The 72089-nt window shown below is 33.1% G+C and overlaps 2 protein-coding genes across 2 annotated transcripts; both read right to left on the bottom strand.

Moving 5' to 3' along the window:
- Positions 1-11560: 11560 nt before the first annotated feature.
- On the bottom strand, positions 11561-13182 carry LOC114271842 (ethylene-responsive transcription factor ERF071). Its single transcript, XM_028213477.2, has 2 exons — positions 12533-13182; positions 11561-12453 (listed from the first exon to the last, which is right to left on the bottom strand). Exons 1-2 carry the CDS (start codon positions 12699-12701, stop codon positions 11771-11773), a joined length of 852 nt encoding a protein of 283 aa, XP_028069278.1. The 5' UTR covers positions 12702-13182; the 3' UTR covers positions 11561-11770.
- A 27170-nt stretch (positions 13183-40352) lies between these two features.
- Positions 40353-56715, bottom strand: LOC145807314 (uncharacterized). Its single transcript, XM_082905291.1, has 17 exons — positions 56648-56715; positions 56450-56523; positions 55967-56025; positions 55427-55515; positions 46524-46605; positions 46346-46435; positions 44895-45198; positions 44724-44828; positions 44301-44477; positions 43493-43907; positions 43078-43288; positions 42025-42615; positions 41761-41925; positions 40985-41056; positions 40840-40899; positions 40534-40605; positions 40353-40448 (listed from the first exon to the last, which is right to left on the bottom strand). The coding sequence occupies exons 1-17, from the start codon at positions 56713-56715 to the stop codon at positions 40353-40355; spliced, it is 2730 nt and encodes a 909-aa protein (XP_082761417.1).
- Positions 56716-72089: the final 15374 nt, after the last annotated feature.

Genomic DNA, 72089 nt, shown 5'->3' with positions numbered 1-72089 from the left:
TTTGAAAAAATTTCGCACGCCTTGTTTCTTTTTCATAAACCTTTTGAACTTCCTAGTGATGAATGCCATTTTCTCATCATCATCTGAGTCATCTTCCTCATCCTCTTGATGTTTCGAGGTGAATTTAAAGGCTATTCATTTCTTCTTCTTCTTCTTGTCCTCCTCTTTCTTTCCTTCTTGCATTATGAGCTCATGAGTTAAGAGAGATCCCATTAACTTGTCTAGACTTAGCTTTGATAAATCCTTGGCTTCGATAATGGAAATGACTTTTGTCTCCCAACCTTTTGGCAATGACCTATGCACTTTTCTTACAATTTCAGCATTAGTATATATTTTGCCAAGAGAAGTTAAACCATTAATAATATCATTAAAGCGAGTAAACATTTGAGGAATAGTTTCATCAGACTTCATTCTAATGAGTTTATAATTATGAACTAGCAAACTGACTCTAGATTCTTTAACTTGTTCGGTTCCCTCATGAGTCACTATAAGTTTATCCCAAATTTCTTTTGCAGTTTTACATGTGGAAATTCTGTAGAACTCATTTGCTTCTAATGCATAGTATAACATGTTTGTGACTTTGACATTTATTTGGGCCATTTTAGTATATGATTCATTCCACTTATCTTCAGGTTTTGATACTTTAAGGCCATTTACGGTTTTGGTAGAATTTTTGGACCACTGCAAATAATTTTTCAGCATTCATAATCATTAGATTGAATATGTATGGTCATCCTAGTTTTTCAATAGCTAAATTTTGTGCCGCTAAACAGTGGTGGCCTATTGGATGCTTATCCTTCAGGTAAGGAATAACTAGGGGTTGTCATGATCTACTCTAAAATGGTTAAGTCACATAAACTAAGGTTTAGGCTCTAATACTAATTATTATCCCAGTTAGGCAACCCAAGAGGGGAGTGAATTGGGTTAAAAAAATAATTTACAATATTAAAAAATAAACACAATATTCAGAATAAAAAATAATAATAATTATCAATATGAAAGTAAGAGAGATAGGGAGAGAAAATCAAACACTGAGATTTATAATGGTTCGGCACGTTGAGCTTTCGTCCACTCCCCAAAGAACCTCCTTAAAAATTTCTTTACTATCAAAATGAATCAACACACCACAAAGGCTTTATCAAGCTTCTGGATTTTACACAGGTCTTATTTTTGGGGCTGTTTGGTCGCACTTAAAAGCAGCTTAAAGCTTAAATTAAGTTATTTTGGTGTGTTTGGTAAAACTTAAAGGGATAGATTATAGCTTTTATTAAGCTATTTTCAGCTTAAATTTCAAAGCACCTCAGGGGGTGCTTTTTGATTCAACTTATACGGGAAGCTGAAATGGGAGGTGTAAAATGACTCAAATGTCCTCCCCATTTGATGCTAATTACAAGTGTGCCATGTATATAAACCAAGATCACTCATTTTTTCTCTCTCACACAAACGGCCCAGGCGATTTTCGGCGAACCCAAGTGATTCCCGTTGAACAGCTCCTCTTTTCTCTCTGTCTCTCTCTCTCTCTCCCCCTTGTTCTCCGATCGCTCTCCATTGCGATTTGAACCATCGTGATTGACAACGTGAACCCGTTTGCCTCCCTCTTCGCGATCAACGCCGGCGATGAGATGAGAATGAGGAGATCTGAACCATCGCGATCTGAACCATCGTGATCGATGTCGACAGTGAGATGAGGAGGAGGAAAAAGAGGAGAAGAAAGGGCTGCCGGGGGGATTAACCATCGCGATCTGAACCCTAGCTCTCTTTCGCTCTTTCTGTGGATCTGAATGAAACCCTAGCGCCGATTCATCCCGCCAGAGCTAAGGTTTTCATTATTTATTTATTTTTGAGGTTTTCAGTGTTTTTTTAATAAAAAAAAACAAAATAATTAATGAATAAAAAATAATAATTGATGCTAATTAATTGAGACTAATTAGTTTAAAATGAAAAAATGAAAAAAATTTATATTAATTGATACTATTAATAAGAATATTGATGAATATATGTAATTGATGGAAAAATTAATAATAATTGATAATTTAATATATGTAATTTATGTAATAATTGATGAAAAAAATTAATATTGATGAATATATTTAATTTATATTAATTGATAATATTAATTGATGGAAAAATTGATACGTTAATATAAATTGATGAATATATGTAAATTGATAAATTAATATAAATTGGATACATTAATATAAAGAATAATAATGATACATTAATATAAAGAAAAAATGAAATATTACTAAAAATAACTAAAATGAATAGTAATATAATAATAATAATAATAATAATAAAAAAAAAAAAAAAAAAATTGGAAAAATTGATACATTAATATAAATTGATAAATTGATGAATATATGAAAATAATATGTAATGAAATCACAACATTAATATAAATTAGAACATGAATATTAATTTTAATGAATTAATAAATTAAGAAAAATTAACAAAGAAAGAAGAGAAGAAAAAAAATTAAAAAAGAAAAGAAAATAAGGTGAAAAAGAAAAGAAAATAAAATAAAATGAAAAAGAAAAAGAAAAAAATGTATTATAAATGAAATCACAAATTTTATATCCTATAAGGGCAAAAATGATAATTATACAGCAAAAAATTATTTTACAGCTTATTTACCAAACACTACTCTGCTTAAATTCATAATCCCACAGCTGCACCAAACAGGTTACCAGCTTATGTTCACAGCTGTAAGTTATAATCTGTTAAGCTAGAATCTATAATCTATAATTACTTTCCCACAGCTCTACCAAACGGGGCCTTTATCTATTGAGCCTCATTTAACAATAAATATCTTACCTTTACAAAATCTCTCACAAAATAATGAATAAAAATAAGAGGTATTTTAACCCTCTTTTACAATAATTTTATTATAAATAGTAGATATGAAAGTGTAAGACTAATGACTACACTTAGATCTGAAATTGAAAGAGCAGAATATAATACACTCAAAATTTTGAAGCATACAGATTTTTTCTCTTCAAGTTCTTAATTTTTCTCCACACACACCTCTTCTATTTATATCCAAAAATCTACCTGTTGGAGAGACAGACGCTCCTTCGAATCACGAGAAGTCAGCACAAAGCTCCATCATTATGGTGTTCCTTGAAGTCAAAAACAAGATAAAAATTGTGCCAACTTGCACCTTTTTCTTTTTCTTTTTCTTTTTGTAGGCAAATTCAAACCAAATTCAAGGATAAAAAAATAAAAATAAATTTTCTCTTGCAATCACTACATTATATTATATTAATTTCAAAACTTTGACTAAATATAATATTTGATACACCGCACTGCCACCGACTATTTATTAATCTTCAATATATTCAAAAGACGTTCCATATAAATCAACTATGTTTATAAAAGATACATCCAATACAATTGTAAAGTAAAATTGAATTTGGTGTAATATGCATCAAAATGATATAATACAAATTTACTCAAAGGAGATAATCACATCAAATTTGTCAAAAGATGAATAGTGATTAAAACATGAATAGTAAAATTTTCAAAATATTTTATTTAAATAATATTTATAACAAATGTATCATAAAGTATATATTTCAAACAGATAATTTTTTGTGTCAAATAATATAAAATATGTATATTATTTACCTTTTCTCAATTAATATATTAGATATTATCAAAATTAAACAACATGGTTAACATAATCCTTTCCGAAGTATCCAAATAATAATAATAATACATACATACATACATACATACATACACATTAAAAAAATTACTTTACTTTTTAGATGTAACTCACTTAATCTATTTAAAAAGTAAAATTTTTATAAAAAAATATTTAAAATTCAGTAAATATACAGAGATATAAAAATATATTAAATTTTTGTACTTTTGGTATTTAGTAAATTTTGTAAAATTTTTGTTTACAAATATTATACTTTTTAAGTATATTTATAGAGACTTGCATATAGATCCTAATAGGTAGAATTATTACCCAATAAGTTTTATAATAATTAATAGCGTTTTTCATCAAATACTATTAAAAAAAGTCACTAATTTTGAATTTTTAATGATAGTTTAAAAATTTTATCACAAAAATGTCACTAATTATAAGTTTTAGCAATAGTTTAAAAAATCGTCACAAAAAAATATCATTAATTTTTAATTTTCAGTTACAGTTTAAAAATTTTGTCACAGAAAAACGTTACTAATTGTAAGTTTTAGCGGCAGTTTAAAAAAACCATAATAAAAAAAAGTCACTAATTATTAATTTTATGGTAAATTACAAATATACCCCCGAGGTTTGCTTAAAATACGAATTTTTCTCTGTGGTTTGGAAAATTACAAATACATCCCTATCAAAAAAATTTATTTAACAAAATTAATTGAAAAAGTAAAATTTCTATCTATTCACCTATACAATAATAGAATTATTTGAATTATAAATTGAAATAAAATTTTAACATTATTAAAAACTGTTAATTAACTTGATACTTTATTAATAAAATGACCTATTTGTTATGAAATTAAAAATCTTTGGGGACATAATGTAATTTCTAAAATCACAATGGGTAATTTATAATTTAAGTAAATCTCAAGGGTGTGTTTATAATTTACCCTTAATTTTAACGACATATGCAAAAAAATGTCACAAAAATTTATTTTTAGTGATGATTTTACTAGGACTTATTTTTAATAAGACTTGATAAGAAGTAAACTATTATGATCTATTGGTAATTTACTCTATTTAGTTATATTAGGAGTACCTAAAAACTAAAAATATTGTTTAAAATATTAAAAAAATTAATAAAAAAAACAAAAAAAACAAAAAAAACTCGACTTTTAAAAAGATAATTCAACCAAACAAGGTGGTGCTTTTAAGTTTTTTCATGTCGCAAAGAAAATCCTATAAATGTGACGTATACATTAAGCTGGGCATGGAAATAAGTTGGGCTGGTCATATGGGCCTTCAAAAGATTGTTGTGACTCATCCTCTGCATGGTCCAAGCCGAAGTAACCATTCTGACCCAAGTTACATCCTCAGCTTCCTCATCTTGTATGAATCACGCCCAAAAGAAAGTGGATCAACATATAAATCAGAATGGAGAGACTATCTAAAATTTAATACAAACTGTGGTCCAAGTAACATTATTATTTGAAAATATAAATCAGAATAAAGTAGTGCCTCACATGTTAAAATGTTAAAAAAAATATACGCTTGGTATATAAAAATGGGAGCAGCTTGTCTCCTATTCTGAATCGAATTGGATGGTATTGTTTGGTTTATGGGGTCTATCATAGGCCTCTTTTTGATAATCTGAACCGTCAATTTATAGAACTCGTTGAGTACTATATGCTTATAAAAAATCACGTTGATTGGATATCGATAGCTATGTGATCAAATTAGTTTGTATAAAAAAAATGGACAGTGACCAAATTAACTGTTGAAAAAAGCTGATTTGATCACATAACTATCGATATCCGATCAATGTGATTTTTTTATAAACGTATAGTACTCGACGAGTTCTACACATTGAACGGTTCAGATTATCAAAACGGGACTCGTGGTGGGCTCCCACAGACCATACAACACCGTCCAATCCAATTGAAGATAGGAGACCAGTAACTCCCTATAAAAATACATGTAATAATGAATATATTATTTTTTCTGCAGTAAGAACACTTATTAACCAAAAAATAATTTAATTATGTGCCAGTACTAATGTACTGGGCCTTTTATTTGCCAATGAATAAATTTAAGAACTCTGCTAAATACCCCCAGCGGGGGTCGCACCCCCAGTGAGGTGGTGTGCCCCCACTGGCTGACAACCAAAAAAAAAAAAAGTTTTTTTTTCGCCCAATCACGAGCCTCCACCTCACTGGGAGTCGACCCCCAGTGGGGGTATAAAGCATCTTTGTAAATTTAAATAAGTGATATCACTATGGCTTGGTTTGGAAAGTAGGTTGATTTTTTAGTTTTTTGATTTTATTTTTTTTTTTTGTTATTTTAGTCTATGGCTAAAAAGCCTAGTTTGGGAAAGATTTTTGACTTTTTTAGCTTTTTTTTGTAAGAAAAAGAATTTAATAATTATAGATTGGATGTGATATTTTGTCTTATTGAAACTAAAAAGCCTATTTTATTTTTTGTCACTATTTTAGCCCTAAACCCACTTCCCAAACAATGCTTATGTTAACATTGTATTAACATTTATATACATAAATTTTAAAGAATTGATATATGAATTCACAGATTTTTTTTCCAACTTCTCTAAATTTTATTTATTAATGCTAGACAATTTTTTTTCTCTATCTTATCTTATTAATTGATGAGTTAATCTAGTTATTAATATTAATTAAAAATGAGTGATAAAACTAATTACACCATAATTGAGTTGACAAATGAAATAAAAAGTATGAAAAAATTGAAAATAAGTAGTGTCTTCACAAAATATTTATAAATTTATAAAAAAATTTATAACTTTAATTATAAAAATTTATAAAATTTATAACTGATTTGAAATATTTTAAAAACTTTTATTAAAGCCTAGTTTGGTATCTCTAAAAAAATTTAAAAAGTCAAAAAATTACTAAAAAAGTTAAAAAATTAACGTTATTCACAAATTTAAAATATAAAAAAATTAATTTATTACATATTTTAATACAAAGACATGACTAGTACTGAGAATTGATGGAAAGGCTGTCAAAGAAAAAAAAATAGTTATATATATTTATTAAATTGGAGGGTAATGTTGGGCCAGTGGGGGCCCAGCACAGGTCCTATTTTGATAATCCGAACCGTTAAATGTGTAAAACTCGTCGAGTACTATATGGCTGTAAAAAATTACATTAATCGGATATGGATAGTTATATGATTAAATCAGTTTTGTATAAAGAATAAATGGTGTTATAGTTAACAGTTAACAAAAAAATAACACGATCAGATAACTATCGATATCCGATCAACATGATTTTTTACAATTTTATAATATTCGACGAGTTCTACATATTGAACGGTTCCAATTAGCAAAACGGGACCCGTAGTCACTGGCCAAACAATATTGTTCAATTTAAGCTTGAAAATAAGACAATCATTTTTCATCTCCCAACCAACCTACTACACGGTACTGTAGAGGCCACTCAATAATTTTTCTTATATGCTTATTTATATAATTTTTTAATACATATTTTTTTTTATAAAAAATTAAAAAATTAACTCAAATATTCATCTCTTTTTTTCTCAATTTTTTAGTCTAAAAAGACAAAAAATACGTTTATTTAAGACATTCCAAACAACTCATAAATTACAATTTTCCTAAAAATATTATACACGTGTGGCATAAACATTATTTCATGAAATTCCGTTAGAATCACACATTTTTTAAAACAGGACTGATACAGCCCCCTCAGTTTCTCACCCCCACCACCCCACACACACGTGGGTTGGTGAGTGGGGTAGTAAAAAAAAAAAAATATATTTTTGACCAATGAAAAGAAGAAGGGGTCGTGGGGTCTCAGTCTTTTTTTGTTTTTAAAATATTTTTTTACTCATTTCATAGGATGATGTGCGATGTACTCATACTTTTTGTTTCTTTTGGGTGACAGGATCCATTTGTACTTACGCCACTTTTAAAAAGATGGTTAGGAGTCATTTTTAATTTTTAACATATTTTAATTTATATTATTTTTTTATGCTTTTATACATTTTTTTAAAAAAATTAAAAAATTAATTTTTAATCAATTTTTCAAAACAACTTTATTAATAGATGATAAAAAAATAAGTAATGCTAGAGACTCTAAGCCTCCGTTTGGGAAGTGGGTTGACTTTTTGGCTTTTTGACTTTTTTGGCTATTTTAGCCTGGGCTAAAAAGTTTGGTTTGGAAAGGACTTTTTGGCTTTTTGGCTTTTTTGATTTTTTTTGTGAGAGAAGAGTGTAATGATTATGGATTGGATGTGATGTTTTATTTGTTGTGACTAAAATAGTCTGTTTTGTCTTTTGTGGCTATTTTAGTCCCAACCCAACTTGCCAAACACCACCTAAATATTCTATTAAAAGTTTTACCAAATGTCTCACATGTGTGAGACCCATACAATATGAGTTCCATGTGCGTCTCACACTTATGTGAGATATTTGATAAAACTTTTAATAAAATTTTTAAGACCTCTAGCATTTTTGTAAAAAAATATAACAAAACAAAAAATATGTGACGGTAGCAAAACTCAGTAGGCACGCGTTAGCACACGTTGGGCTCCGTTACATTGGGTAGTACAATCTGTACTAAGCACAAGAAGACAAGAGAGAAAGTACAAAATAAGGAGAGTACAAGTTTTTAAAGCGACAAGCAGTGGGCGCCGTGGTAAATATCCGAAACTGGCGGCGCAGTTGGAATTTGCAAGAATTCCTCCAACTTATACTAAATAATAAAAAAAAAAAGTATTGTTAGACACCACTGAAAGTTATCCCCTAAACTAATCATTAATAATGTGGTATTTAATTTTTTTAATAAAGGAAATAGGCACAGTAATATTGTGACAGTAGGTTACTGTCACATCATTAGTGATGATACTAATTAATATTCCTATTCATTTTCCTAAAAAGTAGAGAGTTTTTGTTTTTGTTTTTATTTTTTAAATATATATTTTGAATAAAAATAAACATAAATTTAAAAAATTATTTAGAATTTTTTTGTTAATTTTTTTTTTGTTTTATTTTTACGCTTTTACATCTGATTACATTAGAAGACCCAAAAAAAATTTAAAAAAAAATTACCAAAAACAAAAACAAAGAAAAAAAAAATTTCTTTTTAGATATGCAAAAAAAAAATTCTTATTAAATTCTTTTAGAATAGAATTACTAGAAAATAAAGGAGTTTTTTTTTTAAGATCTATGATATTAAAATTTTGGATAAATTATGCTGACACCTCTTAAGATTTGATCTAATTATATCCCACTCCCTGATGTTATGAAAATTATATTTTCACCCCTGTGGTTCATTTCACAAACCTTTTTACTTATATAAAAGGCAACAACTTTTGATAGAAAAATAGAAAAATAGAAAAATTATATTTAAAAAAAAAAAGTAAAGCAAAGGGGAAAAAGAAATAAAGTAAAGTAAAGTAAGAAAATAGAATGTATGAATTTAATATATTTTTAATACTAACGTTAATTTCATCCAAATAATTGTAATGACAGGGGTCAGTGTAATTTCCTAAACGTCAATGAATGGTATATATTAAATCAAAACCTCAGGAGGTACAAGTGTAATTTATCGACGTTTATAAGATATAATATTTTTTTATAGTAATTAGGATCCCTCGACATTTTCACAGAAAAAATTCAACTTAGATAAATTTGTACTTAACTTGGAGAAATTTTAGTCCAAATTAGAAAAATTTCAATCTGAACCTAGATAAATTTCTCTGATATGATCACAGAAAAATTTTATTGAGTGACTTTAACTAACAAAAAAAATATATCTTAGATCTTTCTTACTATACAAAATTAAAGAGAGATGTTTAATTAATTTTCTTGAAAATAAATATTGTTCACACACACACATATATATATATATATATATATAATCATTAAAGATGTTTAATTAATTTTCTTGAAAATAAATATTGATCGCGCGTGCGCACACGCACATATATATATATATATATATATATAATCATTAAAGACAATATTTTAAAAATATAATAAAATAAAATAAAATTTTGACTTCTACCAAACAAAATAAAAAATAACAGTTTCGATTAGGGGTGGGCGCGGATCAGTTGCGGTTATAGAATTTCCAATCCACCATCCGTCCATGAGATTGGCAGATTGGAGAAAATCAATCTGTATCCGTCTGCCAATATGGTAGATGTGGATTGAGTAGATTGGCGGATTGATGCGAATCGGTTTGACGGTTTAAAATTTTATAAATTTTTAACATAATTCAACTTGTGCACTTCAAAAAAAAAAGAAAAGAAAAGAGTATTACAATCAATGACTTAAAAAAGTATTACAATTATTGGATGCCTCATCCAAATAAAAAACAGTTTGAACTTTAGAAAATTACAATTACTGCATGCCTCATCCACATATTACAATCACAGTATGTCTCATCCACATAAAGTATTATAATTTGTGATTCTTAAAATATAAAAATAATTCAAACCGCCAAAGTCATGAATAAAGCAGTAGTAGAGATTGTATACATTTGTATTATTACATCTATATCTGTTTTCAAAACAAAAACCATTATTTTTAGGGTTAGATTTAAAAACAAAAAAATATAGATAAATAATACATTTATTTTTTTTAATTCAAAAAATATATTCAAGTTGAAAGCTATTTTTCAACAGAATATATTTAACATAATATTTAAACCCATTTTTAATTGAAACACAAATAAAATATCTAAACAAATTAAAAACACAAAATCTTATAAATTACTAAAGATGCTCGCGGTTTGACAGTTCGGTTGCCGCTAAAGGAATTTCAAGTCCGCTATCTATCCAAAACTAAGCAGATTGAACAAAATCAATCCACAATCGTTCGTTCGTTCGTCATCACGTATCGATTCAAAATGCGACGGATCGATTCGATTTAGACAAATCAATATATTCGCTAATCAACCTTAATTTTGATAATGAAATTTGCTAGGACCATTTAACCATGGTCATATAAAGATTGGTTTGGTATTCAAAAGGTGTTTATATATATATATATATATATATTGGGTTCCATAATGAATTTTTTTTTTTTTAAGTTTTACAAATTCTTAAACTAAATTTAATTATGAATTTCAATAGATATTTAAAAAGAAAAAAAAAGTAAAAGAAATGTAAGCTATATATATATTATCTTTCCCTTCATTCAAACAGTAAAAAAGTGCTCAAAAGTAAAAAAAATATTATTATTATTTATTTGATTTTTTAATTTTTTTATATCTTCCATGAAACTTCTCCAACTACTGAACTTTAAGAGCCCGTTTGTTTTTAAGGGTAGAATGGAAGAGATTGATAATGAAAGAATTGATAGTGAGGGAATTAAATAAAATTGTGTTTATTTTAATGATAGTTATTAGTGTAAAGATTGTTAAATTATTTTTATATAAAATAAATATAAAATAATAAAACAAATAAAAAAAATATAAAAACATTAAGCATTAATGTTTTAAAAAAAATACCTAACATGTAAAATTTTTTTAAAAAAATAAAAATAAAATAAAAAAAATTTAGAAAATAAATAAAATAATGATTTTTACTTAACAAAAAAATATAAAAAAATTAAACATTAATGTTCATGTAAAAATGCCTGATATGTAAAAAATAAAATAAAAATAAAAAATTTCTAGTCCGTCGGATTATTTTTATAATACCAAGTCCTGTAGACCCATCTGAATCCAATCTGCAAGGCCTATCTTAAGCCATTCGACTTGTTAATCCATTTCTCAACTCTGTAATCAAATAGCACATTAAATGAGACTCACAGCTATCTTAATCTCAACCTTCTTCTTATATCCAAAACAAACGGGGCCTAATCAACAAGAAGAATAAACAAAATCTTAACAATTAACAAGAACGTGTGAATAAATCAAAAAATGAAAATCACAATTTATTTTGGGAATTTGGTTTGTCAAAAACAATTTACGACAAAATAATAATAATAATGATAATTCCTAGACTGGCCACAAAACCATTTAATTTACCCAAATTTACAGACAACACAACAGATAAATCTAAAATAAAGAAACAAGAAAGAAAAGAAAATGCAAAAGACAAAAAAAAAAAGGGAAATTTTCAGGCGACGTCGAGAGCAACGTCGTCAAAGCTCCAGAGTTCCACGGCGGCGTCACCGCCGGCGACGCTCTCATGAGCGGGAATGGGCAGAGCAGCGGCTGACTGGCCGTCGAGGTAAGGAATTTGGTAGAATTTCATGTAGGATTCGAAGACCATCAGCTCCTCCGAGAGTTTCTGCACTTGGTTCTGTTCCTCCTCTTCCTCCGCCACTTCGATCAAAGAAGGTTCTTTGCTCTTTTCTCTTACCTCCTTCGTCTCTTCCTCTTCCTTCACTTTCACCTCACCCGAACCCACCGACTCGTAAGCACTTTCTGAACCAGACCCATAAAATTCTTCGCCGTAGAACCCATTACAGTTGCATGTCCCGAACTGGTTCAAATCATCAGCAAACCCGTTGTGGGTTTGATGCAGAGGAGGATAGGGATTACGCTTAGTGGTTGGTGGAATGTAATTGTCGCCTTCGTTGGGGAAGTTAACTTTGGCTTTATTTCCTCTGATTTTGCGAGCTGCCTTGTCGTAGGCTCTTGCAGCTTCTTCGGGGGTGTTGAAGGTGCCAAGCCAAACCCTCACACCTTTTCTAGGATCTCGGATCTCAGCTGCCCATTTTCCCCACGGACGCTGCCTGATTCCCCTGTAGAGGTTCTTCCGCTGCCTCTTGACAGGCTTTTCGAGTTGCTCCTCACCTGTTCGAAGAAAGTCCTCAATCAGAAACAAAAATTAAAAACACATACATACACAGTGAAGATCGAGAAAGGGGATTACCGGGTCGTTTGGAAATGGGTTGTGGAACTTGTGGGGAGATGGAATTGAGGTCGGAGGGGAAGGTGTTGAATTTGGTGGCGAAGGGGGAGTTGGGCCAGAGGTCCAAGGCGGAGACGCTGCGGTGGCCGTCGCGAGGAAAGAGGCCCTTGAGGATTGCGCCGCCACACATTTGTTTTGTTTTTTTCCCCTTTAATGGTAATGATATGAGTGAGTAGACAAGAATTTGTGGAAAGAATTTATAGAAGCGCCGACAAGGGATGGTAGAAAGTAAGTAATTGTTGAAGTAGAAGCTTGTTGTTCTTTGAAGGAGAAAGAGAGAGACGGGGGTTTTTGTATGAAGAAGAAGACAGACAGAGAGAGAGAGAGCCGACAAAGAATGGTAGAAAGTACAGTAATTGTTGAAGTAGAAGCTTGTTGATCTTTGAATGAGAAAGAGAGAGACGGGGGGGTTTTGTAGGAAGAAGAAGAGAGAGAGAGAGAGAGAGAGAGAGAGAGAGTGTGTGCGGTGTGGGTGACAACAGGGGTGTGTAAGGTAGGGTTGGGTAGGGTAGGGTAGGAAGGGAGGGAGAGAGAGGAAGCCGAACTTTCGTTGAGTTAGCAATTCCTTTCTTCCAACCTTTTTGTTTGTTTTTACCTTGTTTTCCTGGTCTTGCGTGGTAGGCAAGTTATTATCATTATTATTAACGAGCAAGATCCTCTAGAATTTTTTTTAAAAATTTTTTTTAAAAATTTTTTTGGAGTGATGCATTGGTGGTGTTTGGGAAGCAAGTACCCAATTTTTTTTTTTATTTTTTTCACTAAAAGACAAAAGTTTTGCAAAATCATAAAAACCACATCTAAACAAAATATCATATCTAACTCCATAATCATTTTACTTTTTCTCTCACAAACATCACATCCAACCACATAAAAACCCAACTATCTTCCCAAACACTAAAAATTTTTTATCTCATAAAAACCTACATCTAATAAAATCTACACAAAAACTCACTTCCCAAACACCATCATTGTGTGGTTGAGATTTAATGACAAGTCACATTAATTTTTTAATATTAAATCTCAACCACACAATACAACACTTTAGGAAACTTTAAGAAAAAAATATTCTAAAAGATCCTTGGTGATTATTAACAGTGTATTTGGTTTGAGAAATTGAATTTTTTGATTTATATATATATATATATTTTATTTTTAATAAATATTTTTAAAATTTTAATTTTTTTTATTTTTTTAAATATACCTTACTTAGATATATTTAAAAAATAAAAATTTGTGAAAAAATATTTTAAAAATTAATAAATATATAAAAATACAAAAAATGTACTGAATTCTATTTTTTTTTTGTATTTTTGGTATTTAGTGAATTTTTAAAAGATTTTTTTATAATTTTTTTACTTTTTAACTATATTTATGTCAGATATGTCTAAAACGTAAAAAAAAAATTACTTAAAATATTAAAAAAATTTAATAAAAATAAAAAAACACGAAAAATAAGAAAGTAAAATTTTCGGAAAAGAGTTTTTGAAAAACCAAACCAAGCAAGTTGAAATTTATTTATTTTTTTGAAAAAAGTACTATTATAGATTTATAAAAAAAAATTACAATTTTAATTAAGAAAATATTATGATATACACTTCTCAAATGATATATACTATATGCACCTTATAACTATATAAGAAAATGATATAATTTTATAATTTTTGAGTTATAACTAAAAAAAATCATAATGAAATATTTCAAAATAATGTCATAACTAAATATAAAAATGACATAACTAAGAGTGTATATGGTATGGAGTGTATGTAATAAAATTATCTTTTTAATTATAAATGTGTATAAAATTTGTCATTTATCTGTGATTTTTTTAAAAGTGTATATTGTACTGAAATTTCTCCTTATTTTTTTCAACTCTGTAAATTTTAAATTTAGACTGTAAATTTTAATTTTGAGGCGCTGTTGGCTGACTGTTATAGTTTATAATTTAATTTTGATAAACATAAAAAAATTGTTTGAGAAATATAATTATTTTAAAATTTTATTTTAAAAATAGTGAAAGAATAATTGCTGACGATGGATGATCCAAGCCGATGTTGTCAATTGTGGTGGTGATAGTATAAGAGTAAGAGATGGAATAATATTTTTCTAAATAAGTATAAATAATTTTTTTGTGATTATTAAAATTTTGTTAATTTTCTAAACTATTTATAAGTTTTTGTAACGAAAATAAACATTAAATGAGTTTTATATACATTTTTAATTTAAAAAAAAATAATAAATATAAGCAAAACAACAAATGTTGTCAAAGTACCTAAGTATTTTATTGGGCACGAAACATTTTGCTTTTTTTTTTTAATTAAAAAAGAAACAATCTTGAACACTCATATGGTCCTATTTTTTTTTTGCTATATTAAAAAAAAAAAAATCTTAGGCCATGTTTAGTTTGTATTTGTGAAAAAATTTTAAAAAATAATTTTTTGAAAAGAGTTTATAAAATTTAAAAATTTGTTTGATTGTATATTTTGAAAATAATTTTGAAATTTTAGGTGATTTAAGATTATTTTGGAAAGATGGTTAGAAGTTATCTTTTAGCTTTTAACCTATTTTAGGTAATATGATCTCTTATATTTTTTACACATTTTTAAAAAAAAAAATCAAAAAATTAGTTTTTAACCATCTTCTCGAAACAACTCTTAATTTTTTTTTATAATAGATAAATGTGAGAGAAAAAATAATTGATTGATGTGTAAGATGTGAGAAAAATATAGGAGAGAAAAAAAAAGAAAAAGTAATTGATTGATGTGTAATAGAGATAAAAGGAATTTTGATTTTTTTTTTATGAAAAAAAAATTCAACCAAACAAATTTTTGAATTTTTTTTGGTTCAAAAATTGTCTCTTAAGAGACAAACCAAACAAGGCTTTAAACTTTTTGTGAGATATATGACTCGAGTTAGTGAGACTCTGTTTGAGAATTAATTATTTTATTTATGTTTTATAAAATACATATAAAATAATAAAATAAATAATATAATAATTTGTAATGGCCTTTTGACATTTCAATTAAAAACTAAGGTGGTGTTTGGCAAGTAATTTTGTGGTTAAAATAGTCATAAAAGACAAAATAGGTTATTTTAGTCACAACAAATAAAATATCACAATCAACCTAAAATCATTACACTCTTTTCTCAATAAAAAAAAGTCAAAAAAATCAAAAAGTCCTTCCCAAACTAAGCCTGTGTTTGGCAAGTGGGTTTGCAGGCTTTTATGGCTATTTTAGCCACAAAAAACAAAATAGGCTATTTTAGTCATAATAAACAAAACATCACATCCAACCCATAATCATTACATTCTTTTCTCACAAAAAAACTCAAAAAAGCCAAAAAGTCATTCCCAAACCAAGTTTTTAAGTCCAGGCTAAAATAGTCAAAAAAGCCAAAAAGTCAAAAAGTCAACCCACTTCCCAAACGGAGGCTAAGTTTTTAGCCCAGGCTAAAATAGCTAAAAAAATCAAAAAACTAAAAAATCAACTCACTTCCCAAACGGAGGCAAACTATCCAAACAACATCTCATAGTTACTCAAAAATTAACCACAATGGTATTCTCTATTATTATTTTTTAAAATGATATACAAACATAATTTTTATATTTATTTTTTAAATTTAATAATTTGTAAGTAAGATAATTAATTAATAATTAGTAAAGATATAAAAAATAACACATAAAAATAATTAATTAATTAATCATTAAATTTAAAATTTTAAATAACACTACCCTATTTTTTATGTCAAGTAAAATCTTTCAGCCTAACATCTATTATAGGACTGGAACCCAAGTTTTTAATTATTTTTTATATTTTTTTAAATACTTTATTGTTGGTCAATCCGTATAGCTTTTTTTGATGAGGTCAATCCTCATAGCTGGATAGATGAGAAGATGCTTCACCGAATCGCTGACTCGTAAAGTTTTCTGTTGATGTATGACTCAGAAAACCACAACGCACATTGTATTTCAAAACTCATGGCCAACTCCGAGAGATGTTATTGGTTGATTTTAAAATACAGTGATATTTTAATAATATTATAATGGATAAAAAAGGTAATATTTACAAATTTACGTTGAGTTGTTGTAGGGAGCCTTATTTATAAGTCATTTTTCAGATATTTGTGGTAGATTAAGGTCAAGTTTGATTAACTAAAAAAAGTACACTTATTTCATCTTTTTATCTTTTTTGGGTCACATCAATCAATATCTCCTCTCTACTTTTTCTATACATAATACAAAAAAAGTCAAAAAGTGCACTTATTTAGTCTTCCCAAACTTGGCCTAAGTCATGTGTGATTTCTTATAAGAATAATGCTTGGGACCCCCTTTTGGGGGTCACCCCCTCACCCCCCCTTTGCCACGTGGCGGGTGGTGATTGGAGGAGCAGGAAAAAAAAGAAAAAGAAAAAGAAAATGTAACAAATGAGAGAGAGAGGGGGTCAAAGGGGGTGGAAGGAAAAGGGGGGATGAATCATTGTTGTTCTTATAATCTCAAGTCCTATTTACATAGGATTGTATTCCATAAAATCCTACATAAACGTAACGTAACTTGACAACTACATAAACGTAACACCTACATAAACGTAACGTAACGTGACACTTATATAAACGTGACGTAACGTGACACCTACATAAACGTAACATAACACTTAGGCCCCGTTTGTTTTGGGTTATAGCAAGGGGATTAGGATTACTAGTACCTTGGGATTAGTATATGGGTTGTTTGTTTTGAGAGATAGCCTAGGGACTATTAATACCTTGGGACTAACTAATACCTTGGTATTACTAATACCTTGTTTGTTTTGAGAGATAGGGAGGGTACTACTAATACCTTGGTATTACTAATACCCTTGGGGAGGGGATTCATAGTGAGGAGGTAGAGATGGTATTAGAAACATTGTGAGGGGATTAGAAATTTTTTTAGTTTTTTTTATTTTTTATATATTGGAAATTTTTTTTAAAATATAATTTTTAATTTTTTATATTTTTTTATTTGTTTTATTATTTTATATAAAAATAATTTAACAAATCCTCACTACTAATCCCCTCACTATCAATCCTCTCACTACTAATCCCCTCACTATCAATCCCCTCACTAACAATCCCCTCATTATTAATCCCCTCACTATCAATCCCCTTCATTCTATCTCTGAAAACAAACGACCCTCACTAACAATCCCCTCACTATTAATCCCCTCACTATCAATCCCCTCCATTTCATCTCTGGAAACAAACGGGGCCTTAATGCCTTTTGAAAACATAGTAAAAAGCTACATTTTTGGACAAAATGTCCAAAAACGTGGTTGCCAAAAACGCAACAAAATCCTTTTGAAAAGTGCCAAAAACGTAACCCTAAAATTACAAATTAGGACCTATGAAAAAAAAATAAAAAAATAAATCTCTTATGTTGGGTAAGGGTATTTTGATCATTTTAATTTGATTTGACACCATAAATAAATATTAAATTAAAAAGTAAAAAGTCAACTTTTTATCAACTTCCCAAATCACTTCTAAAAAAGCCAAAAAACTTGATAAAAATCCAAAAGTAAGCTTTTTACCAAATTTTCAAAACAACCCTTACATAAACGTAACGTAATGTGTTACGTTACGTTTCGCAAACTTAATGTGTTTTTATTTTTTTAAATTGAATGTGGAAATGTTGTTGATTTATGTTGGCATCACGTTACGTTTCATATAAGTATGATCTATGATAACATTCAATTTCTTATATATGAAAATGAATGTTGCCATAGATTATAGGTGTCACGTTACGTTACGTTTATGTAGATATGATTTATGGTAACATTCAATTTCCTATATAGGAAATTAAATGTTGCCATAGATCATAAGTGTCACGTTACGTTTATGTAGGTGTTACGTTACGTTTATTTAGGTGTTACGTTACGTTATATAGGAAATTGCATGTTACCATAAATCATAAGTATCAAGTTACGTTATGTTTATGTAGATATTATCTATGATAACATTCAATTTCCTATATATGGTTTTATTATTATTTATGATATTAACAACTAATATTGAGGGTAAATATGTTAACAAACTTCTCACAGAGTTTATGGAAATTTTTTAATAAGATCATATGTAATATAACTTTCCCTAATAAAACTTATAAATAATTTTTTCTAAAAAAATATAAAAGAATATAATAAATTATAGTTGGGGAAGATTATAATTGTTCAGAATCGATCAATAATTTTTTCAATTTTCAAAACCATCGCGGTTAACTAGCACGTCATATGTCAACGTCTTGTATAGTACTTTTAACTAGTTGGTATATGATGCACAGAAATTTATTTTTAAATTGAATAATTTTGAATCTTAATATTTTATTTTTAAAAAATTTAAATAATTAAAAGCTAAATATAAATGAATTTGTTAATGACTAATGACAATTGTTGTCACCGTGTGTGATCTTATTTAAAATAAATTGATAAAAATAATTTCTTTCAAAGTTAAAATATATATATATATATATTCTCAACACTACTAAAAAAAACACTTTTTGCGACTGTTATAAACCGTCGCAAATAATAAAAAACAATCGCAAAAAACTTTTTGCGACGGCCCATGCGACGGCAAATGGGGGTCGCGAATGTGGGGGTGACAAATACTTTTTGCGACGGCAAAGCAACGATCGCAAATTATTTGCGACCGCCTAAACTACTTATGGTGACTGCTATTTTGCCGTCGCAAAAAATCAAGAAAAACACTAACATGATTTTTGGCGACCATCTTGTTACCGTCGCAAAAAAAAAAAAAAAAAGCATAAGAGTGTAGCGTTAAGCACTCTAGGAATAGCAATGACAAGAATTCAAATAGTATAGCATTGCAGTTTAATTGAACATGCCATTTGAGTCTCAAAATTGGAGCCATACGTGAAAGTTATTACAACTAAAAACTTGGAAAAAGTTCTTTTACGAAAAAAAATACAATCTAGAACTGGCCAATCTTCTTATCAATTTTCTTGCTCGGGTGTTTCTCCACTCTATCGATGAACTGGCCAATCTTCTCATCGATTTTCTTTTCAAATTCCACATCACCACATTGCACCTATGCCCATGGAACCTGCCAAACAATCTGCTGCTCAAAAATGATAAAAATGATTAAAAAAAATAAGAAAGTAAAAATCTCCACTCACCAAAGACTGCTTTGTGATGGACAAGAAGATAGACCTTTGACATATATGGCTCATTTCTTCATTTAAACCTCTTCCCATCTCAATTAAGAGTCTGTTAAAAAACAGTTAAGCCCCAGTTCATTGCTCCTTACTATTAGTGTCAAACTCCCCCTTACAGATTTCAAATGAAGGGATGTGATTTTTTATCCATCTTTAAAAAAAATGTTCAAAAGGAGCAAACAAAAAATAAACAAATTCTTTTTGTAGCAAAAGAAAGAGGGTGCAAGTCTGGTTCCAAGGATCCTTTTTCTAAACCATTTTGTATAAATATTAAAAAAGGAACACATCTGCAAGTAACATGACAAATTCACATGAAAACATATTATAATGGTATATTTCCGTGGGAAAGTCATCAATATTTTCATTTTTGTTTTTCATTTTTTGTTTTGCTTAATAAGACGAAGTATTATACAGAAACATGAACAAGTACATAGTAACAAAGTGATGTTGAGAGTGACATGAAACACACAAATGAAACGCCAAGAAGTAACTTCATTCTACAAGCTAGGGCCTCTCTTTTCCTCAAGTCAAATAATCTAAGGCCGGTTTCTTCATTAATCCACAAGCTTTGAAATATGAGATCTCTTGTATTTTCATTGACCTTTTGGATCAAAATTCATAGTGTTTATTTACAAACTTCACTGAGATAACACATACAATGTTTCAATAAGAATTATTCAAAAAAAAAAAAAAAACCTAATTTGTTGAAATAATGAAATAAGATCAAATTCAATATAACAGAAACTTTTACACTACAAACAATGTTCCACTGTCAAGCCTTTTACCATGATAATTTTCATACAAGGGGAAAAAAAATGATTGACAATGATGGGGTTGGTGCAATGCAATCATATTCTCAAACAAGTGAATAACAGAGCTTTGTATTCTTGAGAGATCAAAACTGGTTTAGGCTAATATTGGTGGTTACTCAATAATACCTGCTTCAAGCAAATCTGTGGTTTGGCACGTTCATAATTCGGTTCCTCTGTAGTCCTTTCAGCAATACTCGAGATGGACAAATGTTGAAAAAGAACTTCATTCTCAATTTATATGTTTCCGTGGAAGTGTCAAGGCATTATAGTAATACCAGATTACATGGCAAACATCTAATCCATCTGAACAATGGCAACAACATAGTAATAACTGATGATACTCTTTACAAAATCACTAAAAAGCTTCAATCTTCTATGTATTAATAAGTCCCTTCAGTAATCCAGAGCGGAGGCCTCACTCTACTACTTACTAAAGGCTATCACAAAGAAGAAGTTCCTTAGTCAACTCACTGTGGGGGAAGCTACATCTAGAAAGGTAAGATCTATCTCTTTCTTCTCCTATGCTCTTTGATAGCTGCCCTATTCAGTAGAGACCATTCTAGCTAGCAAAAGAATGGAAAGAAACAACATGCACAGAACTCCAACTTCAGATCCAAAACAAGCTAAAACCATATACATTTCAGAATCACAAGTCAACTTTCAAAGTCAAAATAGAATAAACCAAAAACAACATCAAATCGAAAAAAACAACTAAAAAACATTAAACAAATATAATTTCCAAAAACTATATCAAACAAAGTGAAACGATCAACATAACATAGATAATCAACAGATCTTGAACCTAAAGGTTCAGATTATACAAAGCTTAGAATTAGAATTCGAAACTCGAGATGTTCATATATACAATTGACATAATTAAATCATCAACCACAACAAGCAACGTAAATTATAATTAAAATTTGAATCAAATTGTTTACCTAAATCGAGGCTTGAGGCACATGATTCTCAGTTGCGCAGCCGCAGTAGCGGTTATCGTATCTAGAGCGTTGTTGTCCGTGCTTCTCATCTCTCTGTTTTTTCTCTTTGCTCGATCAAACAATTAACCTAATTTCACTCAACAATTTTCTGTTTCATCGTCGATCAAATCTTGCGAAGGCTGCAACTTTGTCCAGAAAATTCAACTTAGAAAATCGAATTTCGAGTCGGAAAATGAAATTCAAGATCAGAGAAACAGAGCATGGATGAAGATGAAGAAAGTATGTATGTGTGTGTGTGAGAGAGAGAGAGAGAGAGAGAGAGAGAGAGAGAGAGAGAGAGAGAGAGCAAGATTCATACCACTGGAGTTGCGACTATGGCGAGCAAGAGAGCGATAGAGACAATTTATGAATGCCGTGATTCGTAATTTGTAATTCGTAGTTCGTGAAAGTGAAAGGGCTAGGGCATTGCTATATAAGAAAAAAAAAATAACATAAATAAAAGGAATAATAAATTAGGATTCATTTATTTGGGTAAGTGAAAGGGCTACAAATGTTATTTTTCGCGACGGTTAAATAGTCCGTCGTAAAAAAATAGACACAAAAAGTCTCTTTTCTAGTAGTGCAATCTGAAATCATATTCTTATTTGTATTAATTAAATTTGCCAAATTTATGAATTTCAATTATATCAAAGTATTTTTTTTGAAAAAAATAAAAACAACGGAAAATTTTATAATATACAAATTATGATTTAGTTATAACTCATAATGTATTATTTTGGTTATTAATCGAAAAGATCTTCGCTAATTTCTTATATTTTTGGTTTTATCTAAAGTGATGCATCAGGTATTTAATTATACTTTAAGTGGTGGTATTTGATTATGATCAATCATAATATTTTTATATGATAATATTTAAGTATTTTATTACACAAAAAATGCTTAAGGTATGTTGACTAAAAGATAGAATTTATGCTTATATCAGTAAGAATGTAAGAGTTATTTATATTGGTACATAAATAATTATAAATAGTATCCTCAAAGGAAATCAGTGACAAAATCTCTACATTTTGAATAATTTCAGATCCCAGAGTAGTTCTGATTAATTATGTGACACATCATAATACCCACAATTTTATATTCCAACCAAATTATTTTTGCATATCTTTTCTGGTAGAGCTCATGAAGGTGCATTATCAATAATACTATAAATTCAAAATTTTTATTTAAAAATTATTCAATAAACATCAATAAGTGTCTTAAATATATACAATTATTTTCGATAAATCATTATTCTTTGATAATATTTCACACTATTTATCATTTGACGGTTGCCGATTTATCTTCTAAAAGCTTAACAAAAAAAATATTAAGTTCTATTGTTTTAATCAATCAATATTAGGGATGGCAATTTGAACTCGGCCCGACGGGGACCCGACCCCCCGTCCCCGATAAGAGTGGTTTTTCCCCGAAAAATACCCCCGACGGACCGGGGATGGTATTCAAAAATAAATCCCCGGTGACATTCGGGCCGAGGACGGTGATACATATTTCATCCCCAGCCCCGGCCCCGCTCCCCGCCCCGGTCAGCCCCCCGATTTATATATATATATATATTATATATGTCACACTCTGCTCTATCTCACACTCTCTATTATATTTATATATTATATTATATACATTTCAACCCATATGAATAGCTCAGCAGTAGCTCTATATATCTCACACTCTCTTACACTCGCTCTCTCTTATCTCTTCTCTTACTCTCTCTCTTCTCTTCTCTTCACACAGACACAGACGCAGGAGCCTCCTCCAAACCACCACCGCCTCCTCCTCCTCCTCTAGGCCACTGCCACCTCCTTCTCCGTCGCCACGGCAGATCTGATGGAGTGCAGCACATCGTCGATCTCCACCGCCGATCTCCTTCGCCGATCTCTACCGCCACCCTTCTCCGTCGATATCCTTCTCTGCCGCCATCATCAGCTCAGATTTGATAATCTGTAATTTTTTTTATCTATTGATGGTCTGTAATTTTTTTTTTGATCTGTTGTTTTTTTTGTTGATCTATGTTGATGATGTTGAATGTTGAAACAGAGTTGATGGTGTTGAATGTTGAAACATATATGTTTTTTTTTATGATCTGTTATTCTTTTTTTTTATTTTATCTATTGATGGTGTTGAATGTTGAAACATAGTTGGATCGGGGACTTTTCGGGGTCGGGGAAACCCGATCCCCGTTGGGGACGGGGATGGGAACTGTGACAGGTTCCCCGTCGGGGATCGGGGCTGGAGATGGGGAAGTTTTGGCCATCGGAGATTGGGGACGGGGAGGGTGATCCCCGGCCTTGCCCCGCCCCGTTGCCATTCCTAATCAATATCAAATTGGACACTATATGTAAATCACTTCTAGAAATATGATGTTGACATAAAATCATAATAGAATTAACTTTAATTAATGTAATGATGTTTTATACTATGATATGTGTTACAGGAGAATAATATTAATTTTAATATAAAATAAATTTTAAATTTAAGGGCAAATTACATATATCCCCCTTGAGGTTTAGCTAAATTACAGATACCCCCTGAGATTTCATAAATTACAGATACCCCCCTGAGATTTATATTTTCATAACAAATTAAGAGGCAATTTGTTATGAAAATATAAACCTCAGGGGACAATTTGTTATGAAAATATAAACCTCAAGAGGATATATGTAATTTATGAAATCTCAGGGGGTATATGTAATTTGCCCTAAATTTAAATTTAAGTTATTTAATTTAATAATCATAGGTTTATCGTTTTATAAAAGTGTTATTTGAATACCTATATATAATAAATTTAATTAAATTATTTGTTTATTTTGATAATTTTAGTTCTTTTGTGCTATAAAAATATAATTATCATATAATGATTTTATATGATATATATTAAATTATAAAATAGTAAAATAAACACTCATTTTGATATTAAAAATAATAGTTAAATTAGAAAGAAAATTATTATTATAAAACTAAAAGAGATTCTAATTTTTTTTATTTTAATTTAGAAAATAAAAATATGGAAAACTAGAATTCCACAAAATTTATTTAAAAGATTAAATACAAATATGTTGTCATTGGATTAAGAAAAAATATATAAATTAAATATGTAAAGTATTGATTTTTTTTAATATTCTTTTTGAATTATTCATACATATTGCATATAGGTGTAAAAAATTTAAATTAAATATAAATGTTTTGTAATAAATAATTTCATATTAAATAAAAATTAATATTAAAACATCAATAAGATAGATAAAAATATAAAATATAAAAAAAAATTAATTTGACCCGTGCAATACACATAATTATGTACATTTTGTTTTATTTATTTATTTATTTGTATATCGATATAATTTTTTTTTCAAATATCATAATAATTAATTAAAATATCAACTACATAAATAAATCTGACAACAAAAATAAATAAATACACGATCAAAAAAATATGAAAAATAAGTGTTTCTCAAATAGAATTTATATAAAATTGATTATTATAATTGAAATTAAGTTTGTGTAGAATTTTATATGTAAATGGAAGAGACATGCTGAAGTGATTTTTTTAGAAAAAAAAAGTAAGCTTTTAGAATGTGTCACCTAAGTAAACGAAAAACATTACTTTTATATATAGTAGTAGTTGACCCGTGTAATACCCGTACTATTTTTTAAAAAAAATATTTAATGGTACAATGTGTATTATAAAAGAATAATTTTAATTTTAAATTAAAATTAAAGTATGATTTTAATTATTTGTTTTGATAATATTGGCACTATTGTTTTATAAAATTGTTACTTAAATACTCATATATATTAATTTTAGTTAAATTATTTGTATATTTTGATAATTTTAATTCCATCATATTATAAAAGTGTAATTATCATATAATAATTTGTATGATATATATTAAATTATAAAATAGTAAAAAAAATATTCATTTTGATATTAAGAAATAATAGTTAAATTAGAATAATAATTAGTAACATAAAATTAAAAGTAATTCTAACTATTTAATTTTCTTTTATATTAATTTGGAAAATAAAAATATGTAGAAATAGAAATTATATAAAATTTATTAAAAAAAATTAAATATAAATATGTTGTAGTTGGATTATCATATAATGATTTTATATGATATATATATATATATATATTAAATTATAAAATTGTAAAATAAACACTCTTAATTAAATTAAAATACCAACTATATAAAATAAATTCAATAACAACTAACTAAGAAATAATAACATAACAACATCTAAATTCAAAAAGAAATAGTAATAACACTACAAAAAAAATTAAGGATTTAGAGACCAAAATTTAGGAACAAAATTATTTTTTATGGACCAAATAATTTTGTTGCGAAAGGTGTCATTATTATATTTTTAGCAACAAAAATTGGGTATTAGTGATGAATTATTATTCTTTTGGGACCAAATTTTTTATCTCAAAAATAAACCATTTTGAGACCAAATTATTTTATTCGTAAAAGTTTATTTGTTAGTGATATTTTCAAAATTTTGTCGCTAAAAGTCTTTTTTTTGACTTTTCGAAATGACCTTTTAGCAACTATCCTCATGACGATTGAAATTGGTCCCTAAATGTCTTTTGTAACAAAATTTTTACTTTTAGATACTAAAACATTTAGTCTTTAAAACTCTTATATGTTATAATGTGAAAACATCCAAATGATAGATACATTTCAGAGTGTGAAGTTACTAATAATCTATAATATGATGTCAAACATAAAAAAATTTACTATTCAATAATTAAAAAAGTAATTCACGCAGTGAATTCAAACTTTAAAAGTTCTTCGAGAGTATCATTTGTTATGTAAGTTTTTCCTTATGTGAGTTGTGATTATATAAAATAATGTAGGAAATGAAGTATAATTTTATATATAGAATCACTATAAAATTTAAACGACAAATCCATAATATAGAATAAGTATTGGGTATAGAATAATGCACGGAAAAATAAGAAGAAAAAAAAAGGCAATTTAGCTTGAAATTTTTTTTTTAATACCTTTGAAAGAATTAAGAAGAAAAACATGAAATCGAAAATTAGTATTGGGTTTGTAGATTATTTTAATTTACTATGAAAAGATATAGAAAATAAATATTTGTCAAATAAAGTTCATATAAAATATGTAAAGTTCGTATAATTTAAATTAGACACTACAAGAAAAATCACCTTTGGCGACTAAATTTTTAGTCGCCAAAGGTCCATTTTTAGTCGCTAAAAGTCGAGTTTTTGGTTTCCCCGACAAAAATTTTTAGTCGCTGCCTTTGTCGCCAATAAATGGTCGCGGGAGGTATCGGCGACTAAACCTGTTTTAGTCGGCAAAAAGGAGGTCTTTTAGCGACCAATAATTTAGTCGCCAATAGTGTTTTACACTTTTGAAAATCATACGTTTACCGACTAATAATTTAGTCGCCAATACTCAATCAAATGCCGACTAAATCGTTTAGTCGCCAAAATAAAGACTTTTGGCGACTAACTTTTTAGTCGCCGAAGGTGTTTCCGTAAAAAAAAAAAAAAAAATCCCATTTTCTTGCTGTTTTTGAGTTTCGAACCGCAGCCATCCAACATTCCAAACCTTTAACAACACACTCCCTCCACTATGCCACTACACATCACATGAATATATATGAAATATATATTATTTATATAGTATATTGTCCGATATTAATATAAAACAATATTTATAAATATAATTTATGTAAAAAATAAATGGTTTATTAAAAAAAAAATTTGGGCCACTTTTGGCGACTAAAATAAATTTTTAGTCACCAATGCTATAATTATCGGCTACTAATTATTTTTTGTCGCTAAAAAATTAAGTTCCGTTTAAAAATAAAGCAGTTTTGGCGACTAAATCTGTTTTTAGTCGCCAAAAATGTCACCTTTTGGCTACTAAACCTGTTTTAGTCGGCAATTGTCAGTTTTTAGCTACTAATTTTTTTTTTGTAGCCAAAAACCTGCACATTCAGCAACTAACCTGTTTTTTAGTCGCCAAAACCATCACTTTTGGCTACTAAATTATTTTAGTCGCCAAAAACTGTGACTTTTGGCTACTAAAAAATCTTTTGTCGCTAAAACCCCTATATTCGGCGACTAAACTGCCTTTTAGTCGCTAAAACCCTTTTATTTGGCGACTAAACTCTTTTAGTCGGCAAAAGTGATCAATTTTGGCGACTAATTCAATTTTAGTCGCCAATTGGACTACTTTCAGCGACGAAAACTGCAATTTTAGTCGCGAAAAGTGATTTTTGTTGTAGTGAGATTTGAATTTGTGTAGAACTCTATGTAATTAACAAAATACATGTTGACATGGCTATCTTAGAAAAAGTAAACCCTTATAATGTGCCACATCATATGGGAAAAACACTACTTTTAAATATATATATATATATATATATATGATATACTAGAAATTGACTCATGTAACGCCCTCATAATTAACCCATTATATATATCATAAACATGCATTATTTAAAGAAGACAATTAATTAATTCATTCATCAGAGTATTACTAAATAAAGCATTACATGTAACATCGAATAAAATGCCCTACAGGCATACATCTTTCCAAGCCAACACTTGGATTCAAAAATATGAGTTCTAATCTCAATACAAGAAAAGCCCTAGGCTTGAATGTTTACATGTACAAATAAATATCAACTATTAACTAAAGATAATCTTCTTCAATCCAGATGCCAAACCCTCCCAAGCTAAGTCCTTGGAGGTAGTTTATCGCCTGAACCTGAAAATGATGTTCCCATAAAGGGTGAGCCACAGCCCAGTAGAGATATACTAAACCACATATAAGCAATGAATAAAGCAATAGCATTCAACAGATGGTCAACCAAAATAATCAATTACTTCATTTTACAGTCTCATGACACTATTGCCAAAGATACGTTTTACTTTCCAATTTTATCCATATGGCTCAGAACCTGGCCAAACTTACAACAGTGAATCACATATATCATATTCACATCCTTCCATTATCAACAACAAATGAGACTCAAGCTCATATCAAACACTTCATACTTCCAGATTGATACACATTTTAGTGCTGTATCAATAAAACACTTCTATATAAATAAGCACACATAAAAGTGATGCTAATGGAGTCCATCCCCTATCTCCTCCCAAACAAAATCCGGTTTAGAGGTCCATCCCCTATCTTTCCCTAAACCGTGGAGTACATCCCCTATCTCCTCCCACACACAAAACAATGTATGCAAATGCAATGCTCAATCAATACACGTATTTTCTGTATCAATGCCATAGTCAAAATTAATGATTTAACCAATGTGATTAGTTTCAGTTATTCCTAATCCACATGCAATGTCTACAACAATCACGACTATCCTCCACCGATAGCCCAAAACAGTTATTTCTAAACTGAAAATAACCATGTCAACAATTCAATAGACAAATGATACCAACTACCCAATTATGCCATTTAATCAATAAATTCCCCAATTCCATGAATTTAACCCTCTTTTCCCAATTCCATGAATTACTTATACAAATTAATTCAATAATACAACTAGGGTTTTTCCCAAAATTTACCCAAGTCTTCCCAACATATCAAAATACCAAAACTTAGAACAAAACCTATAAAATGGAGTAGGAAATCCCTACCTCAAAGAAAATAACCCGAATGGAGAAGATAGAGATAAATGCCCAAATTCCAATGTGCTCCAAATCACCAAATGTTCAGATTAGAATGAAGCCCAAGCCGTCCTCTATCTTTCTAATGAAGGATCTAGGGTAGAAATACACCCTAAGTGGATCAAATCTAAGAGAGAAGGTGAATAGGGAGAGAGAGAAGTCGGACCTAGGGTTTGGAATCAAAAAGAATGTGAAAAAGACTGATCAAAATCCGCTGTTGCGTATATAAACTGGACAGGCTCGCTCGAGCGAAGACTTGGTCGCTCGAGCGACCAGACACAGAGAAACAACGCTCGAGCCAAGGAAACCTTACTCGAGCCAACAAGCCAAAATCTCGCTCGAGCGAAAGAAAGCTCGATCGAGCGAAGAACTCAAACCCTCAGGTCTGTAACCAGACATACGCTCGAGCGAAGGAACAATTGCTCGAGCGAAGAACGAACTAACTCGCTCGAGCGAATAAAAGCTCGCTCGAGCCAAGAATGCAAAGCTACAGGTCCAAACCTGAAACAAACTCTCGCTCGAGCTACCAAACCCCAGCTCGAGCGAAGAACCAAAAACAACATCTCGCTCGAGCGACAAACTCCTCGCTCGAGCGAAGATCCAAAATACTGGACAGCAACACTTGATTTCTAAACCCAACCAACCTGAAAACAAACCTGCCCAACACATCCTATAATTCCAAATGAGAAATAAGGGACAACAACAACCGTTATACAATGACAGAATCTACGGAACCTAAGTCCGGATACAATAATCAAATGGGAGAAGACCGGGGTCGCTATAACCTCCCCCCCTTCAAAGAATTTCGTCCCCGAAATTAAGCATAAGTTTTTGAAAACAGATTCCCTTTTTTAACAATTCATTAGTAAACATCTTGACCCAAAACTGGTCATTTCATCTCTTTATCAAGAGGCATCTCATATTAAATATATAACACAACATATATCTCAACCTGTATCATTATTATGCATTATTCCTTTCAATGTTAACAATCCCCATATCATATTCAATTGCATGATATATATAACACACTAAGCAATGTAATCAACATATGCAATGCTATACTAAACTTCTATAATGAAGCAAGTTTCAAGATACACCCCTTCACCAAAACATACTCAACGTTTTACAACTTAAGATATATGTAAAGCCCTTAAGTTCAACAATATTACAAACTCTAAATACAAGATTACAAATGAATAAACATGTCCGGGTATTTTTCGCGGACTTCCAATTCACGCTCCCAAGTGGCTTCCTCCACTCCATGATGTTTCCACAAAACTTTTACCAAAGGGATGGTCTTGCCTCGCAAAACTTGATCCCGCCTATCCAATACCCGAACCGGTCTCTCCTCATACGAGACATCCACATCAACCACTAAATCGGTCCAATCCAACACATGTGATGGATCCGGCTCATACTTCCGAAGCATACTCATATGAAACACGTCATGTACTCCAGACAACTGCGGCGGCAAAGCTAAACGATAAGCAACCTCGCCAATCCTCTCAAGGATCTCAAACGGACCAATAAACCGAGGGGACAACTTCCCACTCTTCCCAAACCTCATCAAACCCCGTCTAGGTGATATCTTCAGAAAGACATGATCACCCACCTCAAACACCAAAGGTCTCCTCCTACGGTCGGCATACGATTTCTGACGACTCTGTGCTGTAACAAGCCTCTTACGGATAAGCTCAACTTTCTCCGTCGTTTCTCTCACCAACTCTGGACCCAACAGAGGTGCATCACCCACCTCGGACCAACACACAGGAGATCTACACGGTCGGCCATACAAGGCCTCAAATGGTGCCATCCCGATACTAGACTGGAAACTGTTATTGTAAGCAAACTCCACCAACGGCAAGTGCCTCTCCCACGACCCACTAAAGTCTAGAACACAACCCCGAAGCATATCCTCAAGTATCTGAATAGTACGCTCGGACTGTCCATCAGTCTGAGGATGATAAGCCGTGCTAAAGGTCAATTTAGTGCCTAAGGCACTCTGCAAACTCTGCCACAACCTGGCAGTAAAACGAGGATCTCTATCTGAGACGATCGTCACTGGGACCCCGTGCAATCTCACTATGTCCCGAATATACAAGTCGGCAAGATGATCTACCGTATCTCTTACGCGCATAGGAATAAAGTGCGCCGACTTAGTCAACCGGTCTACAACCACCCATATAGCATCACTACCCCGCTGAGTCCTCGGAAGACCTACAACGAAGTCCATAGTGACATGCTCCCACTTCCACTCGGCAATAGGCAAGGGTTGCAACAAACCCGCTGGCCTCTGATGCTCGGCCTTCACTTGCTGGCAAGTAAGGCACTTAGATACGAAAGCTGCCACATCTCTCTTCATACCCTGCCACCAAAACTGGCGACCCAAATCCCGATACATCTTAGTGCCTCCCGGATGCACCGCAAGGCGTGAATGGTGGAACTCTCGGAGTACTTCCTCTCGGCAAGACTCCGGCACAAACAGACGGTCTCGGTATCTCACACTGAGGTCGGGATACACCGACAAACCTTTCTCAACCTTTCCACCGGAAATCTTCTCACGGAGAGATTCTACCTCAAGGTTACCTCTCTGAGCCTCAAACACTTGAGTCACAAGCGTAGGCTGAACAACAACAGAAAACAAGGCCGCAGCCTCAACGGATTCGCCCAGAAATAAATCAAACTCCCCAAGTGCACCCAACATCTCCCATTCTCGAATGGCTATACTAGCTATGTCGCCAACAGGTTTCCTGCTAAGGGCATCGGCCACCACATTGGCCTTTCCCGGATGATAATGCAACTCAAAGTCATAATCCTCTATGAACTCCATCCACCTCCTCTGCCTCAAGTTCAAGTCTTTCTGTGTAAACAAATACTTCAAACTCTTATGATCCGAGAACACCTCGAACCTCTCACCCTAAAGATAATGCCTCCAAATCTTCAAGGCAAATATCACAGCTGCTAACTCTAGATCATGTGTAGGGTAATTCTGCTCGTGAATTTTCAACTGACGTGAGCCATAGACAACTACTTTCCCCTCTTGCATTAACACACAACCCAGACCCTCTCGTGAGGCGTCACAATAGACCGTATAACCCAACCCTCTCTCTGGAATAATCAATACTGGAGCGGTAGTCAGTCTAACTTTCAATTCCTGAAACGACTTTTCACTAGTCTCACTCCATACAAATTTGACTCCCTTCCGAGTCAGTCTAGTCAACGGTGATGCTAATCTGGAGAAATCTTTCACAAACCGACGGTAATACCCAGCTAATCCCAGAAAACTACGGATCTCAAATACACTCTTAGGCTGTGCCCAATCTTGCACTGCCTCTACCTTGGAGGTATCAACAGACACTCCTTCACCGGATACTACATGGCCTAAGAATTTGACTTCCCTCAGCCAGAACTCACACTTCCCAAACTTGGCATACAGCCTATGAGCTCTAAGTAACTCAAGCACCACCCTCAAGTGTAACTCATGCTCCTCCTCAGAAGGCGAATAGATAAGGATGTCGTCCACAAAAACGACTACAAACCGATCCAAGAATTCCCGGAAGATCCGGTTCATCAAGTCCATAAAGACTGCCGGTGCATTGGTGAGTCCAAATGGCATCACCAGAAACTCATAATGGCCATATCGCGTACGGAATGCCGTCTTCGGAATATCCTCTTCCCTGACCCTCAACTGGTGGTAACCCGATCTCAAGTCTATTTTAGAGAAACAACGGGAACCCTTCAACTGGTCAAACAGATCATCTATACGAGGCATAGGGTACTTATTCTTAACCGTAGCCCGGTTCAATTTCCGGTAATCTATACAAAGTCTCAAAGCACCACCTTTCTTTTTAACAAAGAGGGCTGGTGCTCCCCACGGCGAAACACTAGGACGTATAAAACCCTTGTCTAGCAACTCCTGGAGCTGAATCTTCAACTCAACTAACTCGGCTGGGGCAAAACGATAAGGTGCCATAGAAATCGGCGCCGTGCCGGGCACCAAGTCAATAGAGAACTCAATCTCTCGATGCGGTGGCAAACCAACAAGATCCTCGGGAAAGACATCCGAGTACTCACAAACCACCCTTGGCAACTCAATCTGAGTCTCAACATCCTCACTAATCGAAAGGTTAGCAAGTAGACCACTAAGCTCACTCCGTCCTCGCGAAACATACCCCGGTGGCAACACATCACCAACCCGGTCCCCCAGAAAATGAAAATACTCTCCGCTCACAGTACAACAAGTGACCCTCTGGCGGTAGCAATCAATAACTGCCCGGTATGACGATAACCAGTCCATACCCAAAATAACATCAAAACCCCTCATAGGCATAACTACAAAGGAAAATGGGATTCTATGATAATCAACCTCTATATCACAACCCCTAACACCTTGTTTCAAGATCAATTCACCCCCAAGAGGTGACACTACACAAATAGGAGATGCTAACTGTGCTAACTCCAACTCCAAAACAGATGCAAATGCAGCAGACACAAAGGAATGAGATGCACCCGTATCAATCAAAACATTAGCAACCGAGTTGCAAAACAAGAAGGTACCTCTCACAACTGATGGTGCTGGCACAAGATCCTGCGCGGTAACAGCATACACGCGCCCAGACGACCTCTGATCAACCTGCTCAACCCTAGGAGCATAAGATTGCTGCACCGACTGAGACGATGAAGCCCCCTGATTGGCCCTCGAGGCCTGACCCGACTGAGCTGGCTGCTGACCCTGAATCGGCCTCAAACCAGATGCACCAGGTGTGCCACCCAACTGTGGGCAATACCTCTTCATATGCCCTGGCTGACCACATTGATAACACGAGAGTGGCTGACCTCTACCCTGACCCTGGCTCTGAGATCGAGCCGAAGAAGATGCTGCTCTCTGAACTCCTCCCCTCTGAGGACAAACTGGAGACTTGTGGCCCAGCTGGCCACACTTGAAACAGGTAATGTCTCCCTGACTGCCTTTCCCCTAACTAACACTCGGTACAGGAAAAGTCGATCTAGAAAAGCTACCCTGAGACTGCTGGGGACTAAAACCCTTCTGTCTCCTACCATCATTCTGACCATCCTGACTCCTCTTGGAGCCCTTCTGCCCTTCCTCCTCCTCCTGCATCATGATTTCCATGTGGGCTGCAGCATCAACCATACGCCCATACTCCCGAATCATAGTTCCCCCAACTCTCAGCTTGAGGCCACGCCTCAACTTCTTCTCAAACTCAATACAACGACGTTCCTCAGACGCCACCAACTCAGGTGCAAACCTGGACAAACTAGTAAATGCAGCCTCGAATTCGGCCACTGAAGAACTCGCCTGCTTAAGCTGACAAAACTGGTCTCGCAGCTTCTCCCTGACTGCTGGAGATAAGAATTTCTCCTGGAAAGCATTCACAAAAGCCTCCCATGTACCTCCTATACGCCCCTTAATAAACTTCCACCACTGACCTGCATCCCCCTTCAACTGGAAAGATGCCAAGGTCACTTTCAACCCCTCGTCTTCGATGCCAAGCATCTCAAACGTCTTCGTTGTCTGTTCGAGCCATTCATCTGCCTTAAGCGGCTCTTTAGGATCACCCACAAATTCATCCGGGTTAGATCGGAAGAACTCCCTCTTCAGAAAGGAAGGTCCTGCATCCGCAATACCAGCCTGAGCTTGATTCTCAGCTCTGAGAATGCCTACTGATTCCCTGAATGCCCCTGCTATCTCTCGGGCTAGAGCGCCCATAGCCTGCTGGCCTACTGGCTCGACCACATTGGCCTGGCCAATTCCCTTTTCAACTGCCGGAATCTCCTCTGGCACAGGCACCTCCTGCCTGCCCGGCCTACCACGCCTACCGCGTCCTCGTCCTCGTCCTGACATCCTAATAAAGGAAACAAAGACATTAGCACATTATTAAATGTGCCAAAGCTAAACACTCGCGTCCTAATGCAATGGACAACAATAATTCATTCCACGTAAGCACACAATCACATAAGCACCTACGAATTTCATTCCCGGATAATGATAGTCCCAATGCGTTACTATAGTTCCGGTTGGAAGTAGCAGTGATCAAGTGCCTTTCCAACAAGACTACTAGAAACTCAAGGGTCCAATCAACATCCTAGAAACTACATTCCATACCCACATAATCACATAAACATGTTATCACATAAGCATATAACATTACACTAAGTCTCTATCAAACGAGACGAACCCAATGTGATACTAATCACTTCCCACGTACCCAAAGTATTCAAACCCGGTACGCTCTGATACCAAGTTGTAACGCCCTCATAATTAACCCATTATATATATCATAAACATGCATTATTTAAAGAAGACAATTAATTAATTCATTCATCAGAGTATTACTAAATAAAGCATTACATGTAACATCGAATAAAATGCCCTACAGGCTTACATCTTTCCAAGCCAACACTTGGATTCAAAAATATGAGTTCTAATCTCAATACAAGAAAAGCCCTAGGCTTGAATGTTTACATGTACAAATAAATATCAACTATTAACTAAAGATAATCTTCTTCAATCCAGATGCCAAACCCTCCCAAGCTAAGTCCTTGGAGGTAGTTTATCGCCTGAACCTGAAAATGATGTTCCCATAAAGGGTGTGCCACAGCCCAGTAGAGATATACTAAACCACATATAAGCAATGAATAAAGCAATAGCATTCAACAGATGGTCAACCAAAATAATCAATTACTTCATTTTACAGTCTCATGACACTATTGCCAAAGATACGTTTTACTTTCCAATTTTATCCATATGGCTCAGAACCTGGCCAAACTTACAACAGTGAATCACATATATCATATTCACATCCTTCCATTATCAACAACAAATGAGACTCAAGCTCATATCAAACACTTCATACTTCCAGATTGATACGCATTTTAGTGCTATATCAGTAAAACACTTCTATATAAATAAGCACACATAAAAGTGATGCTAATGGAGTCCATCCCCTATCTCCTCCCAAACAAAATCCGGTTTAGAGGTCCATCCCCTATCTTTCCCTAAACCGTGGAGTACATCCCCTATCTCCTCCCACACACAAAACAATGTATGCAAATGCAATGCTCAATCAATACACGTATTTTCTGTATCAATGCCATAGTCAAAATTAATGATTTAACCAATGTGATTAGTTTCAGTTATTCCTAATCCACATGCAATGTCTACAACAATCACGACTATCCTCCACCGATAGCCCAAAACAGTTATTTCTAAACTGAAAATAACCATGTCAACAATTCAATAGACAAATGATACCAACTACCCAATTATGCCATTTAATCAATAAATTCCCCAATTCCATGAATTTAACCCTCTTTTCCCAATTCCATGAATTACTTATACAAATTAATTCAATAATACAACTAGGGTTTTTCCCAAAATTTACCCAAGTCTTCCCAACATATCAAAATACCAAAACTTAGAACAAAACCTATAAAATGGAGTAGGAAATCCCTACCTCAAAGAAAATAACCCGAATGGAGAAGATAGAGATAAATGCCCAAATTCCAATGTGCTCCAAATCACCAAATGTTCAGATTAGAATGAAGCCCAAGCCGTCCTCTATCTTTCTAATGAAGGATCTAGGGTAGAAATACACCCTAAGTGGATCAAATCTAAGAGAGAAGGTGAATAGGGAGAGAGAGAAGTCGGACCTAGGGTTTGGAATCAAAAAGAATGTGAAAAAGACTGATCAAAATCCGCTGTTGCGTATATAAACTGGACAGGCTCGCTCGAGCGAAGACTTGGTCGCTCGAGCGACCAGACACAGAGAAACAACGCTCGAGCCAAGGAAACCTTACTCGAGCCAACAAGCCAAAATCTCGCTCGAGCGAAAGAAAGCTCGATCGAGCGAAGAACTCAAACCCTCAGGTCTGTAACCAGACATACGCTCGAGCGAAGGAACAATTGCTCGAGCGAAGAACGAACTAACTCGCTCGAGCGAATAAAAGCTCGCTCGAGCCAAGAATGCAAAGCTACAGGTCCAAACCTGAAACAAACTCTCGCTCGAGCTACCAAACCCCAGCTCGAGCGAAGAACCAAAAACAACATCTCGCTCAAGCGACAAACTCCTCGCTCGAGCGAAGATCCAAAATACTGGACAGCAACACTTGATTTCTAAACCCAACCAACCTGAAAACAAACCTGCCCAACACATCCTATAATTCCAAATGAGAAATAAGGGACAACAACAACCGTTATACAATGACAGAATCTACGGAACCTAAGTCCGGATACAATAATCAAATGGGAGAAGACCGGGGTCGCTATAACTCATGCAATGCACTTGTTATTTTTTTTTTTCAAAAAATATTTGATGGTACAATATGTGTTATAAATGATAGTTTTAATTGAAATTTAAATTAAAGAATGATTTTAATTATTTATTTTGATAATATTGACTCTATCGTTCTATAAAATTGTTATTTGAATACTTATATATATTGATTTTAGTTAATTATTTGTGTATTTTGATAATTTTAGTTCTATCATATTATAAAAATGTAGTTATCATATAATAATTTTGTATGATATATATTAAATTATAAAATAGTAAAATAAATACTCATTTTGATATTAAAAATAATAGTTAAATTAGAAGAAGAATTAGCAACATAAAATTAAAAGTAATTTTAACTATTTAATTTTCTTTTATATTAATTTGGAAAATAAAAATATGTAGAAATAGAAATTATATAAAATTTATTAAAAAATTAAAGTGAAATTTTTTTAAAGGTCCTTACTATTAAGATTTTATAAGATAAAAGACATGCAATATTCTCATAGTGGTTGGGGTCTCTCATTATTTTTTCAGAGAAATTTCAATTCAGAGAAATTTTGATCCAGAGAAATTTCTCCAGTTTGCTCAATTTTTCTGACTTTCTCTGTGTTTTAAAATTTTTGTAGATTGAAATTTCTCTGATTTGATGATAAACGCCTCTGTGTTTTGACCAATTTTTTCTAGTTTGCTTACAATTTTCTCTGTATTTTAACCAAACCAAAGAAAATTAAAACTTAGAGAAAATTGAACTAGTCTACTTATATAGATAACCAGAGAAAATTAAAATCCATAGAAAATTGAACTAATCTATTGATATATGTAGACTAGTGTTGTTACCTAAGCATCATCATTAGAGTAATTGCCATATGTTATCATCAATAAAAACATTAACCTTGAGATGCAAAAACCTCTCTTCATCTTCTTCATCTTCTTTTACAAACCTTCTTACTGAACCCTAGCCTATATTCACCTCCGCAAGTCCTTCGCACCCGCATTTGGTGCTAACCTTGGCCTTAGTTTTGACTTCTTGAGCTGAGCTGTCGATGGAATCAATGACTTGGTCACCCTCTGAGTTGACCCTAGGTCCACACGGGCCACATCTTTATATCTTACATAATTGGCATCGCCGATTCCTCCAACAAACTCACTAAAGACCTCATTTTGAATTGCGCCGATATTGTTACAATCGCCATTCTCAAGATGCTCAACGTTTGATTGGTCGGTCTCTCTCTCTCCCTCCTTGAAGGCTTGCCTTTGGGTAGCAGAGAAGAACATAACAGAGGAAAAACGAGAGGTTTAGTGCGAAAAGAGAGATGAGAGATAATGAGAGTGTGAGTGAGGGACCTTAGGCTACAAAAAAAAAATTATTATGGACCTCTCCTATTACTAAAAGTTGGAGAGCGATGTTAGATCAATTTATCCAAAATTAAATACTACTACAAATATGCTTAAAGATCACACTTGAGAAACATGACACTTTTAATGAAAGTGAGATTAAAAAAAATCAAATTAATATTTTAATCACACCTAATTTAATTGAGTGTGATAGTATTTATTTTATGTCACTTTTCAATTAAGTGTGATTATATATATATATATTTTAAATCACACCTTCTAATTAACATGTGATTATATATATATATATTTTTTAAATTTTATTTTTAAATTTAATATTCCCACAAAAGCATCCTTATTTTGAGTATGAGGGAAACTGATCAACTCTCTGACTCACTCTCTCTCTCAATCTCAACCCTACTCTTTCGTTCTAAGGGTTCCAATCAACAGATTCAACACAGAGCCCTCATATTCAACACAGGGTTCCGATTTTAGATAATTATGTTGTTTATCTTTCTCTCTGGCTTTGTTGTTCTTCTTCGAAGCTTGAATCTCTCTCTCATTGTGCTCAATTCTTCGTCTTTGCGTTTGAATTCAAGTATTTAATGATTCAAAGGCCTAATTCATTTCTGGTAAAGATTCTAATCTTCTCTCTCTGGCTTTGTTGTGCTCGTTCAAAGCTTGAATCTCTCTTTCATTTCTTAAACATGTTCCATTTTTTTCCATTTTTGCATTAGAATTCAAGTATTTGATGATTCGAAGCCCTAATTCATTTCGTAATGACTCGAGATAAGGAGTTTTCCATGGCTACAAAGTAGACATTTTGATTTGCATTCAATCTCAAATTTTTTTTTTATTCATTTTCGATTCTGAAACTGCTTGGATCTATATTCAGTTAGTTTGTATTTGGTTAGTTTGTTCGATTGACTTATGGTTTCGATTTTGGGGGTTTTGAAACATTTGTGTTATCGATGTTTTGGTAGTGTAGAGATTTTTAGGTTTTTCTTTTTAAACATTTGTGTTGATGATGAACAACTCTGATTCTTTCCCAATCTATCCTTGGTAAAGGTTTTGACTTCATGTTTCTTCACATCTTAAGTAAACTTATTCTTCTTTGTTTTATATATATACTAGCGTATGCCCGTACCTAAAGGCACGGTGTAAATAATATTAAGATTAAAATACAGTTATAATTTAAACGTATTATGTTGAAATTTGTGAAGTTTGTGTCATTTTTTTAATAAAGATACTAAAAAAATATATTAAAATATTTTACTTCTTAAAAAATTTGTAACAATTTTGCTTATATTACATGCTCTACAAAACTCAAATAAAATAACAAAGATTATAACTACATAAGAAAAACAAACATTATATTGTCATACACCAAAAGAGTGAGTTAAAACTTTACAAAAAGTGGGTTAAAGCTTTCAAAAATATGTATGCTTTACAAAAAATCTGTCAATAACATGTCTTCAAACATGTGTTTGCCCAAACTTCTTCCTCATTACTTTCCAAAAAGTCTTTGTATCAACTTGTATGTATCCCCAATGAAGAACATGCACAACAATCTGGTAATTTGTAGAAATAAAAAAAATATAGATTAGTACATTTGTTGGAAATAAACTTCACAAAATACTTTGAGATTGAAATTACCTTATTATATCCCCATCGAAGCAAGCTAGTCGTATTTCTCCTTTTAAGCTCCATAGATTTTTCGCTCCAATCCTACAAAAGTCCATATTTCAAATTATTATTAAATTAAAATTTTATAAAAAGTTATATAATCAATAGAAATAAATCTACATAAGAAAAACAAACATTATATTGTCATACACCAAAAGAGTGAGTTAAAACTTTACAAAAAGTGGGTTAAAGTTTTCAAAAATATGTATGCTTTACAAAAAATCTGTCAATAACATGTCTTCAAACATGTGTTTGCCCAAACTTCTTCCTCATTACTTTCCAAAAAGTCTTTGTATCAACTTGTATGTCTCCCCAATGAAGAACATGCACAACAATCTGGTAATTTGTAGAAATAAAAAAAATATAGATTAGTACATTTGTTGGAAATAAACTTCACAAAATACTTTGAGATTGAAATTACCTTATTATATCCCCATCGAAGCAAGCTAGTCGTATTTCTCCTTTTAAGCTCCATAGATTTTTCGCTCCAATCCTACAAAAGTCCATATTTCAAATTATTATTAAATTAAAATTTTATAAAAAGTTATATAATCAATAGAAATAAATCTATATGGTTACCTTCTAATAAAACGTGATTTAATCTACATAGAACACTACAACAACACTTTAGGATAAACAATATTTGTAGTAGAATCCAAACTATCTTTAGGGAGGAGAATACTTATACGATCAAAGGATGTACATCTAGACAATGCCACACATAATTGCCATGGCTAAACATCGGTATGCACAAATCAACCCCGACAAATTTCACAGATTGTCCTTGAGATTTATTAATAGTCAAGGCATATGCCAATCGGACTGGAAATTGGCGTTTTGTCATTTGGAAAGGCATTTCTGAAGAAGATGGTGTCAAAGATATCCTTGGTATGAATGCGAAATTGCCAAACTTTTCTTCAGTTAAAATTTGTTGCATCTGGTAACCATCAGTCTTGTACCATTACATAGTCCATCTTTCAGTGCAATGTTTTTCAACAATATTATAGGACAACCCACTGTCAACTCTAACTTAAAAGTTGGCAACCCATGAGGATCCAATGAATTTAAATATTCATTAGGATATCTATTTGTAATGGTAGGATCAATTTCATTATCTTCAGACATTTTATCTGCTGTAAGATAAGTATATAATCTCCCTGGAAAGATATTCAACGCAGTAGTATTAATGTCACTGACATCATCGTTACGCGCAGACAACATTGTGCGTTCAGTTAAAAATGTTGGGGTTGACGTCTCTATCATATTCAACTGTGGGTAAACTGTAAAGAGTAAATCATTCAAATCTTGACATTTGTGTATTGTTGATGGAAGGTTAACAATTTCTTGAGCATTGGTCCCAATCTAAAAAAAGTGAAATTAATAAAAAAAAAATAAGTGTAAATACAATTTATTAATTTAAAATAATTTGTATAATAAGGGAAAAGGTTAAAATAGTGTTACCTCCATCAAGAAATTTGCAAAATTAGCATTTTCATGGCCTTCAGAATTCAAGCGCATATTCAAATCCAAAGTTAAGATATGTATATGCTTCCATAGAATAGAGTGTCTTATTGATGCATTCACAATTTGCTCACGAACACCTTTGGGTATAACTGGTAAGATTTGTCGAAAGTCTCCACCAAGAACAACAGTAATACCCCCAAATGGCTTTTCGCTATCACAAATATCCCTCAATGTATGATCAACCGCTTCAACACAATGTTTATGTTGCATAGGAACTTCATCCCAAATTATGAGCTTTGTTTCTCTAAATAACTCAGCTTGTAATGATTGTTTGCTAAACCCACAAAGTGAATTTTCCAAGACATCTAATGGAATAGAAAATGTTGAATGTGCAGTGCGACCTCCTACCAGTAACAATGATGCAATTCCAAATGAAGCCACAGTAACAACGATATGCCCAAGGCTGCGACATTTTAATGCAATCGTATTGTACAGAAATGTTTTCCCTGTTCCATCACCCCTATTAAAAAAGAAAACAGTTCCTTTATTTTGAAAAACTGAAGAAGTGATTGTGTTATAAGCATTCCACTGTCCATTGTTGAAACAATCAATAGTAATTTGTGGATCTGACTATTGTGCCTCACTCTGTAGTTGTTGATGTTCGAATATCAATCAATTACCAATTGCTGTAGTCCAATTTGCAGTAGATTGTGGCATGGGTGGGAAGGCACTTAAACTTTTGCTTGATTAATGAAGCATTTTATTCAAAAGATAGAGACCATAGTCCTTAATTTGAGCTTTAGTTGGATTAGAAATGGCAAACAATATACGAATCTTATGTGCATGATCATCACATATATGCATTGAGAAATGATTCCATAATGCACATGGATTTAGTGGAGAGTACTAGGTGAGAATAATGCTAAACAATCTCCTCAATTGATATCCAGTTTTCATAACTGCAGCCTCTTTCAAGCAGTGTATCCATTCTTCATCATCTTCTAAAAGCCCCCTTGCTACACATGCTAATTTAAATGTATCATACACAACCTTATCAACTGTGCGTAAAGACTGAAACAACTTTGATCCTTTGACAACGGTTAGTAACAAACGTAGATAAAATCTTTCACCACAATTAGGGTTAGCAAAGTACATTCTACCAATTGCATATCCCCTTTCTCTTGATTTCCTTCTCTTTTCTGACTTGAGCCAAACAAAATGCTGTGGAAATTCTTGATAAGTAAATAGACATTCATCTTCACTGGCAGCAAAATATGCAAAGAAGCCAGTAAGAGTTGACATTTATTGACCAACTCTAGATTGAATTGTTTCTAATGACTCTTCTGGTTTAAAAACAACGCGATGCATTTTAGGTAAATGAAGTGTCAATCGTACAACCGTTGGCATCTCTTTATGCAAAGGATGACCACATATTCGCCAAGCAACTTCTGGAGGTCCAATATACCTTGCATCGAGATATTGTTGAATCTCATTTATCATTCCCAACACCATCGTTGTACGATCATAACCCTTATAAATGTACTTATGTATATACTTGACACATCTTATTCCAGCACAAACTTCCACATTTATATGACAATTGAAAAGTTTAGAAAGATATGCATTGTATGGTACGACATCCTTATTATCAACTTCTTGCCCCCTCACAATATGTGCTTGACCATTATTGCGACTACTATTGATAGGGTATCCATCTTGATCCATAGTTGTTGTTTCTGTGAAAGTTCGAGGGTATCTCTTAGTGCATCTACCATTTTCCATACATGGTGCTTGCGGATTTCGAGCACCACAAGGTCCATGTACCATACAACATTTGATAGTTTCAAAAAGCATAGGATCATCTTTTGGGACTGGAAATTCTGCACAGACCAATTTGTCCACTTGAGCACATGTTCGAATTTTGTCTGGACCCTTAAGAAATAAAAGTGCATGCATACGAGGGAGACCTCATTTTTGAAATTCAATTGTAAAAACATGTGCAACTTTATTTCCAAACACCTTATTTGTTTCTATCTCTTTCATCAAACACTTTCTCTTCAACTCAAAAACACGGGCAATTAACTCAGGATGATCAATAGGTTTTTGATGTGGTAATAATGCTGAAGTAATTTCTGGCCAATTGGGATTTGCAGTCATGGTAAGAAAAATATCTAGGTGTTGGTTGTATCACGTGATAATCATTGAATCTTGAAAGATTTCAAACATATGTCTAGGACTACCAGTAAATGAAGATGGCAAAACAAACTTTCGACCAATTTGACTAGGTCGCACATAATCTGGATCAATATCTGACAACTCTTGATAAAGCTTAACCTGAAATTTTCCTTGATAAAGCTTGCAGTATGTCAATCGATTTTGCTCAGTTGCAGCCCAAGCATCACCTAAAAACTCTTGAAATAATTTCCCACCTCTCAAAATTGTTGAATACTCTGTGGGTCATTCAAACAAACGATAACTATAAAAATCCATTTGAGTAAGTCGATCAGTTGAAGGTCGATCATACTGAACGTTCCACAGTTTTAACTCAGGTTCCCATCCAAGCTCACCATATGGAAATAATAGAACATAATGTAATGGCAAGTATGCTGGATGACATTCATTAATTTGCATCAACTCATTATTTCTTCGAAAATGTAAGATAATATCTCTCATTCCACTTACCTCTGTTCCATTACCTGGTATTACAATAGCAATCTCATCTGCAGTTGGTAGGTTATACCGACGTCGATCAGTTATTGAATTGTAATGTAGATGAGCAGGTAGATTGTGTCCTGCCGAGTCTAATTGATGTAAAATAGCATGAGCCTAGCGAAATTTATCTACAAATGCATTGACTTGCAACAAACTATCCTGAATAGTTTTCAGAACATCCCTTCTCAAGTTAGGATTTCTACGATTACGAATTTCTAAAGCTGAATTAGGGTCATAGATATACAGTTGAGCATAACTTGCATCCTGCCCCGGTTGTGGTTGTAGTGATCCTGTTCGATGTCGCAATTTCCCATGAATTGTGAATGATGTAAGGCCCATTTCACTGAGTACTCTAGGATCCAATGTAGCACCAAGACTCGTAAAAGCATTGGCTGCATTATACACTCGAGTATAACTTCGAAAGGATTTTGACTGATCATTATTCCCATCATACAATGCCTGAAGTGGTAGAGGGGGTGTAATAAGTAAATGTAGCCTAATCTTTTCTTCCAAACAACAAGTTCCGAAAAGGGGACGCTTCATAGGTGATTTTGTCAATTTTTCATCTACCCAATATAAGGCTGAACAATAAGGATATAATACATCTATCTTGCCAAGATAATGGCGGCATAAATCTTTGTGTGCCCGGGCGTCAATTGATGTACGCATAGGCATATCTTCTAATTCATCATCAGTACATAGATCTTCTTGAAGAAATCGATTTATAGGAGTAGACCTATGAATATTTGTGTATAAATAAAATTATATAAAACAACACAGTATGAGCAAGAGTATGTGTTTCAAGATTAGATATAATAGATTACCGATTCCTTTGTGGAGCTAAAGATGTGCTTGGCATAGAAAACGAACATGTAGAATGATGGGTAATCATTGTTCGTTTTTGTGCCGAATGAGAATCTTCAGTTATTGTTTCCCACTCCAAGCAAGCGCGATTGCGACGAATTGGTGTTAAAGAAGGTTGTCGTGGTTGAAGAAATTCTTCTGATCCCTCTTGTTCTCGTTGCAAGCATTGAAATTTAAAGTATGACTTTTCATTTTTTTCATGCTCTCACCGGGCATTTTGGGCCAAGGCAGCTTTTGATATTACATTATCATGTTGTGCCTAAAATAAAAATATTTTATCATTGGTGCAGAAAATGCAAATATTGTGCTTAAAATGAAAATATCTTCTTATTTCTTTCCTTTCTCTTAATTTTGTTTTCTATTTTATTTGTTTTATAACTTTAATAGTGTTATCTTTATTTCTTTATTTCTTCATTCATTTTGTATTTTATTAAAAAAATAAATAAGAATTAAAAATATTGGCCCATATATTTTTTCTTTATTCCTTTATTTCTTTTTTCCTATTCTCTTCATATAAGTTACAACTTATGGATGATACATTATAAATGCACATGAATCCATATAAAATATAAATAAAAAAATTTAGAAAACACATACAAATAATAGCAAGTTACAAAAAAACATATTACAATCATTTTACAAAAACAACATAAAACAACAAATTCATTTTATACACCCATAGCTTTTAACTATTTGAAATTTTGATTAGTTTTGCATCATATTTTTTAAAAAGAATATATACCACTTGGCTTGCATTTGTCATTCTCTTGTCAGAAGGAGCCATCTTTTCTTTTCCCTTAGACATTGGGTTGACATTTTCTTTCTCTTTCGCCTAACAAATATAAATAAAATATTCAAAAGATTAAAAACATCTTATATAAATAAAATACATACAATGTTTGACTTGATTTTGTATTTACTGCGCCAACACAGATAACATTAAAGTCGTACTCATCACGGATGACCACACCAACATTTCTAGATGGGATTATAGGAGCAGGCCTACAGAAATGGATTGTGAACAAATTAAAATCTATATAATAAAGTGGTAATAGTAAGAGTATATATTTCAAGAATTAAACACAGTTGTTTGCCAATTTGGTGTTAAAGAATGTTGTCTTGGGTTGTCACGCCCTCAAAAATAAACCCATCATAGCATACATTCGCGATAAGTAAAAGAGTTCTCATGTTATAGCCATCAGAGTATTCTTACAAAAGGTATTGCATGTTGACAATAAAAGTAAACGCCCTATAGGCTTTACAACTTTCCAAGTCAACAGTTGGTTAAAAAAGAGAGTACTAACTCTACACGAATAAGCCCTTGGCTTGATATACATGTAATACAACAAAAACAACAAAAAGAGTCTACAGCCTCAAGCCTCCCAAGCTACGTCCTTGGAGGTGGCATAACACCTGTACCTGAAAATGATGTCCCATATAGGGTGAGCCAACGCCCAGTAGAGATATGCTAAACATAACATGAGCAATAACTAAAACGTTAGCACTTGATAAATGTTTAACTTAACAAAACACAACTTATAAACATGGCTCAGAACCTGGCCAAATAACTGAAGTGAGACTACATCTCATGCCAACAATACTACAAACTGCCATTTTACGAAAATTACGTCCGCGGGATTCGGCACCCATGTATTTTCATTATCTCATGGCCATTTTACGGACATTTCATCCGCGGGACTCGGCACCCATGTATAGATATATTCGGATTACCATTTTACGGAAATTGCATCAGCATGATTCGGCACCCATGTATGATTATATTCAAATGGCCATTTTACGGAAATTTCATCCGCGGGATTCGGCACCCATGTATTCAAATACACAACTTGATTAGTTTCAATTCACCTAATCATCATGCAATGTCTACAACAATCAAGACTATCCTCTATCGATAGCCCAAAACAGTCATTTCTAAACAGATAATAAATGCCTCAACAGATATATAATTGACATTTTCAAAAGTGAGCGATTTATAAATCCAACTCCACCATTCTATCTCATAATGAGCAAATTTTATTATTCCCAACTCAATTTCATAACAAATGTCATTAATTACACTAATGACCCAAATATACCCAAATATGACATTTTTCCCTTTAAGCTCAATATTGACCCAAAGGTCCAACTATTATTAACAACACCAATATTCTCATTTCTAGGCTCAAATACACATGTATAGGCTCAAAATACAAAACCTCTCTTTTATACATTTTGAAACCCTAACACCCAAAATCACCCAACTCAACATTATATCAAAAAGACCAATAGTTTATGTCAAAGACCATAGGAATAAGTAGTTATCCCTACCTCGAGATGAAAAGCTCAAATGGAGGAGATGACCAAAATCCAAAGTGCTCCAAATCCAAGATTTTTCAGATTAAAAGGAAGCCCTCAACACTCTCTATCTTTCTTACAAAGAGCCTAGGTTAGAAACTCACTAGAAGTAGATCAGGCCTTAGAGAGAAGTTGTTTAGAGAGAGAGGGAGCTCAGATCTAGGGTTTTTGAAAAAAGAAGAGATGAAAAAGTGAAGTGTAATCTCGCTGCTGTCTACTGATATACGTATGACCCGCTCGAGTGGAGAATAGGACGCTCGAGCGTCAGACACAAAAACTGAACCCGCTCGAGCGCAAAGAGAAAGCCGCTCGAGTGTAGATTCCTCCCTTCCAGAACTTTTACAGACAATGAACTACCCGCTCGAGCGCTACCCGCTCGAGCGTAAGGAAATCCACCCGAGCGTGAAAAACACATCTGCAGAAGTTTTACAGAGGCACGAAATGCTGAGAGTGTGTAAACCCCGCTCGAGCGCAAGAAGACCCGCTCGAGCGGACAACCAAAAATCAAACTACGCTCGAGCGCAAAGGGACCCGCTCGAGCGTACCACCAAAAATCTAGGCAACAAGGAATGAGACTAAAGCTCAACCAACCTACTCGAAACACGCCCAATACATCCTAAAACTCAAACACACGGAATTAAAGGATAACACAAGATACACAACACCAACACCACGAAACCTAAGTTCGGAATACAATAATCAAAGGAAGAGAAACCAGGATCGCTATATGGGTTAATACATTCCTTTGATCTCTCTCGTTCTCGTAGCAGGCGTTGTCCCAATTAATATGCAAAACATGGCTTTTGATTTTTTTCACGTTCTCGTCGTGCACGTTGGGCCAATGCAGCTTTTGATAACACATTATCATTGTGTGCCTAAAATAAGAATATTATATGATTAGATGCATAAAATGTGAAGATTATCCCCTCTCTTGCTTCCCTTTCATCATGTATTTTTTCTTTCTTTTAACTAACTCTTCCTCTTCATTCGGTTGAGTTGTTAGTCATATAAAAACCAATGCATGTATTGATGAAATTTAAAAAGGGAGAAAAATAATTTGAAAACACATTAAGCACACAAAACTGCAAACTCACTATGCACTTATTGCTTTAAAGACACATTGACAAAATGTATGTTGAAAAGGTAAATATTAGATCATTGGGTACGTGAAATGTGAATATTAACATGTAATGTTTTCTACTTTCCTTTTCCCTCTTCTTGTTATTTCTGTTATATTAAATTTTATTTTGTCTTTTTCTTCTTTCCTTAAGAACTTATAAGAAAAATAAAAAATAAAAAAATTATATTATGTAGTTTCTTTTTCATCACATATTTGTTCATTCTTCCTTTTCTTTTACATCACATATGCTATGGGGGTGTTTGGTGGGGCTTTTTTGAGCCAGCTTATGGCTTCTGGCTTTTAAAAAGTTATTTTGGACTGTTTGGTTAAACTTATTTCAAACAGCTTCTGATTCTAACAACTTATTTTAAGTCAAAAAAGCAGATTCTGAGAAGCTGCTCACCCCTTGCTTCTGATTATCAGCTTCTGCTGTGGACATGTTAATTCACGGTTATACTCTTAGATTTTTTTATTTTTTATTTTTTAAAAAATAGAAAAAGACTCAAATGGACTATAAAATATTATTATTATTTTTTATGAAAAATGTAGACAAATAGTGAATAATAAAAAATAAAAATTAATTGAAAAAGCTACTTCACAGTTTATGTAACAAACATTACACGACAACTTAAATCTATAATCCAACAGCTATACCAAACAGATTAACAGATTCTGATTAAAGTCATAATCTATAATCTGTTAAGTTATAATCTATAATCTGTTTTAACAACTACACCAAACAGCACCTATGTTGTAAATGCGACATGTGTTCATACAAATAGACAAACATATTAAAAATTCAGATTAATATTTATACAAATGCATTAGCGTATATGACACTATGCGACATGTGTTTAACATACTTCAGAAAAACATTTCACAATCAATCATAATTGAATAAATATTTGAAAAAGAAACTTTAAAAAAATGTAGATAAAAAAACATATATGACACTATGCAATTATTAAAAAATCTATATAAAATAATAATAATAACTATTCAAAAAAGAAGCTTTTAAAAATTGTTGAGAAATCATACCACGGGATATGCATTTTCATTTCCTTTGCCAGAAGGATAGCCTTTTCTATTTCCTTTGATATTTCTTTATCTTTTTCCTTTGCCTTTGCCTATAAAAAAATAAGTAGAATATATTTATCAATTATTTTTAAAATGATAAGAAAATTCATGTCCAATGTTCAAGTGACTTTTAGGCTTACCTCACGAATGCGAATAGTATTAAGATCACGCTCATCGTGGATAACAACATTAACATTTCTTTCTTGAAGAAATCGAACCTACATATATATAAAAAACTTTAGAATGATAAATAAAACTTTATACACATAAATAAGAAAATTAGTAAACGGCATTGATATTACGGTTCGGTGCAAGTCTCCATCCACCTATAAAGTATGAGAAAAAAAAGCATTTTATTAGAAGAAAATTAGATATGATAAGTTTTTTTAAAAAAATAAATAAATAGGCCTTACATTATAAGAGCTACGTAAATTTATATAAAAAAAAAAAACAAAAAACTTACATGACCAAAAATAGTGATGTTGTCCATAACTGTTGTACTGAAACCTAAAAATGTTTGGTTATATAATTTTAGACATCAAGAAACAAAAAATTAGCAATACTAAAAGTTAACATGGATTTCATTGGCAATGAATGTCATTTCCAAATCAGTTGCTACTAAATCGGATAATAAAATTCAAAATCTTATTCAAATAAATAATTGCCACAGATAGAAAAACCTTAATGGGTTACAATCAAGAGGAAAAGAAATAAAAATATAAACATGTAAAAAAAAAAAAAGGCCAGCCCAATCACATTAAAATGATAAAATTAAATATTGAAACTAGCCCTAACAACATGAAGAGTATGAAAATCGGAGCACAAATTTGGACATGAAGAGTATTAAAATTAAATTTGGATTTGAACTCTTCTCTTTCCAAACTGACTTTAATTTTATAGAGTTAAAATTAAAACCAAAATCAAAACCCATTATAATCATAAATATTTTGAAATTCACCATTTATTACTTGGAAAGTCCAAACATAAATTTATGCCCCCCCAAAAAAATTTCACCAGACAACAAAGCTATTTTATAAACAATAATGAATATTTATTTCATGAAGGCAATTAAAGCAATACACACATATACGTTCACCAGCTCATTTTGTCTCATCGAAAGCAAAAATTTTGTCTCAGCCCATTGATTATGGCTTTAGTTGATGAAATTCTTATAAACCCAGAAATATATAAACCCATCAATGTAGAGAGAGAAAATGTAAACCCATCAATGCTCGTATGTGATTCGTGAATAAAAAAATGAGTGAATACGAAGGATCCATGATATTGGTTTTGTTTTTTTGGACCAGACTAAAATATATTATGGTGTTGATATGAATATGAATGTTCAACAAGTTCTAACTGTAAAATTTGTAAAGTAAAAATATGAATTTGAGAGTCACCAAAAACATAATTGACTTACTACTAAAATTTACTGACTAAAAATTCGAATGGATATCTTTTTTACATCAGTAACAGCAACAAAATAAGAAAAGATTATAGTCATGTTTCTCAATCTTTTCATGGACAAATCATGTACAGTCAAAACAAATTAGATGTACCATAAACTTTTATTTTTTTTTTATTTTCTTAAACAATTATAGAATTTATATACAAATTAAAAATAAACAGTCACTGAGATGTATTTTGATACTACAAAAATAAATAATAAATAAATACCATTTTTTTTTTACTAAAAACAATTACAAAATTTATATACTAAGAAAAATAAATAAATCAACAAATACTGATAGAACACTTACAGTAAAAGAATGATGGTGTTGTTAGACAACCTCTTAAGAAATTATTAGTTTTGAACAACACAAAATTGTAAAGTAACCTGTAAAATAAAAAATAATAATAAATTGATTAACCAAAAAAAAAAAGAAGCAATTACATAATATATTGCGTCATATATGTAATAAGATTTTTACATGGCGGGGTTGCATCATTGGTGTATTTTAACTTATTGCACAAACATTTTTTGTTCCTTGTGAATTAAACTACTCCATATAAATTAAACTACTCTCTCATAATCTGAAAACTTATTTATAGCTAGAACATGAAAAATGGCTTCAATATTTTTGCGAGCTTCAGAAGCATTATTTAACTTAACTATTCTATGGATTTGAACAAAAGAAAGTCTAGTCCACTGAAAGAATACCAGTCAATATATGTTTAATAATTTTGATAATCCACCTCCAATATTAAACACATCACCAAACCATATTACTACTCTAACTTATCAAATCAAAACTATTTATTTATAATAAAAACAAATTTATTTGACCAAAAATAGTGATATTGTCCATAATTGTTGTACTTGAATCTAAAAATGTTTGGTTAAGTAATTTTAGACACCAAGAAACAAAAAATTAGCAATACTAAAAGTTAACATGGATTTCATTGGTAATGAAATGTTATTTCCATGGATAGAAAAACCTTAATGGGTTACAATCAAGAGGAGGAGAAATAAAAATATAAACATCTAAAAAAAGAAAAGACCAACCCAATCACATTAAAATGATAAAATTAAATATTGAAATCAGCCCAAACAACATGAAGAGTATGAAAATCGGAGCACAAATTTGGACATAAGGAGTATTAAAATTAAATTTGGATTTCAACTCTTCTCTTTCCAAATTGACTTTAATTTTATAAAGATGAAATTAAACCAAAATCAAAACCCGTTATAATCATAAATATTTTGAAATTCACCATTTATCACTTGGAAAGTCCAGACATAAATTTATGCAACAAAAAAAATAAAATAATTACCAGATGACAAAACCATTTTATAAATAATAATGAATATTTATTTCATGAATGCAATTAAAGCAATACACACATATACATTCACCAGCTCATTTTGTTTCATCAAAAGAAATTTTTTTGTCTCAGCCCATTGATTATGGCTTTAGTTGATGGAATTCTTATAAACCCAAAAATGTAGAGAGAGAAAATGTAAACCCATCAATGCTTGTATGTGATTCGTGAATAAAAAAATGAGTGAATACGAAGGATCCATGAGATTGGTTTTTTTTTTTTTTTGACTAGACTAAAATATATTATGGTGTTGATATGAATATGAATGTTTAGCAGGTTCTAATTGTAAAATTTGTAAAGTAAAAATATGAATTTGAGAATCACCAAAAACATAATTGACTTACTACCAAAATTTACTGACTAAAATTTTGAATGGATATCTTTTTTACATCAGTAACAACAATAAAATAAGAAAAGATTATAGTCATGTTTCTCAATCTTTTCATGGACAAAACATGTACAGTCAAAACAGATTAGATGTACCATAATTTTTTTTTTATTTTTTATTTTCTTAAACAATTACAGAATCTATATACAAATTAAAAATAAACAGTCACTGAGATGTATTTTGATACTACAAAAATAAATAATAAATAAATACCATTTTTTTTTACTAAAAACAATTACAGAATTTATATACTAAAAAAATAAATAAATCAACAAATACTGATAGAACACTTATAGTAAAAGAAGGATGGTGTTGTTAGACAACCTCTTAAGAAATTATTAGTTCTGAACAACACAAAATTGTAAAGTAACCTGTAAAATAAAAAATAATAATAAATTGATTAACCATAAAAAAAGCAATTACATAATATATTGCATCATCTATGCAATAAGATTTTTACATGGTGGGGTTGCATCATTGGTGTATTTTAACTTATTGCACAAGAAGTTTTTGTTCCATGTGAATTAAACTACTCTATATAAATTAAACTACTCTCCCATAATCTGAAAACTTATTTAGCTAGAACATGAAAAATGGCTTCAATGTTTTTTCCAGATTCAGAAGCATTATTTAACTCAACTATTCCACGGATTTGAACAAAAAATAGTCCAGTCCACTGAAAGAATACCAATCAATATATACTAATTGAGAAAAGTGATTAAAAGTCCAATATAATAAAAAAAATACTATTTATTCTGGTGTCAACAAATAAGCATCATTGTTGCCTAAGCCTTTTTTAGAGGAATGGCAGCTACAAACTACTCTTACATTGTTGCCTTCCCTACTTTGATTCTGGTGGCAACAAATAAACATCATTTTGTAAACCACACATGGGTTGCATAATGTACTGCAATTGTTTATTGAAATATCTTATTGGAGATAGTTGTTTCATTTTGGGTTGATTGAGTTTTACAACCTGATTTTCTGATTTTAGTCTGGCTTGAGTTCTATTTTCATTTTTAACTATTAAGTTGGAATTGTTCAAAAAAGAGTATGGTCAACAATGATGAAAACTGGTTCTATTTTCATTTTTTTTTTTGAATCATATAATGGATGAGTAGAGTGGATTTGATCTTTTGTTCTTGCCATTTTTGGGAAATTCCATAAAAAGATGAGCATTGTGCATGGCTTCGACTCTAATGTTTGTAGGCACATAGCATTATTTTAACTTGACTCCAATTAATGGCTCCATTTCAAGCCATTTTTTAGCAGCCAATTTCATGACTTGTCATTGCTTTTTAGTAAATGGAAGAACAAAAACAGAATTGATTTTAGTACGAAACCCATATATTCCATTCCATTAATATTGTGGTGCTTAATTTTGTAAGTTGATTTCTTTAACTGAAAGGCAAAAGTAGATTAATATTCACTGTCGTGTTTAGGGAAAAATTATGTATTCAATTAAAGTCAAATAATTTTTACATTTCATGATTATATTTCAAAAAAAAAAAAAAACAGATTACATAAAAACACTTTCCATTTTCATATAATTATCTCTTGCTGGGTATCTTTTTAGTATTTATATTTTTGTCAAAATAATTTATAATCACCAGACCATATTACTACTCTAATTTATCAAATGAAAACTATGTATGTATTAGGGGTGTCCGCGGTTCGGTTTAGGATGGTTTGCGGTTCGGTTTGGACCCGCCCGCATTTATGCGGTTTGGGGAAAAGTCAACCCGCAACCGCCCGCAATGCGGTTTGCGGTTTGTGCGGATAGGGTTCGCGGATGTGCGGGCGGTTGCGGGCGGTTTGCGGATTGAACTTTTTTTTTCAAAAATTTATTTTTAAACCTTTTTTTTTTCTTTCCCATTTTGTCAATCTTTATTTTGAACAGCTACAGCAAGCAACAAAGTTTGGTTCCTCCTCAAAAGATTGTTTTTGCCATTAAGGATGTTAATTATTAAAGAGAATGAGAGGGGAAAGAAACTATTAGAATCAAAGTAAATTTCAGGGCTTGAATAAATGAAGTAATCCTGTGTTTAGCATTGTCATACCTTTGCATCAGTTCTGAATAGTACATGGCCATGCTCATGTCAACTCTGCCTCCATACTTGCCACTTGATTTCACAACTGTGAGAAGAATCTGTGAAGACCCACCAACCAATATTGTATTAGACAGTACTGAAAGGGGACACTTCTAAGTGGAAAATTTATTAGATCCTATCAGAGGATTATGGTAGTTGTTTATGTGGTATCTCAATAAACGTGAAATTGCAATATTATTTAATAAAAGTGACTCAAGAAGTCTATTGGTAAAAAAAAAAAAAATTATTATGTGATTGATTTGGAGCACTATGTGAGTAAGTCCATTCTTTAAACAACGGAAAAAATATATATCTTAAAAAAGTATCAAAAATTTTATCACAAAAATAAAAAAAGAAGTATATAATATAGACTCAATTAAATATAAGATATGGACTCAATATGTGAGTCATTCCAAAATAAGTGTGGTTGACATATTTTATTTTCTCATATTTTACTATTGTTGCTCAACAAAACAATATGGGAGGCTGTGAAGCCAATGTGGGCCTGACCATTTTTGTGTTCTTCTGAACATAGAACGTGCAGTGACCACTAAGGCAGTTCAAACTTTCTACACATTCAAAAAAAGAAAAAGAAAAAATAATAATAATAATAATAAACAAATAAATAGTGCATAGAAGAAAAATATGAGAAAGGCCATCACTTGGAATAGGATCTTTGTTTATTTGTCTCTTTCTGTACACTGTCGATGAAACATTTAGATTTCTTGAAATGATTTGGACTATAAATATGGTATTTTCTTTTGCTAATGAGAAATCTCACTAAAATAGAAAAACTCTGAATACAATGCAGAGAGATTCAATGTTAATGGGACAAAAAAAATTTGATGTGAACAATACAATGCATAATATCATACATACCTCTTTAAAATTGCCATTGGTCTTGTGGGCAATGTCTTCCTCAATCTCAGAATTATAGTGAAAACTGTAGGCCTGCTTGATTGAATGGAGCTCCGAAGAAGACCGAGCACTTACCACCTCTATTACAGTGCTGAGATTTACTCTTCATCCCCGCCACAATGCCTCTCTCACTATCTCTGCATCTATCTCTGAATCAAATTAAATCAAAAAATAATTCCAACAGATTCAGATTTAATTACTAACAGATTCAAATCAAACAAAATTACAGATTCAGATTTAATTTATACAGATTCAGATTCCAAAATTACTAACAGATTCAGATAAGAAGAGACCTTGAAGCTAACAACATATTCTGGGTAAATATGAGTATTCTTATTCATATTTCATACTATGTACTGTCTTGGAGTATGAATATCATCGACTCCACTATCAAAGTCCTCACCATTGACACATAACACACAATCAGAAATGAACAAATAAACTAAGAGCCACAAATCTAAAAAAAAAAAATCACCATTGACACAGAAATGAACAAAAAATCACCATTGACAAACAATCTTAGTCACACAGAGTGACACAGATCTGAATAACACATAAAAATCAGAGATCGGAGAGGAAAGAGAGATAGAGACAGCGACATAGAGATCCATACTTGCGAGGTTGATCGGTGCGATGAGAGTATGAGGTCGATCGGTCGATCTTGCGATGAGTAAGAGTCGATCTCTTGCGAGGTTGATCGGCCCAGATGAGTGATGAGGTGAGAGTGAGAGAGTGAGTGTGAGAGACTGATCAGATGAGAGTGAGATGAGAGTGAGAGACTGAAAAACGAGAGAGAGTTGCGTAATGTGTTTTTGAGTTTAGGGTTTTTTTCCTTTGTTTGTTTTGTTTGGGTATAGATGAAGTGAAGTGAACGGTCCAGATCTTCTGAAAAAATAAATAAAATAAAATAAAAAAGGTTATGCGGGCGGGTTGGTCGGGTGCGGTTCAAACCCGCAACCCGCCCGCAACCCGAAAATTAGAAATATTTCAAACCGCACCCTACCCTATTGTATTTGCGAAACCGCCCATACGCGTGCGGGTAGGGTCGGGTAGGGCGGGTTGTGCGGGTCGGATGACCCTATGCCCAGCCCTAGTATGTATAATAAAAAATTTCAATGAACCTCCAAGTGGGATCCCCAACTCATCCCCTTCATCTCTTCTCTTCCATTTGTCTAGACCAGAGCACCATAGCAAGAGCTCAACCTCCCCAAGATTGATATGTCACTGCTACAACTCCAACCCAAGATTTTACTGTAAGATAATCTTCACTGTATTTAAATTAATTAAATTCTGTTGTGTACTAAACAACAACCAGAATATAAAGAAATAAAGAAAAGGAGAGAATTTGTTTGATTACAAAAATCAAACTCGAAATAAAAATAAAAATAAATAAATAAAAAAAGATTTTATTTTGTTACAAAAACAAAATTAAAATCTGATTTAAATAAATAATAAAAGACTGGAAATAAATTAAATAACTTACTTGATTTAATTTCTTCGAATTATAATCTGATCAAGTCCAGTGTTTGACACTGTGTCCTTAAGACAGATTCGTCCTCTCCACGGTGCTTTCAGAAATTAGACGTCTATCTCCCAGGATAAAATGATCTACTACAAATAATAGCAGCACTACAAATTGTTTGCCTTACGAACACACTAAGTGTTTACACTCTTTCTTTAAGAAAATAAATGCAGCAAAATGCAGAGATTTATAGCAAAGGATGGAGTACGAAAATTGGAGTTAAATTGAAATGGGAGGCTAGTCTATTTATAGATGTAAAGGTGGCTATTGGTTTTGAATTGAACAGGTATGAAACCTGCTGGTTTTGAATTCAAACAGATTTGAATCTGTTGGGTTATATTTCAAACAGATAACAAAACGGGAAGGGCCCTGTTTGGGTGTGCAATAATACCAGACTGGTTTATTTCGGGAAGGGCCCTGTTTGGATGTACAGTAAAACCAAACCAGTTTAATTTTGAATTATGGATTTTTTTTTACCAAAAAATAAAATTAAATTCAAATGTTTTTGGCCCAAAAAGATTAGTATTGGGCTGAACAAGCCCAACCCAACCTCACACCATGCACCCGCGCCCAAGCCCAGGCCCAGCCCAGCCCAGCCCAGCCCGACCGGCCGGACGGCGGCGGCGGCACGCGCGCGCGTGTGTGGTGATTTTTGGGTCCAATGGGTCTAGCCCATTTTGCCTATAACCTCTTCCTCTAAAACACTTGGGTACCCCTTGGGGCACACCCCAAGTACCAAACCCAAGCCTTATAAACCCATTCAAAACCTCCTACCAAATCAATGTGGGACAAGCCATTTTACAACCTTAAGGAATTTCCACCAAAACTCTATTTCCATGGAGCACACTTTGGCTTCAATTTCCCATTCACTTGGTAATGGTTTTGAGCAACCAAATATACCACGTGAATCACAACGCGACATAGAACGCGTTACCACTTTGACCCGTGAAAATCGATGCATGGGACCCACCTAAAAAATAGACCAAACTTAGAAAAAAATTCTGGTTTTATTCAGAATTTTATAACCATTTCTGACAATCCCCCACATGAATGGAATTTGATGACAACGGAAATGCAACAATATGCAGATTTATCGAAAGAGTATAAGTTGAAAATATCTTGCATCAGGATAGGTAGTTTTCGGCCTTGAACCTTCCCTAGTGATAACCTATCGGACTTACTGGCTAACCAATGGACGCGATGCCTTGAATTGTTCAGCCATTTGTGTAAGCCAAGACAATAGATTTCACACAAAATATCTTCTAACACATCGTAGTTCTCACTGTTGTGTTCATTTTGGCCTTGAACGCGCCTGGTTTTCATAAGTGTTTCTAGAGAATTTAGCCTCTTCATTCTCATAGAACTGGCCCCAGTTCAACACTTATATAGGTGATTCTTATTGTGAGTATCTCCTTATACTCGTCTTGATTTATGCCTCAATCAAGATATAAGTAATCATTAAAATCAAAGCTTATCCTTATACCCCTGCATACAACATATGTTGCAGATATCACTCTCACTATAGGAATGGGTAGGGAATTTTTAATCCCTTGGTGATTTCTGGCGAGCCATACACAACTTAGTTGTCCCTTTGAACTTAGTTCTTGGGATCTCCAGTCATATAAGTAGGGTTACCATTATGACGACTCTTATGTAATAGGCTTTAATCCCATCCCCTTAGATGAACTATACACTAGCTCTTTTGTCAAACCTTTTGTTAACGGATCCGCAATATTCTCTTTAGATTTTATATAATATATTGAGATTATTCCGTTTGACAACAATTGCCTTACGGTATTATGTCGACGACGAATATGTCATGACTTACCGTTATACATATGATTCTGTGCCCTGCCTATTGCAGATTGACTATCACAATGAATGCAAATAGCTAGCACAGGTTTTGGCCACATTGGAATGTCTTCTAAGAAGTGACGAAGCCATTCTACTTCTTCTCCTGCTTTGTCTAAAGCAATGAACACGGATTCCATTGTGGATCGTGCGATGCATGTTTGTTTCGTGGATTTCCAAGAAACAGTAGCGCCTCCTAGAGTAAAGACATATCCACTAGTGGATCTTGAATCTTTAGTATCCGATATCCAATTAGCATCACAATAACCTTCAAGTACTACTGGATATCGAGTAAAGTCCAAACCATGATCACGGGTGAATCTTAGATATCTAAGAACCCGAATGATCGCTTTCCAATGGTCTTCTCCGGGGTTACTAGTGTACCTACTCAATTTACTGATAGCATAAGCTATATCAGGACGAGTACAATTCATTAGGTACATCAGGCTTCCAATGATTTGGGAGTATTTTAACTGAGACACTGCATCACCTTTATTTTTCAATAAATAAAGATTGACGTCTACAGGTGTTCTAGCTAAATTCATATCATCCTTGATAAATTTACCAAGAATTTTCTCAATATAATGTGATTGAGATAATGCATATCCGTCAGATGTTTTAGTAATTTTCATACCTAATATAACATCTGCGACCCCTATATCTTTCATATCAAATCTTTTGTTAAGCATCTGCTTAGTTGATTTGATCATGTTTTGACTGCTTCCAATGATAAGCATGTCATCCACGTAAAGACAAACTATGACATATCCTTGGTTAGTGTTTTTAACATAGACGCATTTGTCACATTCGTTTATCTTAAACCCATTAGTAATCATTGCATGATCAAATTTTTCATGCCATTGCTTAGGTGCTTGTTTTAATCCATAAAAGGATTTTACAAGTCTACAAACTTTCTTTTCTTGCCCTGATACTACAAACCCTTTGGGTTGCTCCATATAGATCTCTTCATTTAGATCACCGTTTAAGAAAGCTGTCTTAACATCCATTTAATGTATTTCTAAATTAAACAACGCTGCTATAGAAATAAGCATGCAAATGGATGTTATTCTTGTCACAGGGGAATATGTGTCAAAATAGTTCAGACCTTCCTTTTGTCTGTAACCTTTAACTATAAGTCTTGCTTTATACTTGTCAATTGAACCATCTGCTTTCATTTTTCTCTTGAATATCCATTTATATCCAAGAGGTTTAGAACCTGGTGGAAGATCCACCAATTCCCAAGTATGATTTTGCATAATGGATTCAATTTCATTATTAACAGCCTCTTTCCACAAAGGTGCTTCAGGACCTGTCATTGCTGCCTTAAAGCTTTGAGGTTCATTTTCTAACAAGTATGTCAGAAAATCTGGACCAAAGGATTTTGATGTTCTCGCTCTCTTACTTCGTCTTGGTTCATCATCAATTAAATCCTGTTGGTTGAGACTATTACTAGTCTCTTGTGTTTGATTGTCATTAGTCTCTTGACTTTGTGTACAATCATAAGTTCTTTTCTGTGAACTTAATTCCTGTCCTTTCTTGTAAGGAAAGACATGTTCAAAAAACACAGCATTCCTTGACTTTATAATAGTGTTCACATTTATATCAACTATTTCTGATTTATAAGTCAGAAACCGATATGCACTACTATTCTGAGTATAACCAATAAACACACAGTCTACTGTTTTTGGTCCAATCTTAGTCTTTTTAGGAACAGGAACTTCAACTTTTGCCAAATACCCCCACACTTTTAAGTATTTGTAGGAAGGTGGTCGACCTTTCCACAATTTATAAGGAATGCTTTTGGTTTTCTTGTGGGGTATTCTATTAAGAACATAATTAGCAGACAATATTGCTTCCTCCCACAAGTTCTGTGGTAAGCCTGAACTTAGTAACATGGCATTCATCATTTCTTTTAGGGTTCTATTCTTCCTTTCAGCAATTCCATTTTGCTGTGGAGAATAAGGTGCTGTAGTTTGGTGAATAATGCCATGTTGTGCACAAAATTTATTTAATGGTGCATCATATTCACCACCCCTATCATTTCTAACCATTTTAATGGTTTTACCAAGTTGATTTTTAACTTCTGTTTTGTAGAGTTTAAACATTTCTAAGGCTTCATCTTTATTTCTAAGTAAATAAACATAACAATACCTTGTGCAATCATCAATAAATGTTATGAAATACTTTTTGCCTCCTCTAGTTTGAATAAATTTTAGATTACATACATCAATATGAATTAATTCTAGAGGTTCGGTTTTTCTTTCAACCGATTTACACGGAGCCTTAGTTAGTTTCGCTTCTACACAAATTTCACATTTATGATTAGGATTAATTTCAAACTTTGGTATATAATCTAAACCAATTAATTTACGCAAAGCATCAAAATTCACATGTCCTAATCTACCATGCCATAAATTTGACTCAAGAATATAAATAAAAGATGTGTTATTCTTATTCATAGCAATTTTTGGTACAACTGTCATTACATTCAACTTAAAGAGACCATCACTCATGTATCCCTTACCAACATACATACCACTTTTTGTTAATACAAATTTATCAGACTCAAAGACAAGTCTAAAACCATTTTTACTTAACAAAGAACCAGAAACTAAATTCTTCCGGATGTCAGGTACATGCAGTACGTTGTTGAGGGTCAGTTTTTTCCCTGATGTCATCTTCAAGATAACTTTTCCTTGTCCAGCCACAGTAGAAGTAGAAGAATTTTTTATGAAAAGTTGTTCACCATTTGCAGCTTCATTGTAGGTAGTGAACATCTTCTTGTCCGCACAAATGTGACGAGTTGCTCCAGTGTCAACCCACCACTCTTTGGGATTTCCAACCAAGTTAGCCTCAGACACCACAGCAGAGAGGTTGATGTCATTCACTCCATCAAAGATGTAATCCAATTCTGTTACATTGGCCTGATTGGTGGTCTTCTTACTTGTACTTCCATGATCCTTCTTAGGGCGGCGGCAGTCAGAAGCTCGATGTCCAGTCTTGCCACAATTATAGCATTTTCCTTTGAACTTCTTGTTGCCATTGTTTTCGCCTTGTTTAGGATGTGGTTTATGAAGTTGTTCAATCACATTAGCCTTGGACTCAATGGGATTTTTCGCATTCCTCTTTTCAGCTTTTCAGTTATCTTCCTCAATTCTTAATCTTACAATCAACTCATCCATGGTCATCTCTTTGCGTTTATGTTTTAAATAATTTTTGAAATCTTTCCAAGCCGGTGGTAACTTTTCCACTAAAGCAGCGACTTGGAATGACTCGCTAAGAGACATACCTTCTGAATGAATATCATGCAAAATTATTTGAAAATTTTGAACTTGAGAAATTACCGTTTGGGAGTCTACCATAACAAAGTCCAGAAATTTACCGACGACAAATTTCTTCGTGCCGGCATCCTCTGTCTTGTATTTCTTCTCCAAAGAATCCCACAATTCTTTTACTGACTTCAAAGGACTGTATACATTATACAGCATGTTGTCAAGGCCATTGAGGATGTAGTTTCTGTATAGGAAATCTGAATGTTTCCAAGCATCTACAACGGCAACAACTTGCCGATCACTTTCACCCTTTTAAGTGCTGGAGCCTCTTCATGGAGAAATCGGGCTAAATTAAGAGTTGTAAGATAGAACAATATCTTCTGCTACCATCTCTTAAACTCGGTATCGTTAAATTTTTCCGGTTTTTCTCCATGATTGATTGGTACATGAACATGGTTCTGGATCGGTGTTGGTGTAACAATAGGAGTACCACTATCAGATGCAGTTTCAGTTGTAATAGCCATAATATCTGATTACAAAAATCAGAAAAAATTAAAACACAAATTAATTTTCTAGTTACTAAAACCAGAAAATAAATTATAACACAAAATAATTTTATTTTCCTTGTTACTAAAACTAGAAAAATAAAATATCACAATAATTTTCTGTAACACAAATTAATATTCTGCAATTGTTAATGACACCAGTATATTACTATTAGTTGTCAAAGAAAAGAGACAGTATATTACTACTATCTGTCAAATAGCATAAACACTATTTGTTTTTCCAACCAGAATATGTCTTTATGAAATTACAAAAAATTAAATACAATGAAGATTCCAAAAACGGGTCTGTCTTAAGATTGTAAGACAATCTTCACTGTATTTAAATTAATTAAATTTTGTTGTGTACTAAACAACAACCAGAATATAAAGAAATAAAGGAAAGGAGAGAATTTGTTTGATTACAAAAATCAAACTCGAAATAAAAATAAAAATAAATAAATAAAAAAAGATTTTATTTTGTTACAAAAACAAAATTAAAATCTGATTTAAATAAATAATAAAAGACTGGAAATAAATTAAATAACTTACTTGATTTAATTTCTTCGAATTATAATCTGATCAAGTCCAGTGTTTGACACTGTGTCCTTAAGACAGATTCGTCCTCTCCACGGTGCTTTCAGAAATTGGACGTCTATCTCCCAGGATGAAATGATCTACTACAAACAATAGAAGCACAACAAATTGTTTGCCTTACGAACACACTAAGTGTTTACACTCTTTCTTTAAGAAAATAAATGCAGCAAAACGCAGAGATTTATAGCAGAGGATGGAGTACGAAAATTGGAGTTAAATCCAAATGGGAGGCTAGTCTATTTATAGATGTAAAGATGGCTATTGGTTTTGAATTGAACAGGTATGAAACCTGTTGGTTTTGAATTCAAACAGATTTGAATCTGTTGGGTTATATTTCAAACAGATAACAAAACGGGAAGGGCCTTGTTTGGATGTACAGTAAAACCAAACCAGTGTAATTTTGAATTATGGATTTTATTTAAAATTAAATTCAAATGCTTTTGGCCCAAAAAGATTAGTATTGGGCCGAACAAGCCCAACCCAATCTCACACCACGCACCTAGCCCAGCCCGGACGGACGGCGGCGGCAACGCACGCGCGCGTGTGTGGTGATTTTTGGGTCCAATGGGTCTAGCCCATTTTGCCTACAACCTCTCCCTCTAAAACACTTGGGTATCCCTTGGGGCACACCCCAAATACCAAACCCAAGCCTTATAAACCCATTCAAAACCTCCCACCAAATCAATGTGGGACAAGCCATTTTACAACCTTAAGGAATTTCCACCAAAACTCCATTTCCATGGAGCACACTTTGGCTTCAATTTCCCATTCACTCGGTAATGGTTTTGAGCAACCAAATATACCACGTGAATCACAAAGCGGCATAGAACGCGTTACCACTTTGAGCCGTGAAAATTGACGCACGGGGTCCACCTAAAAAATAGACCAAACTTAGGAAAAAATTTTGGTTTTATCCAGAATTTTATAACCATTTCTAACATTTACTTGATAAACCCACCATAGCTGCCACCTTAGAAAAAAAGGAAATATTGACAAACACAAAAAGAAAAAAAAGAAAAAAACACATCAGTTTCTTGAAATAGCAGACCAAATCATCAAAGCCAAAATAAATAAAAATAAAAATAACAGACCAAGTCATCGAAGCCAAAATGAGTACTCTGTTCATTTTTAACTATTAAGTTAGAATTGTTCAAAGAAGAGTATGGTCAACAATGATGAAAATGGGTTCTATTTTCATTTTTTTTTTCCCAATCATATAATGGATGAGTATAGTGGATTTGGTCTTTTGTTCTTGCCATTGTTGGGAAATTCCACAAAAAGATGAGCATTGATCTTTTGTTCTTGACCATAATACTACTCTAATTTATCAAATGATAAAGGAATAAGAGAACTGGTTCATTTTGATGAAAATTGGTTCATTTTTTTTCCCAATCATAAAATGGATGAGTATGATGAAAACTGGCTCACAAAAAGATAGTGGATTTGATCCAAACATTTTTTTTGAACTGGTTCACAAAAAGATGAGCATGATGAAAACTGATATGATAAAAACTGGTTCATATAATGGATGAGTATAGTGTATTTGATCTTTTGTTCTTGACCATATTACTACTCTAATTTATCAAATGAAAACTATTTATGTATAATAACAAATTTCAGTAAACCTCCAAATGGGATCCCCAACTTATCCCCTTCATCTGTTCTCTTCCATTTGTCTAGACCAGAGCACCATAGCAAGAGATCAACCTCCCAAAGATTGATACGTTACCGCTGCCACCTTGATAAGCCCACATATTTTACTTGATAAACCTACGATAGCTGCCACCTTAGAAAAAAAGGAAATATAGACAAACACACACAAAAAAAAAAAAAAAAAAACACATATCAGTTTCTTGAAATAGCAGACCAAATCATCAAAGCCAAAATGAATAAAAATAAAAATAATATACCAAATCATCAAAGCCAAAATGAGTACTCTGTTACTCTATTACTCTTTTGGATATATGATCGAACCAAATCATCAAAACCGAGCTGAGTAATCATCAAAGCCCCAACAAAAATCACACCAAACCCACCTGAGTAATTTTAATGGATTTTGCAACTAAGCTGTCGAAGTGGTCGGAGTGAACGACGGTCAGAGTGAGCTCTGATGAAGGCAGAGAGAGAAATGGGTACTGAGAGGGAGTTTGAAAGTTGAAATGAAGAAAAGATATAAAGAGAGGCGTAGGTAGGAGGCAGACCCATTTTCAGGTAGGAGGCAGACGTAGGTAGGAGGCAGAGGCAGATGCAGAGGCTTGGACGGGAACCAAACTCATTTTTGTATGTTTCATCTCATCTCAGCCGTTAGATGTTAATTAGAAATCATCTTAGCCACTGATATGAAATGTATCTGTGATACATTTTATAAATTTTCAAAAACCTTCTTGTTTTGTTATATATATATATATATGTATCTATAGACTGGTATATATGTGTTTATAATACATACATATATGTGTGTATGTGTATGTGTATGTTTTATACAAATGATATGTATTGTTGTACCGAGAATCCTAGTGTGGTTAAGGTGATCAATGAAGTATTTTGTGCACTAAGCAGTTACTTTTGGGTTGGAATCAAATTTATTTTTTTAGCTGTCTCTTCTTTTGGTTTGCTTTTCTTTGATCTCAAAAGACTTTCAGTTTACTCTATTCCTGAACACATTCAAAGTTTAAGCAGAAAGGTTTTAGATACTATTTGAGAACCTGGATAATCAAATGAGAATATAAGGTTCATTCTGCTGTACATTTTGTTTTAATTAAAAAACACCTTCCATCAAATATAGACAAAAAATGGATGATGCTATTTATCCTAACACATGCATCTTTGTTTTTCAAATAAGTAAATTGGAAAAGGAAGAAGAACATTAACATTCTTGTTACCAGTATTTTAGAACTTGGATAGGAAAGAATTGGAAAGCAATGTTAAGGTGAAGTTTGAAAGAAGGTGAGAGGAATGGTGGCTTTGTTTTATAAGACAAGAGAGTGCAGATGCTCTTGCACACTTTGTTTATAGTCTTGATCCTCTAATGGTAATCGGAATTTTAGGCCTAAGGGGTTTAGAAATTATCGGCCTAATTGTTGGTTTTGCAGTTGAATGAAGTGTTAACTAAGGTGTCTTAAGAGTTTAGAATGCCTTTGTCAAAGTAGACATAGTCGACATAGTCTAATAGGAATTTGAATTTTATATTGGGGAGTGGGATTAGTGGTTTTTCTGTAAATTGGATAAAAAGCATTCATGAGAATTTAACCACCTGAATTGGGACTTCCTTTTGTACTTGGTAGAAAGGATGTGCTTTATGGGGGACAAGTGGTAGATATGAATTTTGGTTTGTATCTGGAAGACGAGGCTCACGGTTGGCTATTTAGCATTCTCCCCAAAAGAAAAACTGAGGGGAGTGTTCTAGGAAGACTTGGATTAAATTTATTTATTTATTTCTTATGTTTATGAAGGCATTAAGTGGGATAATGGGTAGGTTGATGTAGGGAGGTATTAGGGTGAACTTTCAAGTTAGGCAGGTGGATGGTTCCCTTGTAAGTGTTATTATGATGAAACTATCATATTCAATGGGGCAAATAAAAAGTATTTTTTTAGTGTGTTTGCTTTGTTTCAATGTTGTTTTTCTTTTAAAGATGGAGATTAATGATGGTTAGTGCTTTGTCTTTGGAGTTAGGCACATGGGCAATATTGAGGCATTCTTTGTATGTTTAGTCAGTTGACCACATTCTCCATTTCCATATTGTTCTGGCTCTCCATTTGGAACCTGATGCATTGATGCCAGTTTGGTTGAAAGTAGGTCAAAGGGAGATCCTTGAGTTTGGTGTGTGTTTATCATGTAGCCTTAAAGATATCATTGTGAGCTTGATAGCATGTAAATATACTATTCTTCAATTGATATTCCCCGTTCTATTAAAGAAGTTGTATAAATAATACATATTTTTTTGTAGCGATCCTGGTTTTGACCCGACTCTTGTGGTATTCCAGACTCAGGTTTAATGCTTTCATATTGTTGTCTACCTCTTTCTTCCCTTGTATCTCTTTGAAATTGGCTTTGGGGTCGTCGTGGTTGTGTTTGGGTAGGTTAGTCGCTTGTTTTTCGAACCTTGTGTTGCTTAGAATTTTGGTCCTTCGCTCGAGCGGCACTTCCTGCGCGCGAGCGGGCTTTGCAAACACTCAGTACTTTTGCAGGTCTGCAAAACTACTGGGAGAGTGATTTCTATGCTCAAGCAGCGTTTCCTACGCTCGAGCATTAGTCTGTTGTCTACAAAATTACTGGATGTGTGTTTTCTACCCTTGAGTGTCATTTCTTGCGCTTGAGCGGTGAGCGTCTTGCTCATTGTGTCTTGCGCTCGAGCGGCATTTCTTACGCTCAAGCGGCACAACATTTTTGTGTCTGACGCTTGAGCGTCAAGTCTTGCGCTATCAGATCACGAAAATGACTTTTTATATTACTTTTTTAGATCTTTTCTCCCTAAAACCTAAAGTTGAGACCCTCTCTCTCTCTAAAACACACACTCTCTCTCTATATCTTCACCTACTTCTAATGATTTCCTCACCCTAATCCCTTTGATAAAAAGGTAGACCATCACAAGATCTCTATTTTGATCCGAATAGAGTTGGGTTTGGGCATCTTTGAATTCTCACTCTTGCTTGCGCATCTTCTTTTCTTGAGGTAGGGATTTTCTACATTTTCATATGGTTTTTAGCTTAGTTATTTGTCATTGTGTAACAATGGTGGGATTTGGGGAGTAGTTTGAGCCAACCTAGGGTTTAGGTGTGAAATAAAAGAGGGATTTCTAAGTGAATATGAAATAAATGGTTATGGGGTTGAAAGTAAGGTTGTATTATGGCCAAATACTTGATTTAGGCCATTTGGGTGTATTTGGAAAAATGAGAGTTTTGCCCTAAATGGGTCAAATTGTTATTTTGTGTAAATAACTGAAATTGATAATAGTAATGTGAAATTGGATGATTGTTGATGTAAATGGTGGAGTTGGACACATGTTGTCTTTCACCCATGGAAATTTGAATAATATATCTGTTTAGAAATATCTGTATTGGGCTATTAGTGGAGGATAGCTATGATTGTTGTAGAAATTGCATGAGGATTAAGTAAATTGAAACTAATTTGTTATTGGTTGTCATTGAATATGACTATGACTTATACACATTGTATATGTATGATTGTTTGGGCGGAGAAAGGGGATGGACTCCATTGTTTGGGATGAGATAGGGGATGGATTCCATTGAAATTAAGTTGGCCGGAGTGTCCATAATGAAAGTCCCGAAATCTTATGTACACATGGGTGCCGATCCCGCGGATGAAATTTTCTTAGAATAGTAGATTTGAAGTGTTTGTGCGGTAGTGTATTGAATTGGAAAATAACTGAGTTGTAATCTTAGTTGGGTTGTTGAAAGATAATGGAATTAACTCATAAATTGAGAAGAATAAATGAACTTGAAATAGATTGAAGGAAAATGAATTGAAATATGAATCTTGGTGCTTCACGGTTATATAAAACGTAGTTATTTTGTTACAAACATTGTATATGCACATCGTACTTATATCTTTGTTAAATCTTATATATTGTGTTAGATTGTTCCTATTGGGCTTTGGCTCACCCTATTTGGGAAAAACTATTTTCAGATACTGATGATATGCCTTTGCCAGGGCAGTAGCTTGGAGGGATTTTTGGAAATAAGGGCTTCTTTATTTTGTTATATTATTTTGTATAGCCAAGGGCTTAAATTATGTTGAGCTAGGTTTACTTTTGTGTAAGCAAGCAATGACTTGGAAAAATTTAAGCCTATAGGGCATATGACTATATGTTTAAATTTTAATTCTCTTACTATTGCAACATATGCTGTAGATTTAGAATGAACATTTGTAAATGTATATTGCATGTGTTAATTTTTGTAAACGAACTCTGATGAATGAAAGTATCTTATTTCTATTATTCTTCCGCTTATGAGTTGGTTTTAACATATTATTTTAGGGGCGTTACAACTTGGTATCAGAACGTACCGGATTTGAATACTTTGGGTTTGTTGGAAGTGGCTAGGACCACAATGGGTTTGTCTCGCTTGGTGGAGACGTTTGTATGTATTGCACGCTTATGTGATAACATGCTTATATGATTATATAGGTATGATATTTAGTTCCTAAGATATTGATTGGGTCTATGAGTTTCTGGAAGTCTTATTAGAAGAGCACTTGATCATTGCTGTTTCTAATTGGAATTCTAGTGACGCCGCGGGACGGTCATTATCTAGGAAGGAAAGTCGTATGTGTTTATGTGATTACGTGATTATATGGAATGGTTTACTGTTGTCCATCGCATTAGGACATGAGTGAGTTAGCTTCGACACATTTGTTAATGTGCTAATACCTTTTGTTACCTTTATTAGGATGCTAGGACGTGGACATGGTGGTGCTAGGCGTGGTAGGCCTAGAAGGCATGAGATGCCTCTACCGAATGATATTCTGGCACAGGAAGAAGGGATTGGTCAGGCCAATGTGGCCGAACCAGTTGGTCAGCAAGCTATGGATGCCTTAGCCCCCGAAATGGTCGGAGCATTACAGGAATCTATGGACATTCTCAGGGCTAAGAATCAAGTCCAAACCCAAGTAGTTGATACAAGGCCATCTTTCTTGAAAAGAGAGTTTTTCCGGTATAACCCGTATGAGTTTTTGGTTGATCCCAAGAAACAACTGAAGGTAGATAAGTGGTTAGAATAGATGGTGAAGACGTTTGAGATGCTCGACATCGATGACCGGGGTTTGAGAGTGACCTTGGCATCCTTCCAGCTGAAGGGAGACGCGGGTCAATGGTGAAAGTATGCACGAGGGCGCATTGGAGAGACTTGGGAGGTTTTTGTCGATGCCTTCCAAGACAAGTTTTTGTCTCCCGTTGTTAAGGAAAAGTTGAGAGACCAGTTCTCTAAGTTGGTGTAGCTGAACACACCAGTGGCTGAGTTCGAGGCCACATTCACCAGCTTGTCGAGGTTTGCACCAAAACTCATGGCGACTGAGGAGAGCCGTTGTCAGGAGTTCGAGAAGCGATTGAGGATTAGGCTTATGTTTAGAGTGGTTGGATCCATGATTAAAGATTATGGGCGTCTTGTAAAGGCGGCAGCCCATCTTGAGACTATTATGCAGACAGAGGAGGAGAGGATAAGGGGCTCCAGGAGGAGTCAAGATAGTCAAGGGAACAGTAAGAGGCAGATGGGTTCTAATCCTCAGTTATCTCAGGGAGCTTAGTCGAGGTCCACCTTTCCAGTACCAAGTTCAGGTTCTGGGAGGGGTGGTCAGGGAGATTTTACTTGCTCCAAATATGGTCAGTTGGGCCACAAGTCTCCAACTTACCTGCAGAGAGGAGGAGGGCAACGAGTAGTATTGTCTTCGACTCATTTTTAGGGCCAAAGTCAGGGGAGAGGCCAGTTGCTCACTTGTTATCAGTGTGGGCAGACGGGCCACATGAAGAGGTTTTGCCCACAGTTGGGTGACATATCTAGTACATCTGGTTCGAGGCAGACACAGAGTCACCAGCCAGCACAGTCAGCACAGGCCTTGAGGGCCAATCTAGGAGCCTGTTCAGCTCAGTCAGTGCATCAGGCTTATGCTCTGAGGGGTGAGCAGGTTGAGTAAAGATCTACTGGGCTGTGTACGCTGTTGCAGTGCCAGATCTTGTACCTGCTCCTTCTATAGTGAGAGGTAGGGGTGTGCGCGGTGCGAGTCGGTGCGGTTTGAGAGAAAAATGGAAACCGTATGGCGGGTGGCGGATTGATAAAAGTGTCACTAGAATTTGCCATTTTTCTTATTAAAAACCGGCGGTTCGGTTGGCAAATAATGGCGGATTTTCCTTGGCGGTTCGGGCGGATTGGCGGTTTATAAAAAATATAATTCAAATTACAAAACTTAAATTAAAGAG

The sequence above is a fragment of the Camellia sinensis genome, chromosome 14 (genome assembly GCF_055761805.1).
Source record: "Camellia sinensis isolate YWXY chromosome 14, ASM5576180v1, whole genome shotgun sequence".
Lineage (NCBI taxonomy): Eukaryota > Viridiplantae > Streptophyta > Magnoliopsida > Ericales > Theaceae > Camellia > Camellia sinensis.
The sequence above is the reverse complement of the archived record's forward strand: the minus strand, read 5'-3'. Positions and strand labels throughout refer to the sequence as shown.

Bases quoted from the DNA above. Each gene is read 5' to 3' on its own strand.
- LOC145807314 (XM_082905291.1), bottom strand. From the start codon at position 56,715: ATGAATAAGAATACTCATATTTACCCAGAATATGTTGTTAGCTTCAAG. The intron at 43,289-43,492 runs GTATATTGGACC...TTTTGCTGCCAG, and splicing joins CAACAATATCTCGATGCAAG to TGAAGATGAATGTCTATTTA. The intron at 40,606-40,839 runs GTAATGAGGAAG...GGACTTTTGTAG, and splicing joins ATACAAAGACTTTTTGGAAA to GATTGGAGCGAAAAATCTAT.
- LOC114271842 (XM_028213477.2), bottom strand. From the start codon at position 12,701: ATGTGTGGCGGCGCAATCCTCAAGGGCCTCTTTCCTCGCGACGGCCAC. The intron at 12,454-12,532 runs GTAATCCCCTTT...TTCTTCGAACAG, and splicing joins ACCCATTTCCAAACGACCCG to GTGAGGAGCAACTCGAAAAG.